This window comes from Ochotona princeps, chromosome 23, assembly GCF_030435755.1.
Source record: "Ochotona princeps isolate mOchPri1 chromosome 23, mOchPri1.hap1, whole genome shotgun sequence".
Classification (NCBI taxonomy): Eukaryota; Metazoa; Chordata; class Mammalia; order Lagomorpha; family Ochotonidae; genus Ochotona; species Ochotona princeps.
The window spans coordinates 12,126,175-12,198,115 of record NC_080854.1 but is presented as its reverse complement, the minus strand read 5'-3'; the positions used below and the strand labels follow the sequence as shown (position 1 = coordinate 12,198,115).

The 71,941-nt window shown below is 45.1% G+C and overlaps 1 protein-coding gene across 1 annotated transcript; it reads left to right on the top strand.

Annotated features, from left to right (window-relative positions):
- The first annotated feature begins 32,075 nt into the window (after positions 1–32,075).
- On the top strand, positions 32,076–61,172 carry IL31RA (interleukin 31 receptor A). Its single transcript, XM_058680096.1, has 13 exons — positions 32,076–32,189; positions 35,686–35,870; positions 38,913–39,064; positions 40,157–40,310; positions 42,482–42,561; positions 45,181–45,397; positions 50,875–51,057; positions 51,580–51,681; positions 53,366–53,512; positions 55,361–55,501; positions 57,212–57,305; positions 58,833–58,914; positions 60,434–61,172. Exons 1-13 carry the CDS (start codon positions 32,185–32,187, stop codon positions 60,836–60,838), a joined length of 1,947 nt encoding a protein of 648 aa, XP_058536079.1. The 5' UTR covers positions 32,076–32,184; the 3' UTR covers positions 60,839–61,172.
- The last annotated feature ends 10,769 nt before the right edge of the window (positions 61,173–71,941 follow it).

The window sequence follows — 71,941 nt, the reverse complement described above, 5'->3', positions numbered from 1 at the left end:
GGGCGTCTTAACTGCTAGGCCAAGCACAGTGCGTTGTGAGGTCATGGAGCCTGTGGTCTGTCCAGTTCCAATAGGGGAGTATTAACTGGTGGCCTTGCTGCTTTTTCTGCAGTGCCTCTCTCAGGTTTGGCCTCCGGCGTTTGGATGCCCTGCTGTTCGATACACATGAATTAAGGACTATTGTGCTTTCTTGGAGAATTCTGCCCTTTAATGTTATATAATGCTCCACTTTATCTCCCACAGCTTTCCTTGTTTTGACATCTTTCTCTCTGAAGTTAATGTTTTGATTGCTATTTTGTTTTGATACATGTTAGCATGGCTTAGCTATCTCTGTCCCTTTAAATTTGTATGTCACTATATTTAAAATATGTTTCTTAAAGACAACATATTGTTGGATCTTGGCTTTTTTTGAAAATCTACTTGAAGAATCCCTGTTATTTATTTCACTTTAGAGCATTAACATTTAAGTATACATATACACATATATATGTATATTTAAAATGTATTTCTTTTAAGGTCAGCATTAGAGAAAGAGACAGAGAGGGATCTTTTATCCACTGTTTCACTCCACAATGGTATCAGTGACTGGGGCTAGGCCTGGCTGAAGCTAGGAGTCTGCAGCTTCTTCTGGATCTCTCATGTTGGGCTATCCTCTGCTGATTTCCCAGACACATTAGCAGGGAGCTGGATCAGAGTGGAGCGGGCAGGATGTGAACTCACACTCATAATGACACTGCAAGCAGCAGCTTTATCCACTATGCCACAGAGCTTGCCCCTAAAACTGTATTTGAGAAGCAGAGAGAGAAATGTTTCCATCTACTGATTGACTCCCCCAGATACCATCAACAGCCTAGTCTGGACCAGGCGAAAGCCAAGATTCCAGCACTCCATCTGAGCCTTCCATATAATGGATAAAGATCTAGCCACTTCAGCCATCACTGCTTCCTTCTAGGGTGTGCATTTCCATGAAGCTGGAATCAGGAACAGACTGCAGCCTAGGAATTCTGATAAGGAAGCGGTGGTGTATTAACTCCCGCACCAAATCCCTGCTTCTAAAAGCATCTATGTGATTATTGGTATAGTTGGATTAATGTCTACCAAATCAGTTTTCTGGTTTCTGGCCATATTCCTGGCTTGTATTTTTGTCTTCCTTTTGTGCCTTGTGTGTATGCATGTCTTTTAAAGATTCAGTTGAAAGATGAAGGAGCAGGAGGTGGGTGGGAAGAGCACATATACACCTGCTTCCACAGGCTGGCTCGCTCCCCAAATGACACATCAGCCGGGATGGGACCAGGTGAGATTAAGAACAAGGAATCCTAGCCTGCTGTCCTACATGGGTGGCAGGATCCCAACCACTTGGACGGCTAGATTCAGCCTGACCCTGTCATGGTCATTGTGACTGTTCCAGGAATAACCAGAAAATTTTTTTCTTTTTCTCTTTGGAATAAAAAACTTTTTAAAAAGTTGTTCCAAGTTCTTGTAAAATTTTTAAGTATTTTTGTGTTTATCTGAAAGCAGAGAAAGAGATTTCCTATCTGCTGGTTCTTTCTCCAAATGCTTGCCACAGCTATGGCTTGAGCAAGCTAAAGCCAGGGACCCAAAATTCACGTGGGTGGAAGAGACAGGGTACTGGAGCTCTCACCACTGCTCTCAGGATGCATATCAAGCAGGAAGCTGGAATTGGAAGTGGAGCTGGGCCTCATATTTAGATACTCTAATCAGGATGCAGGTGTCTGAACCCAGTTTCTCTTGTTGCTTTTCATCTTACTAGATCTACTTGTCATGATACTTTCCTTCCCCTGTTAGGTTAGATTCTGGTAAAATAGTGTGAGTTCAGTCCCAGTGTGTATTAAAACACCATTTTATATTGCTTCAAAGTAGTAACTGGTTTTGAAATCAGTACTTTGGGTAATACTGTTTTCTGGATTGAAATAAAAGTTCATTTTGAGATAATTTTACATTTCTTTTCCTCATTATTAACAACTTTGTCTCCATGACATATTTGTCAAAACTATAAAGTGAATAATGGGTATATTACTAATAATTGAACCTGTAGACTTTATCCAAATGTCTCTGGTTCTTTCATTAATGTTTTCTCCTGTCCTAGATTCAGTGAAGGGTATTGCATGAATTGTCATGTCTTTTGAATCTCCTTAGGTTGGTCTCCCCTTGCTTTTCAATACCAAACCATCTTGAGAAGTACTGACCTGGAATCCTGTAGAATGCCCCCAAATTGGTTTCTTTGATATGTGTCTCATCATTAGCCTGCTGTTAATAGGTTTTAGAAGGCAAAGCAGAGATGAAGTGTCCATCTTATATTTTTAAGACTTATTTTTATTTGAAAGGTAGATTTTCCAAGAGAAGGGGAGACAGAAAAGATCTTCCATCTACTGGTTCACTCCCCAAATGGTTGCAGTGCATGGAGCCCAGCTGACCTGACCTAAAGCCAGGAGCCCCCTCCAGGTCTCCATCATGGGTGCAGGGTCAGAATGGCTCAGTCCATTCTCCATTTCTTTCCCTAGCTACAAACAGGGAGCTGGATATGAAGTTAAGCAGCTGGGGTACAAACTGGTGCCCATATACAGGTGGAGAATTAACCAGTTGAGCTATTGCACCATCCCCAAAGTGTCCTTGTTATGTCATCTTAAGTGTAGGTGATATCCTTGTGACATCAGCAGTGCTGATAACCTTCCATTGGGTTGATTTTCAGGTTTCTCCATTACAAATTAATGTTTTTTCACTTTCTATCCTTAGTTCTTTGGAAATGAATCCCTAAATCTAGTCCACTCAAGTGGGGCAGAAAGGGAAGTAAACATCACTTCCTGAAGAAAGATACAGCTGCAGATACCACTTAGAATTTTTCAGAAAATAAAATTTGTCTCTACTTCCCCATTTTACCTAGTCATTTGTTTATATCATTATGAACTGATGCTCATTTGATACTGTATAACCCAGCATACATTAATGAATTTGTTTAGATGGTTTATTTTGGCCCCTGGGAGCTCATTCAAGTTGATCCTTGAGTCCCTTTTGACATGCCCTGTCCTTTTGCTTTCTGAATGTTTCCTTACTCTTTGGTAAGTTTCAGGCACATCTTGTTCCCTTACCTGAATCCTGCAATCAGTCATTTTTTTCCAGGAGCTCTTTCTAATTTAGTTAGCAGTTTTTCTGGTTTGTAAGTATTGCCACAGTGACTGTCTTTGGAGGTATGTCTCTGAAATATCTTGTGATTATTTCCTATGGTTAAAAGTCTAGTAGTACAATTCCTAGAACAAAGATGTAAAAAAAAAATTTGAAAGTATTTTCATCAGAAAGGCAGATTTATAGAGGAAAGGAGAGACAAAAAAATCTTCCATCTAATGGTTCACTCCCCACATGGTTGCAGTGGCCAGAGATGAGCTCATTCAGAGTCAGAGCCAGGATCCTCTTCCTGGTCTCATGTTAGTACAGGATCTCAAGGAATTGGGTCATCTTCCATTGCTTTCTCAGACCAGAAGCAAGGAGCTGGATGGACCACAACAAACTGGCACACATATTGGATGCCATGCTTGGAGGTGGAGGATTAGCCAGTTGAGCCATAGCATCAGACCCTGGCATGCAAAAATTTTAGGTGCTGCCCCAGGGGCTGCAACCTAAAAACCAGTTAAGGTGCATCTATCCATCTCTGTTAGCTAACCATCCCTCCATCCATGACTTGATGACTCTCAAAACAAGAAGTGAAAAAAGGAAGCCAAATTGACTATGGTTGCCCAACCACCTGGAGCATCGTCCCTTCTGAAGGAAGTGGTTGAGTTGTTACGCTGAGAATGACATTTCCTACTTCATTTGATGCAAAGATTATGTGTTAATTTATCATTAATTTACTATTTTTTTTATTATTTCATAATACAGTTCCATAGGCCCTGGGATTTCCCTTACAGCCTCCCAAATCCCCTCCCCCCCCACACTGAGTCCCATATATTACAATAATATAGTTCTTCATAAACAGTCATAAGTCCATCATTGCAGGCATAGACAGTGGCAGAGAGTCCAGCATCCTATTGTAAAGATGCATTCAACAGTTTCATTGGCAGTCCATCTTTGATCTGGAGGCAGAGATGCATACTGTATTATATCCTCACATCTGGACATGATAATCTCTATTACACAGTTACTGTAAACCTCCCAAATGAAAAGCCACAAAACAAAATCAACAATGGGATGAAAAAATAGAAATTTACAATGCCATGAAGTTAAATAACATGCTACTGAATAACTAATGTGTCGCTAAAGAAATGAAAAAGAAAACCTTGAAGAAATTGATGCTACTGTATGACCTATGAGTCAGTGAAGAATTTATTGAAAAGAAACTATTTTGAAAAAATGAAACTAAAAAACATAAAAACCCATGAGATATAGTTTTCACTGATCTTTGTTGTTGATATATGTCTCCTGTAGATGGGTTTTGTTTTATAATAAGTCTACTAATCTATGATGTTTGATTGATGAGTTTAAGCCAATTACATTCAGGGTTAATATGAATGGTTGGTAATTTGGTCCTGTCATTTTAGCAATGGGTTTGTGCATTGATTTAGTCTTCTATTGTCATTTGACAGGGATGTTCTTCACATTTGCCATTTCTCTGTCAAGAGAACATCTTTAAGTATCATTTGTAGGGCAGGTTTGGAAGAGGCATATTCTTTTAACTTTTCTTTACTATGGAAGAATTTTATTTCATTTTCAAAGTCAAAGGAAAGCTTTGCTGGGTACATTATTTTGGGTTTACAATTTTTTGGTTTTAGAATCTGGAATATGTCACTCCATTCTCTTCTGGCCTGTAGAGTTTTCTGTGAGAGGTCTCCTTTGAATCTAATTAACATTACTCTATATGTCAATTGATCTTTTTTCATGTGCACATTTAAGGATCTTTTTCTTATTTTCAATTGAAGACAGCTTGATTATTATGTGTTATATGAAGATCATTTTTGGTCAAGCCTGTCGGGAGTTCTGTGCCCCACAATGTGGTTTCCCAATTCTTTCTCTAGATTAGGGAAGTTTTCCCTTATTAATTCATTATTACATTTTTAAACCCAGCTTCTCTTTCTACACCTTCTGGAACTCCCATAACACTAATATTTGGCCTTTTAATAGTGTCTGTCAATTCTTGAATACTTTTTTTTAGCTTGACCCAGCTGTTTGTTTTTTAAATTTATTTATTTTTTGATTGGAAAGACAGATGTACAGAGAAGAGGAGAGACAGAGAGAAAAATCTTCCACCCGCTTATTCACTCTCCAAGTGGCTGCGACGGCTGGAGCTGAGCCAATCCAAAACCAGGAACAGGAAGCTGCTTCTGGGTCTCTCACTCAGGTGCAGGGTCCCAAGGCTTTGGGCCATTCTTGACTGCTTTCCCAGGCCACAAATGGAGCTGCATGGGAAGTAGGGTCACCGAGATTAGAACCAGTACCCATATGGGATGCTGCTGCATGCAAGGCAAGGACTTTAGCCCTAAGCTACCACGTTGGGGCCATTGGTTTTATTTTTGAGGAGTCTGAAGCCTTTTTTTTTTTTTTTTTTTACTATTTATTTGAAAGAGATATAAGGAGAGATATAGAGCTAGAGAGATGAATCAATAGAACTATCTGCCATCTGTTGATCATCTGCGCTTTCCAGATGAGCACAGTGCCAGGGCGAGCCAGGCCAGGTGAGGAGCTCCGTAGCTCTTTTGTTCCTTACATAAGTTACAGTGTTTCTTATTCTCTCTTGTTCATATTTTGAAATTTCACCATTCTTCCCTGTAGTGTGGATTTAATCTCACTATGCTGGTTACATGAGGCCTTCCAGTTGGGCAATATGTTTTTCTATCCGGTAACTTTTATCCAATTGCTTCTCTCGTGATTTCTTCTCCCTCTCCTCTGGTTTTGGTTCTGGTAAGGGTCAGGTGTTTTCTTCTTTCCTGTTTTGTCTTCTAGCTTGTGGCAAATTTCCTCAGCTTGATTTTCCATCCTTTAGGTTTCAGCCCTCATATTCTTAATTTCTGTAAATTCTTATCTCAGATTATCCTTTTTCATGGCCTATTCATATTTTTAATAATGATTATTTACTTTTATTGTAAAGATAGATTTTAGAGAGAAGGAGAAACAGAGAGATCTTCTATCCTCTAGTTCACTCCCCAAATGGCTGCAACAGCCAGAGCTGAGCTGATCTGAAACCAGGAGCCAAGAGCCAGGAGCTTCTTCCAGGTATTCCACATGGGCGCAAGGTCTCAAGGCTTTGGACCATCCTCTGCTGATTTCAAGCCAAAAGCAGAGAGCTGGATTAGAAATGGAGTAGCTGGGACACAAACTGGCACCCAAGTGAAATGTTGGCATTAGTAGGCAGAGGATTAGCCTGTTGAGCTACAGTGCTGACCTCCATATTACTTGTATTTTATGGCCATGATGTTTTTCTTCTCTGGGTACCTAATAGTTTCCTCAGGGTTTAAGTAACAGTTTCTTAATTTTCAGAATTCTCCTTTCTGCATTGCCTCTCTTTTTTTTTTTTTTTCTTACCCCAGCTATTGTTGGTGTGGGAGGAATTAAGTCTATTTAGCTTCTGGGGTTGGGTAATTTTTTTTTTTCCTTTTCACATTTTCAGCCACTCTTCCTATATTAATTTTTTAAGAGTACAATCAATTCTCCCTACCATTGATAAGTATGTTCTGAAGATTGCTGCAGAAACTAACAACAAATTCAGACCACTCTCACTGGAATTGAGGCTTGGGTTCCTATGAACCTCTGGTCATAACATTTCTGTCTGATGTGTTTCTGTTTGAAGCTTTATTTCATGATGTGGTGGGGTCACAGCTGAGGTCTCAGTGAAGCTTATTTAACATGCATATATCCTCCCTAAGGCATGTCACATGAAAGACTTAGTTATCTATTTGAAAGCAGAGTTACAGAGGGAGAGGGAGAGACAGACCTTCCTTCTGCCAGTTCATTCTCTAGATGGCCAGCACTGAAGCAGGTGGAAACCTGGGTCCACGATGACTGAGTGTGGGCCAGACTGAAACAATGAGCCAGGAATTCATCTGTGTCTCCCATGTAAGTGGCAAGAGGCCTAAGTGGCACTTGAACAGGAATACTTTATCAGAAGTGGAACAGCAGAGACTTCAACTGGTGCCCATATAGATGCCGGCACCATGGGGGGACCACTTAACCTGTTGGACCACAATGCTGGCCCAGACACAGCCCTGCTGCACAGAGAGCACTGCTGTGTTTAAGGGAAGTGGAAGTGGTGAAATTCCTAGCCAAAGACTCAACATGACAAGAAGCTTGGCAATAAATAAACCGTTGGAAGGATGCATGTGTTACTTATATGTAGTGTCAAAATTCAAGCAAATAAGGCAGAATGTGGCCTTGTTTGCCATTGGCTTGGAATGTATGCGTTAGGAACCCCAGATCTTTCACCACTGTGCATGTTACGAATGTCCACAAAAGCACTATGTGTACTGATGTTGGACTTAGAGTAGATTTCATCATGTATGAGAAGTTTACAAAGAGACTGAATCATGTGTCTGCTGTACTTAATTGGTACCCCAAATTCTTGAGCCAGTTGACGGTCTGTGGCACAATTATGCCTTTTTAAAAGGTTGATTTATTTGAAATGTAGGATGACAGACAGAAATAGATCTTTTACCTGCTGTTTCCTTGCTCAAACGTTTGGAATACTAAGAAGGATCTGGGCCAGGCCACAGCCAGGAGCCTGGAACTCCATCCTGGTCTTTCACGTAGGTAACAGGGACCCACATATTAGACTGCCATCCACTGCCTTCCTAGGGCAGGCTTTAGCAGGAAGCTGTATGGAATGCGGAACACCAGAAACTCAAAGTAATGTGGGATGCTGGTGTAGCAAGCAACACCTAACTAGCCTCTGTGGCTGCTGCTTGTTGGCACCTCTTCTAGGAATTTTTAGGTTTTCTCATCTTTACTAATTCACTTACCACCTGATTCACTTCTCAACTTTCTAAAAATGTATTGCCTTTTATTTGCTGGGGTTTTTTTTTTCAATTCATTTTATTTTGTGATTCTATACTTTTGTTCTAGTTCTATTATTCATAGTTTCCTCAAAGAGAAGAGATCAAGTGTTTAGGCTGCACTGACGAAGCCTTACCAAAATTCTATTTCCTACCCAATTCCTTTGTGGAGAGGCACATATATAATCAGTATTACTAAGTATTGCTTATTTTTAATGCCAGTGTTTAGCTTTCATGTGTGGTACATTATAATGAGTTTAATCTGCTATGTAAAAGGCAAAATCTTTTCTGTTTAGTGGAAGAAGAAATTTTGGGGAAGGTGGGGCATAGAAGGAAAAAATAAAAGGATACTGGAGAATGTGTTTATAAATTTAGGTTGCCTTTCTTTTCTTTAGTATTTAGTCTGTTTCTTTGGGATTTCTTTTTCCGGTCAGCTTGAAAAGATGATAGCTTGTGTTAGAGGGATTCCAGAAACCATCTGGTTGAGCTGTTTGGTTCATTAGGAACCAGAACCAGCCTGCCTTGCCTTTCCTCCTCACCTCACTTCATATAGATTTCTCAATTGTCTTGGCTCTTGTTTCCTTATGTAAAATCTAAATAAAAAGGCCGTTGTCATCAGATTGTTGGGATGATTAAATGAGTAAAGCTCTTCGCACTCTCCTGGGTGTGGTAAGAGCTCCATGTAGTATTATCCACGTAGTCAGTAACTAGGCTTCTGCCTCTCATCCAGTTCAGTGTTTCCCTTTAGACACAAAAAATATCTATAGACCGCTCTTCAAATCAGCTGCCATTATTTCTGTCTCTCATCTCCTTCCTTTTAAAAGAATAAATTGTACATTTGCCAAGAACACTCAATACCTGATTCATTTTGGCATTTTAAGGACTTTCTGAAAAGAGAACTTAAAAAGTGAGTCATTTCTTTCAATGAATTATGGTCTTTTTGCGTGATGGTTTTCTTGTAAAACCGAGTTGCCTAACAGAAGCAAATGACTTATTTTCAGTTACAATAATGCAATCCATTTCCCAGCATCATCAGGTGAGTGTCCGCTTGGCTTGGACTGGGCTTAAAAGCAAAAAAAGTCCCCAGTCACACAGAGGAAATATACACACACACACACACACACACATCTTTGTGAAGATAAATTAAAGCCCAGATCACCCTCCTTGTCCTGACTTGTGCTGCAGGGGGACAGATCCTTCGAACCAGGCAACATCTGTGGCCACCTGCTACCCAAAGGTGAGTGCCAACTTACTGAGAAGCATGACGCCTCAAATCTTCCAGCCCCACCACGTAAGGATCTTTGTTCCTTTTTCTTTTTTTTTTTTAATAGCCGTGAAATTGTGGGTCTGAATTTATGACATGAATTGCCTTTTATCTTTTGGCAGGAAATAATTTAAAATATAGGGAGTGAGGAATTTCAGGAAACTCTAGCCTAGAGAAAAATCACTTCTGGAAGACTGAGGAAAAGCCCTGTGGTGCAGGGGTGTGCTGTGGCAGGAGGGCTGCAGGAGCGTCAGTCGCTAAGAGCTGCTGCTGGGCTCAAGTCCAGAGAGCCCGGGCTTTGGCCCAAGGCAGCTGTGAATTTCAAAGCCATTTATTGCCACTTATGTCTATAATTTTTAAATGCAGAATAATTTACCATCATAGCTTTAGCTTTAGTGTGTCTAGTTGTTCATTTATTCAAATTATTAGGAGCAGCAGTATCTCGACTTTTTGAAAAGTAGGTATTTATGTACCTTTATTAGATGTACCATTTGCTGGTTCGCTTCCCAAAGTCCCTTAGCAGCTGGAGGTGGGACCAGGCTGATGCCAGGAACTCAGTTAAGTACTCCTACGTGAGTGATAGGAACCCGACTGCTTGAGCCAGCACCTGCTGCCTCCCAGGGTGCTTATTAGCAGGAAGCTGGAATTACAGCCAGGCCCCGAACTGAGGAACTCCCATATGGCATTTAACCACATCAAATGTCCGCCTCAGCATCTTGGTTTTTAAGGAGTCTTCTCATCCGGGCTCGCTTTCTTTCCAATACGCTTTTTTTTTTTTTTCCTGTTGCAAACAGAAAAGTTTATTTTTGAAGGGACCAGGTGAGCAGGGAAGGGAGGGGGAAGGAGAAGCACCTCCCGAGAGAAAGCCGGGAGGTGGGGTGCCTCTCGAAAGAGGAGGGAGAGAGAGAGACACCCTCCAATACGCTTTTAAGACTTATAAATTATGGGAGCTAATAAGACTAAAGGCACCTCTTCTGCTCAAGAGGTGGAGAAAAGCAAGTCAACTTCCTGAGTAACTGTACACAGAAGAATGCTGTTAGCATCACAACTAATTAACAGCATAGCCTTTGTCAAAATTTTTTTCTGTTGATATTTTATACTCATTTAAATCAAGCCAGCTGTTGTTTGAGGGGGAAAAAAAAAAAAAACCCTGCTATGGAGTAATAGGAGGCACAGAGTGTTGCTGTGGCGTAACCAGGCTGTCATTCTTTCCTGGTGGCCTTTGTATTATTTTACACCCAGGTCCCCTCTGCGTTTTTTTCTACCTTAGGCATTCCAACACTTAAGGTGTTTCAGCTATTCATCAAAGAGAAATCTCAGCCATGTTATTTTGGCCAGAAATAGGACATGTAAATTGTCCAAAAAAAATGACTTAACTTCATTCTCTCCCTTCCCTACACTCTTCCTGTCAAATGAAAATGTGGCATTGTTTATTTCTTCCTGAAATGAATTGCTGCTTTTAACCCTGGACTATCCCAATATCTGCCTCACATGGGATGAGCTGGGCAGTCAGTGATCTTTGTGTTCTGATGAACAAATTCCTCAGTTGTGAGTGGCTGTTACATTCCAGCACTGTCTGAACTACCAAGCATTTGAAGAGGCATGTGCGCAGCGCTGCTTCTGGGGGCTCCTTTAGGGAGGGAAGTCCTCGGGGAGACGTCAGACCCCAGTCTGGGTGGCAGGTGTGACACGTGGTGTGCAGTACAAACAGCATGTAGTGGAGGCTGAGGTGGCATCAGAGGGAACTACTCAGCTATTTTCATGGAGAAATTCCCAGAGAATATGCTAGAAGAGCTTAGCCTTGTGATGAATCAAGAAGATGATTAATGAATTATGATTAATTTAGAAACACAGAGGGGCATTGTAGGCCAGTCCAGAGTGTGGTAATATAAAAATTCCAATGGTGGTTTTGGGAAATTGTGAGTTAGTTATTCCACATCACTGGCATGATGAAGGACTAAGACAAGTGTGAGGATGGTGGACAAAATCACAATGTATTATAACAGCAGATCTCAAAAATGTTGATTCTGTGGGCCCAGCACGGTAGCCTAGTGGCTAAAGTTCTCACCTTGCACATGCTGGGATCCCATATGGGCGCTGGTTCTAATCCAGTAGCCCCGTTTCCCATCCAGCTTCCTGCCTTTGGCCTGGGAAAGCAGTCTAGGATAGCCCAAAGCCTTAGGACCCTGCATCTGCATGGGAGACCCAGAAGAGGCTCTGGGCTCCTGGCTTGGGATCAGCTCAGCTGTGGCCGTTGCAGACACTTGGGGAGTGAATCATCGGACAGAAGATCTTCCTTTCTGTCTCTCTTCCTCTCTGTATATCTGACTTTCCAATAAAATATGTTGAACATGGTTGATAGGATAATCGTAATAGTTCTATAAGGAGAGTAGGTAACAAAACAATAGAATTAAATAGGAAAATACGATCCCTCCTCTCCCTGCTCTAAACCCCACACCCTCAAATTCTGTTTGATCCTGGAGTAGAATTGTTGAAAAGAGGACACTGACTCTTGGCTCGTGACATTTTCAGCTTGCTCTCCAGCCTTCTGGATTAACCTGGGGAAGATGTGGACCTGGGCATTGTGGACACTCCCTTTACTCTGCAGATACATTCTGGCAGGTAGGTCAGCCTGGCCAGTGGGCATTCACAGATGGATGGGTGGGGAATGTGTGAATACCTGAATTTGTGTGTGTGTGTGTGTGTGTGTGTGTGTGTGTGTGTGTGTGAGCACATGCACATATTGGTAGGCATTCATACATTCTCTCAGATACATGATTTTGGTAAGACAAGCTGTCATATTTTTCAAAAGGCTATATGCACACCAAAAGGTGGAGATCCATTGTTTAAGAATTATAGGAAGGGCTTCTTTTGGTTATTTTGTGTTAACTGCTGTGACTTCATATGACAAATATGAAAATATATAGTTTCATGCTATTTTCCATAAATTCTTTTTAAATTTTTTTTATTTTCCATAAATTCTAAGGATGTAAAGAAGACATGTGTTCCAATTTGAGACGACGAGCCTGCTATCTACAGTATTTCACAGGCTAAAAATTTCTGAATTTGGTTCACATTTTATATTAAGCAAAACAAAATGATAGAAGTAATGGGGGTTGGGTCTTGGGAAGATAGAGAAGCATCATGTAGCATGTTGGCTGTCTTGGGTTGCCATAACTAACTTCTACAACAGGAATACATTGTCTCCTGACTAGGGAAGCTGAAAGTCTAGAATGGAGGGACTTTGAGTCCTCCTTCCTAGGCCAGTAGTCAACTGTTCTCTCACTGTCTCTTCACGTGTGTATCCCTCTGTATCTACACTCCATGGTCTCCCCTTCTAGTAAGGACTCAGATTGGATTATAACCTAGCCTGACAACCCCAAATTCATGTCTTCACATGTTGAAGGGGCCTGTTTTCACACACCGTCATGTTCTGAGCTACTGGGGGTTAGAGCATTAATGTATAAGTTATGAGGGAAACCATTCAGCCCATAGATCGTTGGGCAGTCATGACCCAGGGATACTGAGAAGGTCTTAAGGTCTGGGTCCTGGGATACCCTGCCTAGTAGCCCTCTAGGGTGTACCAGTGGCATTCAGTACACTCAAGGGCTTGATGGATATCACAGGCAGGCAGGCCTGTTGTTATGCCTGTCTTGGAGTGTCTCTATGCCTCCTGAAAATCAGCTGCTCCTCCCAGTTATCTGATGTACACTTCCAATGTGTATCATGACTCTTACAGAGTCGCCTTTTCCTTTATTCTCACCTATTTATGCTGTCTTGCATTGTATAGACTCCATATACTACAAAAGTGACCCCAGTTTCTACTGCGTTTCCCATCTAAAATATCCTCTGGCTCCACTCTGTCTTGCCTTTTCTCTGTTCTAGAGTGTTTTTTTTTTCATTTTTTCTTTTGAAATTATTATTTTATGATACAGTTCCATAGGCTCTGGGATCTCCCTTACCACTCTCCAAATCCCCTTCCCCCACCCCCACTGAGTTTCCTATATGATTACAATAGTATAGTTCTTCATAAACAATCAGAAGTCCATCATTACGGGCATGGACAATGGCAGACAGTCCAGCATCTTATTGTCAAGATATAGTAAACAGTTTCGTTGGGAGCCCATCTTCGATCCCGAAGTAGAGATGCATACTGCGTTGTATCCTCACATCTGGATATTTTAGTCTCCATTACACAGTTACTATACCTTCTTTAAATGAAAAGCCGCAAAACAAAATCAACAATGGGATGAAAAAATAGAAATTTACAATGCCATGAAGTTAAATAACATACTACTGAATGACTAATGGGTCACTAAAGAAATCAAAAAGAAAATCAAGGACCATCTTGAAGAAATTGATGCTACTGTATGACCTATGAGTCAGTGAAGAATTTATTGAAAAGAAACTGTTTTGAAGGAATGAAATTAAAAATAAAAACATAAAAACCCATGAGATATAATTTCCACTGATCTTTATTGGTGAGATGTGTCTCCTGTAGGCAACAAATAGATGGGTTTTGATGGGTGCAATTACTTAAAACACTAACTTCACAACAGCCTGGGTGCAATATGAACACAGAAAAAAAGATTGGGATCTTTCACCTTGGAAAAATGTGTCTCTGGAAAATTCTCAAGGAAGAACACTCTCCCAAGCTTTTCTTTTTCTTAATGATTTATTAATTTTTATTGGAAAGACATATTTACAGAGGGAAAATAAGACAGAAAGATCTTCTGTCCACTGCCTTACTCCCAAATGGCAGCAACAGCCATAACTGAGCCTGCCTGAAGCCAGGAGTCTGGAGATTCCTCTGAGTCTCCCACATGAGTACAGGGTCCCCAGGCCTTGCATCATCCTCCACTGCTTTCCCAGGCCACAAGCAGAGAGCTGGAAGGGAAGCGCGACAGGCAGGACATGAACCAGTGCTCATATGGGATCCCAATGTGCGCAAGGCGAGGATTTAGCCACTGAGCTATCACACTGGGCCCCCTCCCAGCCTTTTTTAGTATGTGTTACCTAATTTCCACACATCAGGAATACTGTAATGGTGGGGTTTTTTGTTTTTTGTTTTAGAGTTTGGGGAAGAATAGATGGGAGCAAGGAACACATTCAGCCACAAGCTGTCCATTCAAAAGGTGGAAACCTAATTTTTGAATAATTTCGAGTAATTTTCTAGAGTTTGAAAGTTCTCTGTGCCCCATATCCTCTTTCTCCCATTGACACTGTCTTACCCTACCTCAATACCTGTACAAAAACAAGGGACTGATGTTGACATACTACTATTGATTACATTCTAGGCTTTTTGTGTTTTGTTTTTTTTTTTTTTCCCCCAGGATCCAACTCAGGGAAACATACTGCATTGAATTGCTATGTCTCCGTAGTATCTTCGGGTCTCTGATAGTTTCTTAATCTTCCCTTATTTTTCAGACAGTGTTGAGAAATATTGGCTAATATTCCTGAATTGGGTGGGGAATTCATTGCTCTATCATAATTTTACACTGGTTGGGAAGTCTTCTAGTGAATAATTGAAACACATTGAAAATAGTAACCCTGGATGCCAAAAAGGGGAAAGGCAAGGCAATAGATGTGTGGGTTTTACCTAGTAGGTTTCCAGCAGTTCTCATACACACAGGGAAGGCAGTCCTAATATGTGGAATCCCTCCAGGCAGTGAGGTTGGAAACGGTAAAGTGAATGAAGAAAGCAGAAGTGACATCTAATATGTGCACTGCTTTGGCTTACTTCCATAGCAGTTCTCTCTAGCCACCTAATTTGTGATTGAAATGAATGTAGAATAATCACATGCATAAGAGCAATAGGACATAGCAGAAGATTAAGAGAAACCATGGCTAAAATTAATTCCTCCCTCAAGTCTTAGAATTCTGAATTTTCAGAGCAAGGGAAATTAGGGGAAGTTGCTGATTCTGTAATGTTAAGCTCGCCCATAATTTTCATTAAGAAAACAAATATGGTTTTAATTTGCACTTTCCTGATGAGTGATGTTTTATCATTTTTTCATAAACCTGTTGACCACCTGTAAGTCTTTTGATGAATGTTTATTCAGATGATTCAGATGTTTTTTTCCCTAATTTTACATACGGTTATTTGTTTTGGTTTTGCTATTGAGGTATGTGAGTGTTTTATAAATTTGGGGTATAAAATGTATCAATTTGAAGTTCACAGATATTTTAAGTGTTTATTTGAAGAGACGGTTTACAGAGAGAAGGAGAGATAGAGATCTTCTCCTTGCTGGTTCACTTTCCTCTGCTGGGCTCAGCTGTAGCTGAACTGATCTCAAGTCAGGAACTGGGAACTTGTTTCCAGTCCCTCATGTGAGTGCAGGGGCCCAAGTGCTTGAGCCATCTTCTGCCACTTTTCCAATCACAATCACGGAGTTGGATTGGAAGGGAAGTAGATGGGACACAAACCAGTGCACAAATGGGATGCTGGTGCTGCGGATAGAGGATATTGGCTTCCTATGCTACTGTGCTAGCCCTATTCAAAAAAGTTTTTGTTAAATTAATCACACTTTTAGAATTTTACCAGACATGAAACACTTTCCCTAGATTTTCTTCTAATAGTTTCATAGTTTGGGGTCTTACATTTGAGTCTTTAATCCATTTTCAGTTGACTTTTATATATGGTGTCATAGAAGAGTTGTTTTCTTTAGTAGGTAGGTATCCAGTTTTCCTAGTACAAGTTGTTGACCAACCTTTATCGTGTAGTCTTGGATCCCTTGTTGAGGACCTTTTGACTGTATTTATGGGCTACATTCTGTTCCATTGTTCTGACATGTCTGTCTTCATGACAGCATCATACCATTTTGATAACTGTGGTTTTGTAGCATGTTTGAAATTAGAAAGTTTGAAGTCATCGACTTTTTTTCCCCTCATGATTTCTAGGTTCATTTGTGATTTACATAGTTATGTTATATATTACAATTATGTATTTGTGTTCTTGTGACTTATGTATTATAAGACTGCTTATCCTATTTCAGTGAAGAATGCCATTGATGTTTTGACAGTGATTGTATTGAATCTGGATTGCTTTGGGTAGTAAGGACAATAGTCTACCAATCTTTGAACACAGGAAACTTTTCAATTTGTGTCTTCAATTTTTTATCAGTGTATCTTACATTTATATTTCTTTACTTTCATTTTATTTGAAACGCAGAGAGTATGACACATTCAAAGAAAGATGGACAGAAGAATGGAAGAAAGAGAGGGAGGGGTGAGGAATAAAGGAAACAGAGAAATCTTCCATCTGCAGGTTTGCTCAATAGATGCCTGCGGGGCTGGAAATTTCCTGTGTGTCTCCCACATTGGTGACAGGAACCCAACTGGCTGTTGCATCATCCATTGTCTCCCAACGTACACCTTTGCAGGAAGGTGGAATCAGCAGCGCAGCCAGGACTTGAACCCAGGTAATCTAGTGTGGGTCGTGACTCTCTTAAGTGGCGTCTCCTCTGCTGCTCATCAGCATCTTACATTTTTCAGTGTAGAGATATTTCATTTACTTGGATTAACCCGACCTTCTGAGCTAAGCAGATGTAAGGAAAAAGAGCAAAATTCACCGAAGTTTGACTAGGGTGTACTTATAGATATTTTGGTGACTTGTTTTGAATTCAGCTAATGCAAGACAGAATGAGAATGCTGAAGGACCTGAAATAAGAATGTAAGAAACTAGAATGATAGTACATGACCAAGAATATTCTTGGGAGACAGAGAAAGGACTCTTGTTTCTTCTAGTTAAGAATCAACTTTAAAAATCTTGCTAAGAGTTAGTGCCAGAAGTATTAGTGAAATGAGAATTAGATTGGTTACCACTGTAACCAATGACTATTTGTAAGACAATATCATGTTGTTAGAATACCATATTGCTATATGAATATTGGCATATCCAAATACTGTGTGAATACACATACTAATATATCTTTAAACACTTAAACCATACCCACCCTACACACTACACACAACACACTATCCTCCATTCCATCTCCCCTTGCACACACCACAGATATTACATATTGTAGAAACCATACACAACACACATACACACACACACACACACACTCATTTCCATTATCTTGAAGCCCTAGAGAGTTGGTTGGTATTGGTGTCATTCTTAGTTCAACTTTCTGCCCATGGCAGTATGAAGTGTTGAGTCTATTAATAGTCTACTTGCTGACCCACAGAATCCCCAGGGAATATTTTCAGCTGTGAGGGCCATTTGAGGAATGTGTGCTTGCTCTAATCCCTAGCCTCTAACTTCCATGTAATATGCGGTATTATTTGGTTCCAGTCCACTTGATTTTGGCCGCTTACACATCTGGATTTGGAGATCGCCCCTTTTGTCATGATTTTTAGCACATAGTGATAAAGATAGAAAGTACTGGACTAACCTGCTGTCTTGAAATGCAGCAATAGCAGATATACGTGCAGGAGATGGAGGAAGGTAGCTCCTTTGGAAGTAATTAGAAATGTTGATAAAACTTGGAAGCTTTTAGCTGTTTTTCTTATTCTTGCTATCTTTCTCAGGGATTCTTTTACCTGAGTGGACAGTGCACACCTCATACAAGTAGGAAAACATGACACAACTTGGAGCCTTCTACAAATTAGAATTGCCAGAAGCTAAGCAAAACAAAGATGCTACTGTCTCTGGAATCTTTCACTACCAGCTTCTTGTTAATAGGTCTTATTACTGGCAGAGTTAACACCTTTCTTTCTTTTGAGTTTTATTTTATTTTTATTTTTTATTATATGGTTCCAGATACACAGGGATTCCCCATATTATTACAATAGTATAGTCCTACAATAGTCACAGTTCATCATTCTGCTATTTAATTGTATCATGACATTGTAGGTATGGACAATAGTCAAAAGTCCAGCATCCTATTCTCATGATGTATTTAATGTTTTATATTTAAAGAGTCCCTCTTTAATTTGGGAGAGGAATACAGAATTGAAATATATGCCATCTTGTTCAGATGTGCAGAGAAACACACTATCTTTTTTTTGCTATGATCAACCTAATCCATTTCAGAACTCTCCTCTTGACCAGAAAGGCAGATGAGGGTAAAGAAGAGGACACAGTGGATAGCACTTAAATTTGTTAACATTATCTTTCTTTCTTCTGGATTACGACTTCTTGCAGATGAGAGATTGTTATTGCAAAGTCCCTGGCTTCCCCTCTGCTTGTTAAGAAGGGATCTGAGTATGTGATCAGGATTTATATGACCTCAAGGTCTTGAGCAAGGTTCCTGAATCCATGGGAATGAGTCCCAGTGTAGCTCTCTGATTTTTCCCTGGGCTTTGTGGTGTGTTCTAATCCCTTTGTTGCTACCTATATGAGAGAGCTGGCCTTTTTCTGGGCTTTGGATGTCATACTGGGCCCTACTCCTGATGTTCATTGTTTGCCTGTGGTCCTGAAGTCCTCTACAAATGAGATCATCTAATCCTGTCTTCCAGTTCTATCCCCACCCCACACCCTGAGGACGAGGAATTTCAGGAGAACGGCATGCTACTGTGGCCTATAAAGGAACTCACTGAAGGGCCACCCCAAGACCCCCTCCTGCCAGTCTCTATGACTCGCTGCAGTTGCTGCCAGGTTAGAGCATGAGGTTTCTAGTTGAAAGCCTGCAACTCTTGGGCTGTGCCTGCTGATGCCAACTCATTTCTGACTCAGTGAACTGCAACAATGTGGCATCCTATAGGTTCCACCCAAGATAGGTCCAGGTAGCCCTAGGACTTGATGGCCAGCATATCAAGTGGCATATCAGGTGCCATTCTGTATGGTGTGACAAAGGCTTTAAGACTGCAGTGACATACCTAATGCCAGTAAGAATGGCTTACATATGGAAAACCATCAACAACACTTGCTGGTGAGGATGGTGGGGAAAAGGGAACCCTGCTCCACTGCTGATGGGACTACAGGCTGGTGCAGCCTCTATGGAAATCAGTATGGAAAACACTCAAAGAACTGAAAATCTGCATACCATATGAACCAGCAATAGCTTTACTAGGAACATATCCAAAACACTTGTTACATGAGAAACCAACATGCATCCCTGTGTTTTCTTTTTTTTAAAGATTTATTTGTTTGTTTGTTTGTTTGTTTGTATGGCCTTGGGCCATCCTCAACTGCTTTCCCAGGCCACAGGCAAGGAGCTGGATGGGAAGTGGAGCTGCCGGGATTAGAACTGGGGCCCATATGGGATGCCGGCACACTCAAGGCCAGGACCTTAACCATTACGCTATTGTGCCAGGCCCACCCCTGTGTTTTCATAGCAGCATAATCAATAATTGCAAAAACTTGAAAGCAACTGAAATGCCCATCAGCAGATGACTGGATAAGGAAACTATGGTTCATCTACTCTATGGAATACTACTCAGCTATTTTAAAAAAAATGAAATGCATTTGTTCATGGCCAAATGGGTCCACCTGGAAACTATTATGCTAAGGGAAATGAGCCAATCCCAAAAGGTCAGATATCACGTTTGCCTTAGTATAAAATAAAATGATGTCAAACCTAAAAACAGTACCTGTAGATTGTAATATTATTACATCCTCAAACTGTCTGTACCACACACAGTAAGATATTGTGATGTAACCTATGAATCAATGAGAGATTGTATATGATGACACTGTTAGAATTTGCCTCTTAACACTTTTAAAAATTGGCCTCAAAGAGACATTAATACTCCTGCTGATAAACATTTTTCTACATTCTCTGGAAGGACCTTACAAACTCATGTGTAGGTAAAATAACTAAATGACTGGTGTCCTGGAACACTAATAACCCATGGCAAAGGTTATGTTCTTGTCTCTAGACTTTCCTGAGGGATTCCCTGAAAAACTGTAGATTTCCCTATGGCCCCTCTGATCCCAGAGGTGCAACAACTCCTTTGAATACAACATTGCCCCTGGAGAAGATGGAATACCCAGAGCAACTACATCAAAGAACTGAAAAACCTGATATGCTTTTAATATCCACCATCTTAGATTGTGTGAGGAAGATTTTTAGTATAATTTGTCAAGTTTATAACAGGGGACTTATAGATAACAGATTCAACCCTGGCAATCAATGGGGTGACAGATGTCGCAGCTAGATCGCCCTCACATCTGATAACAGATTCTTAACTGCATTAGACATTAGCAAAAACTATGGAGACTTACAGTGGAATCCAAGAGCAACTCTGACAGCCTCTTAACAGGAAGTCATATGCACAGAGCAGGAGGGGATCCCAGAGCTGAACAGGAGGATAAGAGGAGGTTGGTATCCTAGTTCCAGACCCACAGAGGCCTCCCAAGTGCTCTCGCCACAGAAGCAATAGATACTTCATCAAGGATTGTCAGTGTGGGCACCAAAGACTGTAACCCGACTGCCAAGGAGATCACAAGGGATTTGAGTGCCCTCATAGGCTGAGAATTCTGAGGTCAGTCATTTCTTATCAGATCTCCCATATGGGATTGAAGCAGCCCAGAACCCTCCTCATAGGGTCTGGTGACTTCTGAACAACAGCCAGGAGCCCTGGGTGGTCTTCAGAGATAAAAAGAATTGTAAATTTTGTTCTGGACTCAAGAGGAGCTTTCTCTGGTCCTTAGTTCCAACTTTGGCTCCCCATCCTCTCTTGCACTGGCCATCAGGGTTGCTGAGGAACCCCCAGATTAGCTCAGACAGACACAAAGAGACTAATATAGAAAGCTTTGAATGAACAGGAATAAGTCAGCTGGCCTGTAGTTGCTCATTGTGTACCTTACTGGTCAGGCCCCCGATTTGGCTTTTTCTAGACCCCACAAGGTAGGTTACAGAGTTCAGTTATTCCTCACTTGCTAAGTTATTGGGAATTTCTCTGCTCACCTGCCTAAGATTGTTCTACTCTTCAATTGTTAATATATGGATTGTTAGAGTTATAAGTCTGTTTTGATTATCCTAAAATGCACGAAGTTCTGTAAGATCTTGCTTGAATATTATAAATTGCTAAGTTTAATTATAACAATAAAAAATGAGAGAATGAGAAAAAGAAGAAATTTAATTCCACAGTCACCCAAAAAGAAAAAAGAAAGTTGAAGGAAAAGTATATTTTCTGTCCCAATTCTGGTTTCCTTTTAGGATTGAAAACTATTCTAAATCTCAGACCACTTGAATAAGACTCCAACCTGTTACCTTCCAATATCATCATTTTGGACCCTGTGTGGCAGCCTGGTGTCTTAAAGTCCTTGCCTTGAACATGCTGGGATCCCAAATGGGTTCCGGTTCATATCCTGGCAGCTCAACTTCCTAGCTTGCTCCCTGTTTGTGGCGTGGGAAAGCAGTCAAGGATGGTCCAAAGCTGTAAGACTGTACCCATGGGAGACCCGGAGGAGGCTCCTGGCTCCCTGCTTTGGATCAGCTCATTTCTGGCTGTTGCAGCCACTTGGGGAGTGAATCAGCAGAGAGAAAAAAAAAACTGTCCTCTTTGTATATCTGATTTTCCAGTAAAAATGCTAATAAATGTTAAAGAGAAAAATACCATTCTTTCTCAATGAAATATGATTCATTGATTAGGAATCGTGCTTCAGACATCTCTCCTAACCCCAGTATTACAACCTCAATTTTAAAATTAAATAATGAGAGCTAGATTCTTCTACAAGTCATTATCCTCATCTATATCTCTTTAGCGCCTGAGCTACCAGCTTCACTCAGGATAGAGCCAACACCCCCCCTCTCTAGACACTCTAATTTGTGTCTGAAGCCAAGGGAGGAAATATTTTTAGGGTTAAGAACCAGTTTTCAAATTAGTCGATCTCAGCAGAAAGATGGAAGAGAATGAGGGTGGTCACCAACTGCTAGATTTAATAAGGAAGCTGTGGCAACAAAAACGAGTGAGTCATCTCAGCAGGGAGTAGGGACAGAAGTCATATTACAAGGAATTTTATATGTGACAGCAAAGTCATATTACAGGAAAATGCTTAAGTCTGTCACAGTACAGAAGCTCATACTTGAATGATTTAATTTCTGTGAAGGCTTTATTTGAACCTGTCTTCAGGTACAGATCACAAAGAAAACACCTACAGAAGCTGCCTCATCCTTAGTTTTCTCATCTCCTAATTTCCTTCTCCTTTTCTTCCTCCATGTTCTCTCTTTTGTCTTACATGTCCTACTGAGCCTCATCATTTTTGTTTACAAGCTTAGTCTACCTTGAACGAACTACAAAAACTTAGTAAAAGAATGGATGCAATTTTGGACCATTATACTTAGTGAAATGGCTAAGTCCCCAAAAGACAAATATCATGTTTTCTCCTAATTGTGGGAACTAAAAGATAAAGCACAAAAATGCATGCATGCATAAAACTTGACAGCTTGAAATATTATTATCTGATTATTGCTTATAGTCCTTGCTGATACTCCTGAGGAACAGTTGACTTACTTTCTACTTACTACTAGTTGAATTCTTTCTTTAGTGGAAAATCAAGCTTGTGATTATAAAATAAATGGAAAGTATGTCATCATAAAAATTAAAAGAGGGGCCTGTGCAATGGCTCAACTGGCTAATCCGCCTCGCTTTAAGACCCAGCATTTCATATGGGAGCCAGTTTGTGTCCAGGCTGCTCCATTTCCCATCCAGCTCCCTACTTGTGCCCTGGGAAAGCACAAAGGATGGCCCAAAGCCTTGGGACCCTGTACTAACGTGGGAGACCCATAGAGGCTCTTGGCTTTGGATCGGTCAGCTTTAACTGTGGCAGCCATTTGGGATGTGAACCAGTGGATGGTTCACTCTATCTCTCCTCGTCTCTGTAAATCTACCTTCCTTTCCAATGAAAATAAATAAATCTTAAAAAAAAAAAAAGACTGCAGGGACAGGAGTGAGCTGTGCATGCACTAAACTGGGAATAAACTCACTGAGCTCAGTGCACTGCACTAGTCCCACAGGAAAATAATACCGACTATAGCATCATATGGGTCAAAATAGGTTCACGTGGCCCTGAAACCTAAAGGCCAACAGGTTCTGGCAAGATCACCAACAACAACAACCTAGCTATTTAGGACACCTGGTATCTCCCTAATCCTGGGAACTGCTCTAACAGGAAGTGGGAGAAAGGTTGTACAGACAATGGTGCAACCTCAACTCGGAATCACAGGAGGTAGTGACTGGTGAGCCAGGAGCTGGAGCTGTGGAGACCATGGTGGAAATCTAACATAAGAACCCAGACCTGGAACTCGAAACAAAGAGCCATGTACCAACCACAATAAGTAAAATCAAATTGTAGATATGTGGGTGACAGAGCTTAGAATCCTGCCCCAGGGAGAAGGAGAGACAGAGGAACAATGGATATTACTGAAGACTCCCCTGAAAAGGAGCAAAATACTTTGTCAACCTCAGAGTTAACTGAGGAAGACATCAAGAAAATTGGGCATACAGAATTAAAAAACACTTGTTATAAAACTTCTTACCAATAACGAAAAGCACATAAAGCAGACATTCAAGGAATTTAATTGTCACACAGGAAATAAATCAAATGAAAGCTGATATACCAGAAATTAAGAATACTGTGGAGCAAATTAAAAGTACAGTGGAGAGTCTCCAAAAATAGAATGAAGGAGGCAGAAGAAAGAATCTCAGAATTGGAAGATATTTCCTGTCACCAGGAAGAAACAACAAAAAAACTGGAAGCAGAGCTGGATCAAGTCAAGAAAAGTATTCAAGAACTAAAGGACACTATTAAAAGGCCAAATATAAGAGTTAGGGGAGTCCCAGAAGGAGCAGAATGAGAAACTGGGATTAAAGGTGTATTCAATGAAATAATAAGGGAAAATTTTCCTAACCTAGAGAAAGAATTGGGAAACAACATTCCAGGAGGGGCACAGAACTCACAACAGACTTGACCAAAAGTGATTTTCACCACGACACATGATAATCAAGCTGTCTTCAATCAAACATAAGGAAAAGATCTTAAATGCGCATGTGAAAAAAAATCAGCTGACATATAGAGGAATGATAATTAGATCCACAGGAGACCTCTCAGAGGAAACTCTACAGGCTAGAAGAAAATGCAGGAACATATTCCAGATTCTAAAAGAAAAAAATTGTTGGCCCAGGATAACATATCCAGCAAAACTTTCCTTTGTCTTTGAAAAAGAATGGACTTTTCTTTACTGTGGAAAAATTTTATAAGAATATGCCTCTTTCAAAGCCCAGATCCTTCCTCACTAGATCTAATGTCATCAGAACAACAGCCAGGAGCCCTGAAACAGTCTTCAGAAACAGAACAGTAAACTTCCTTCAGGACTCAGGAGAGGAGCTTTCTCTGTTCCTTACTTAGTTCTAACTTTGGCTCTCTACCCTCTCTTGCAATGACCATCAGGGTCACTCTGGAGCTCCCAAAATTAGATCAGATAGACAGAGAGCAATAAGGAAAGTTTAGCACAGACAGGAAAAAGTCAGATTGGATTACCATATACTTCACTAGGTAGGACACAAAGATCAGTTACTCCTCACGAAGGCACTGAAGATTACTCTGCACACCCCTCCTCAAACTGTTCTGCTCCTCAATTGTTAAAATATGGCTTGTTAGAATTATAAGCCTGATTGGACCATCCTCGAATTTGCGAAGTTCAGTAATAACCATACTTGAATTCTATAAGCTGCTAAATATAAAAATAAAAATAGACATGAGACAGCTGAATAGTACCCTATAACCATTTTTAGGATTATAGCAGCCAGTTGTGTATATGTTAAAATTGAGATGTGAAGGAAGTAGTTACAGGATGTAGTTAAAAACTTGCATTTTCTAACATATTGGTCACTCAATACCATGTTAATTAACTTCATGATGTTAATTTCCATGTTTCTTCCTGTTGTTGAAGTTGTTTAGTGACATCTCATTGGAGGGGATGATATCCTGCCAGCTCTGCTTTCAGACCAAGGATGGTCTCTCAATGAAACTGTTGCGTTTGGACAATAAGATGCTGGACTCTCCACATGGTTTATACCCGCAATGAAGGAATCATTACTGGTTATGATCTGTACTACTGTAACAATATGGAGGAATTCAGTATGGGGGGAGGGTTTGGGGAAATCCCAGAACCTGTGAAACTGTGTCATAAAATGAAATAAAAAGAAACAAAATTAAAAAAAAAAAGAATATGCCTCTTCCAAACCTGCCCTTCAAAGGAAATTTAAAGATGTTCCCTTGACAAAGAAAAGGAATAACACCCACCAAAACCAAAGGCAAATATGAAGAACATCCCAGTAAGATAACAACAGAAAAATGAGTCAATGAACAACCCATTACTAAAATGACAGGACCAGATTACCACCTATTTGTATTAACCCTGAATGTAATTGACTTAAACTCATCAATCAAACATCATAGATTAGTAGACTGGATTAAAAAAAAAAATGATTTATTTGTTGCCTACAGAAGACCTATCTCAACAACAAAGATCAGCAGAAACTATATCTCATGGATTTTGATTTTTTGTTTCATTTCTTCAAAAATACTTCCTTTCTCATTAAATTATTCAATGGCTCATAGATCATATAGTAGCAATATTTTCTTCAAGAAGGTTCTTGATTTTTTCATTTCTTCAGGGACATAGTAGTCAATCAGTAGCACATTATTTAACTCCATAGCATTGTTGATTTCTTTTTTCTTATTGTTTATTTTGTTTTGTGTCTTTTCGTTTAAGGTGATGTATATAGTAACTGTGTGATGGAGACTGTCATGTCCAGTTTCATGTTACTTAACTTCATGGCAATGTAAACTTCTATTTTTCTTCCTGTTGTTGATTTTGTTTTGTGGCTTTTCATTTAAGGGGATATATAGTAACTGTGTAATGGAGACTGTCATAGCTACATGTGAGGATACAATGCAGTATGCATCTCTACTTCCAGACAAAGATGGACTCCCAATGAAACTGTTTACAGTATCTTGACAATAGGATGCTGGTCTGTCTGCCATGTCCATTCCCATAATGATGTACATATGACTGTTTACGAAGAACTGTACTATTGTAATAATATAGAGGAACTCAATGGGGGGGAAGGGAATTTGGTAAGAGATAAGGGAAATCCCAGGGCCTTTGGAACTGTATCATATAATAATAATAAGAAGAAGAATAAGAATAATAATAAGAAGAAGAAGAAGTAAAATTTTAAAAAATGTATTTTGATGTTTACATAGGTAAGAGTGTAAGAGTTTAAGAAAATGTTGCAAGACTCCAAGGTGATTGAAATGACTTTTAATTTCAGGTGTGTGGCCACCTCTTGCCATGAACAAGAAGTGCATCAAACAAAGTAAATGGGGGTTTCATAGCAATTATCTATGAGGAAATCAATAGCTACATGATATTGGGTAATTACATAATGAGAGGTTATTTTGTGACATAGAGCAGAAAGCAGGTAAAAAATTTACCATGTTTAGAATTCAATAAAGGTTCACATGCAAAAGCTCAGGATTCCAATCCTGTTACTTCAATGTAGACAGTAAACAGCATGCCTTGAAAGAAACTGTCCTTCCTGGGAATTCTAAAAACTCCAAGATTATTCCTATCTCCTGTTTGCTTCCTGGTGTTTCAGAAAGCAGGGTTTTTCCCATGACAGGATGCAGGTGTTTCTTAGGAGATTCTAGAGTTCCTGGAATACATTCACATTGGTAATTAACCCTATCATGAGAGGGATGTATATCTATATGGACCACTGATTAGGGTGGGGAAGATCCAGGAATGGGGGAAATTGGATGAGACAACTGCACCCAATTTCCTTTTTTTTTGTTCCTGTATCTGGGGAAAATGGGAGGAGAAGGGAGATGGCTGCTCCCAGCAGCCCAATAACATCAGTACCCAGGAATGGGGGAAAGTCAACCTATGTGATCCCAGGGTTCCCAATGTGGAGCATGCTCAGAGGATACTGCTTAAATAGTTTTAGTAGTTCTGAGATGCTGTTGATTTCATTGATTTAAGGTTGAGGAAATCCTCCCAAGGTCTATTTTCTGACATAGTCCACCTTAGTCTTGATTTGCCCTGATACATACTGTCAAAGCTTGACTGGGAGAGCTGTCCAATTGTTCTGCCCTCCATGTTACTAGATGTCTTCTGTAGGCCTCAATGAACTAGATCTCCCTTGAGCATCTGGGCATGCTGTGCACTGCACAGGGCTCGGCAACCATGGAAACCCAGTTTTGACACATGTATCCCATGGTCAGATCACAGATCCTGTGATTTTTCACTGTGGTTGGAATTGTGAGTCTAATGATCTGGTTTTGAGGGCAGAGGGTCCCCAACCTGACTCCCATGTGTGCCATCCAGTGTGGGATCTGCCCAGTCTATCACCCACATCAGCCTACATATACACTAGTGGATGCAGTCACCTGGTCAGTTTTTCCCCAGTCCCATCTCATACGCAACTCATGCTGTGATCCACCCTAACCCTACCCACCACACACTCTGCTCTCTCACACACACCAGTGGGAACTGAAGCCTCATCAGAGCAACCCCTATCAGACTTGCCTCCAGCCCTGGTTCCTGTGCATGCCAGTATGTGCAGCAGACTGATCCAGTCTGTTCCACATCCTTTTTGGTTCTATTACACATCAATGGGCATTGGAGCCTAGCTCAATCCAACCAACCCTACTATCCAGCCTACACTCAAGTCAGCAGGTGCCACCACCTGTGTAGACATGCTCATCCCCAACCCTGGTTCTCATGCTTACCAGTGGGAGTTGCTGCCCATCAGAGAGGTGTCCACATTTTCCCTCCCAGCCCTGAATCTTACACTTTTAGGGGTTTCTGTAGTCTAGCCTCACAGGACTTGATTCCAGTCCTAGCACTTGCCAGCTGATGCTGTGCCAAAACCCAATTAGCCTTCACGTATTTCTCATGCATGTATCAATGGATACAGTCACTTAACCCAACCTGGCTCTCTCCCAACCCAGCTTACATGCAGCCTGACAAGTGTTGTAGCCCTGCTCAGCCTGATCTGCCCCCAGTCCCAGCTTTCACTTTTACCAGCAGCAGTAGTGGCCAGCAGGTGAGCCCCAACACAGCTCCCCTGCAGTGCTTGCCCTCCACCCTGGGATCTTTGTTGTTGTTGTTGTTAAGATTTATTTATTTTCATTGGAATGGCAGATATACAGAGAGGAGGAAAAACAGAGAGGAAGATCTTCCATTTAATGATTCACTACCCAAGTGGCCACAGTGGCCAAAGGTGAGCCGATCTGAAGCCAGGAACCTCTTCCAGGTCTCGCATGTGGGTACAGGGCCCCAAGGCTCTGGATCACTCTCTACTGCTTTCTCAGGCCACAAGCAGGGAGCTGGATGGGAAGTGGGGCTACTGGGGCATGAACCAGTGCTCATATGGGATCCTGCACATGCAAGGCAAGGACTTCAGTCAGTAGGCTATGGTACCGGCCCCACCCCAGGGTCTTATGTGTGCTGGTGGGAACTGCGAGTTGCAGTCCAGACTGGCATGGCTCGCCTCACCTCGGCATTCACCAGTGAGTGCTGCAGCCTGGCTTGGCCCATCCTGCTCCCAGTCCCAGCTCACACTGGTGGGTGCTACAGCCTTGGCCAGCCAAGCCAGCCCCTAGTCCCAACCCCGACGTGAAGTATCTGGTGTTATGGCACAACCAGGCCTGTCCTGTACCCCGTGCTGGTTCTCACATTTGCCTGTGGGTATTATGAATTGGCCCAGCTTGGCCTGCTCCTAGACCTGACCCACACGTATGCCAGCAGGTACTGTAACCTGGTTTTGGTCTGTTGCTGGTTTTGATTCTTGTGCTCACAGGGCTTGTGTCCTGACAGAGGAGTTCCCCAAGCTCCTCTATCAGGTCTCTTTCTAGTGCCAGATCTCATTCACACTGGTGGTTTCTTGGCCCAGCCTGACTTGACCCCCCTCCTGTCCTGTCAGGTACAGCAGCCTTGTCCTACAGGTCCACACTCTTTCTGACTCTTTTACTGTTGGGTGCTACAGCCCAGCTACCCCCAGTCCACCCCCAAACCCAGATCTTGTGTGGCTCAGTTGGTCCTGAGACATATCACAGCCCATCCTATACCCACTCTGGCTCTCTGCTGGAGCCTAGCCCAGTCTGGCATACCCCAGACATATTCCACACCCATGCCAAGGGATACTACAGCCATGTCTAGCCCAGTTCTGGCTCTCATGCTCAACAGTGGGAACTGTAGCCTATAGCAAGGGCATCCCTGTAGCTCCCCGACCACAGATTTTGCACAGGCCAGTGGTTGCTGCTATCCAGCCAGACATAACCCATCACCCAGCTTGGCCTTTGCCATCAGATGTTGCAGCCTAGTGCTGCCCAGCCTGTCCCCATCCTTGGCTTTCATACAAAACAGTATGGATGACAGCCTAACCTAGCCCAGCATGGCCTGCACTCCATCATGGCTCCCTCACATGCCAGTGTGTTATGATTTGGTCTGGTCCTGCCAAACCCTCCATGAGAGGTAGCCCACACACCTGCTGACAAATGAAGCATCTCTACATAGCCTGACCAACATCCAGTCCTGATACAAATACTCACCATTAGGAGCACTGGCCCACTAGGGGTGTTCTTCAGATTTCATGCGTGCCAGCAGGTGTTAGACTCTTACCTGGAACAGTCTGCCCCCGACCCCAAGTACTGGCCTTTGTGTATGCTAGTGGATATTGTGGCCTGGCCCGCCCCACATTCCAATCTTGGTTGTACTTGGGGGTGCTGTAACCAGGACCAACCTGGCATGTTCCCAGCCCTACTAACGTAAGTGTTGGTGAGTTCCATGGTCATGCTTAGCTCAGCCAGTCCTCTCCCCCAGCTCTTGAGTAAGCCAGCTGTTATGACAGTACCACAGGGGTAAGCCCACAATCCCCCACAGAATCTACTCCCAGACCCAGTTCTCTCATAAGCTAGTTAGTGTTATAGCCTGGCCTAACATGGTCCACACCCTGTCCCAACACTCACTGGCAGGGACTGTGGTTGGGCCCTGCCAGGCAGACAACCAAGCCATGACTTTTGTGTGTACCAGGCAGGGGTTGATACCAACAATCTCAGCTCAGGTCTCCCATGTGGATGGATGTATTGGTTTATCCCCAGAAGGCCCTCCAGTTTGTCCTTTAAATCACCCTGTCTCAGCCCCCTCATTTACCTGCAAGTGCTGTAGCCTGTTGGTGGAAGTCACTCCTCACCTATCATGTTTTCCTGCAGCAGTCATCCCTCCCATCTTCAGACCCACTTCCCTGAGCAATCCATAGCCTCCCATGTCCAGATCCCTAAGCCGAGTCCTCTGGCAGTGTTCTGTGCCAGCCTGGGGCCCTGCCTGCCTACCCAGGGCCCATACACACTTGCATGCTGGTCCCCAGACCCTGTCTTCTCATGTGCCAGTGTCTGCCCCCACATATCTTTTTTTTTTTATTATTTTATTACAAAGTCAGATATACAGAAAGGAGGAGAGACAGGGAGGAAGATCTTCCGTCCGATGTTTCACTCCCCAAGTGAGCTGCAACAGCCGGTGCTGCACCAATCCAAAGCCGGGAACCAGGAACCTCCTCCGGGATCCCATATGGGATCCCGGGGCGTTGAAGGCTAGGACTTTAGCCGTCAGGCCCACCCCCACATATCTTTTTAAAAATAATGATAATAGAATAGACAATTGTTCTGTCACGCTGGTATAGTCAACACAAATTTGGCATTAACCAGGCCTAGGATGCCTGCCAGCTATTACCTGTGTTTCCCCAGCAATGTAACATTTGCCTAGGTACAATGCAACCTAGGCCATTGCATGGGGATGGGTGTGTGTGTGTGTGTGTGTGTGAGAGAGAGAGAGAGACAAAGAGAGAGAACCTTTGATCACATGGTAAAGCCTATGAAATACTTCCTGAAATAATTTTGTAAATACAAATACTATGAAAAAGTAAAATATTTTGGAATGAAATTATCAAAATGTGAAAGAAATAAATTTTAATAGCAAGTTCTTTATTAACATATTCAATACGAAGATCTGATAATTATTTAAGTCTAGCAATAATCAGATTTGATAATGACTTTACTTTAGAACTAGTGTCAGAACAATTATATATTTCAAGGTATCTGCATTAACTGTTAAAAGGACATGTTGTTAGGGCTCGGCAGCGTGGCCTAGTGGCTAAGGTCCCTGCCTTGATCCCATATGGCCGCTGGTTCTGATCCCGGCGGCTCCACTTCCTCTCTGTCTCTCCTCCTCTCAGTATATCTGACTTTGTAATGGAAATAAAATAAATCTTTAAAAAAAAAAAAAAGGACATGTTGTTAAAATAGCAACAAAGTCACAGGTAAAGAATTTTACTGTAATTTGTTCACACCATTCATGATGAAGGGAATTCTAAATTTCAACAAGAGGAACTATCTGGAGATATATTTCTAAGATACAAAAATACAGCTGAAACTGTTTCCTAGTTTTTTTTTTTCTATTCAACGATCTGGAAAGAGAAAATCAGTGATTGCTACATAAAGCTGAATGAAGTGTGAGATAGTTCAAGATCTTGTACTTTTTAATTTATGCTTATATTATTTATTATCCTATTGTTTAGAGTGATTCTATCATTTGATGATTTTCTTAGGATCTCATTAACACATTTGCCTGGCATTCTAATTGTTTCTGCTGCTCATATGCTGCCTTGAGTAAGAATATAAAAGGTAGAATTCGAACTCCTCAAAGGGAATGATTGAGGAAATGACTAGGAATCTTTTCATGAATTAGGGGGATACATTATTTCCAGAAACTAACCAACAAATGTAGCTTTTGATGAGTTTATTTTCATTTAAATGTTTAACGTGAAATTGTGTGATTTTGTTTGTGTATTTGTTTAGCTCTGCCAGCTAAGCCTGAGAACATTTCTTGTGTCTACTACTTGGAGAAAAATTTAATTTGCACTTGGAGTCCGGAGAAGGAAATCAGGCACACCCATTATACGGTTAAGAGAATGTAGTAAGTATGAGTGCCTGTGTGTTATTGGGAGGCGCAGGGGGAGGAGGTAAAGCCTTCAGTTTCATTCTGGAGTCAGGTTACTCTTGAAGTAGGCTCTCTGTCATTGGGGGCATATATATTTACTCTAGTCATATCTTCCAATTGAATTGGTCCACTAACGCCCTTTTTTGTTCTAAGTTTTGTGTTAAGGTCTATTGTGTCTGGTATTAAGATAGCTATTCCTGCTCAATTTTACTTTTCATTAGCATTAAATTTATTTTCCCACTCTTTCATTTTCACTCTCTGCTTTTCTTTGTTGGTGAGATGTGCTTCTTCTTTTTTTTTTTTTTAAAGATTTATTTATTTTTATCACAAAGATATACACAGAGGAGGAGAGACATAGAGGAAGATCTTCTATCCGATGTTTCACTCCCCAAGTGAGCTGCAACGGGCCGGTGCGCGCTGATCCGATGCTGGGAACCTGGAACCTCTTCCGGGTCTCCCATTTGGGTGCAGGGTCCTAAAGCTTTGGGCCATCCTCGACTGCTTTCCCAGGCCACAAGTAGGGAGCTGGATGGGAAGTAGAGCTGCCGGGATTAGAACCGGTGCCCATATGGGATCCCAGGGTGTTCAAGGCGAGGACTTTTAGCTGCTAGGCCACGCCGCTGGGCCCCTTCTTTTTTTTTTTTTAAAGATTTATTTTATTTTCATTACAAAGTCAGATATACAGAAAGGAGGAGAGACAGAGAGGAAGATCTTCCGTCCAATGTTTCACTCCCCAGTGAGCCACAATGGCTGGTGCTGCGCCAATCCGAATCCAGGAGCCAGGAGCTCTTCCGGGTTTCCCACGCTGGTGCAGGGTCCCAGGGCTTTGGGCCGTCCTCAACTGCTTTCCCAGGCCACAAGCAGGAAGCTGGATGGGAAGTAGAGCTGCCGGGATTAGAACCGGTGCCCATATGGGATCCCGGGGTGTTCAAGGCGTGGACTTTAGCCGCTAGGCCACACCGACGGGCCTGAGATGTGCTTCTTATAGGTAACAAATAGCTAGGTCTTGTTCTTTCATCCAATTTGTATCTTTTTTGTTTTTTTAAGCATTTATTTTTATTGAAAAAGGCAGATTTACAGAGGGAAGGAAAGACAGAGAGAAAGATCATCCATCTGCTGGCTGCAACAGCTGGAGCTAAGCAGATCCGAAGGCAGGAGCCTGGAGCTTCTTCTGGGTATCCCAAATGGGTGCATGGTCCCAAGGATTTGGGCTACCCTCTGCTGCTTTCCCAGGCCACAAGCAGTAGAGCAGCCAGGATATGAGCCAGTGCCCATGTGGGATCCTGGTGCATACAAGGCAAGGACTTAGTCACTAGGCTATAGTGCTGTGCCCAATCTGTATCTTTCAATGGGAGAATTTAAGCCCTTATTCAAGGTTATTATTGGTAAGCAACAACTTGGTCCTGCCATTTTCCCACATACATTTCATTTTTTATTTTGGATACCCTTTATGATTCCACAAGAATTTTCTGCTTTCACATTCTTTCATGGTGATGACTGCATTTCTGTTTCTATTAGCACATCCTTAAGTATCAATTGTAAGGCTAGATGACTGGTAAAACATCCTTTTAATTTCTGTTTTGAGAGATCTTTAAAACTCCAGCTTCATTTATAAATGGAAGCTTTGCAGAGTACAGTATTCTGGATTGAGGCATTTTTCTGTTGGCATTTGGACTGTGTCTCTCCCTTCTCTCCTGGCCTGTAGGATTTCTGATGCAAAATCAGCTGCACTTAAAGCTGGTCTTTTAGAGCCCTTGTTTGCAACCATGACAGAATACTAATCTAGAGGCCATTTTTTTGCTGTGTAGTAACCAATGAAAATCCTTGTAGTTCTTTGTAATTTCAAGGATCTGTGATTTCCTGTGTCCCTGATTTCCTGTAGTCCCTTTCCCAACTCAACTAACATTGCCACCTTGTAGAGTGGGCCTCTTCTTATGTTCTGGGCCTGCTCCACCTCCTACCTAATTCTCAGGGCCCTGTGGTCTATAGCTCTACCTTCCCATCTCATTCCGATTAATATGTGCATTTGTTTTCCTTAAGTTACAGCTTAATAGATCATTCTGTCTCTTTCATCTATCTGTTTTAATACATTTTCTGAAAATATTCAACCTGAAAAATACTGATTATAAAGTCACCCCAATGCCCACCAACAAAGGTAATTATTTTAAACTTTTAGTGAAGATCTTTCCAGATGTCTCTAGAAATAGTTATAGAAGTATCTATGCATATGTAACAGTGATCATTGTGTATATGATGGGTATATTAGTGCGTTTTTTCATTTCTGTTATAAAATGCCAAAGTCAGGTTAAGTTGACCAACAAGTTCCTGGAACTCATTGGTTTGATGGTTGGAAGTTCAAGATTGGGCAGACCCTGGTGAAGACATAGCGGTGTCATGGTGGAACTGCGTGTAAGACTAGGAGATTTTTTATCACCAATCAGGGAGCTCAAGGCTGACTGTGGTCCCACACTACCTTCTGTGGCACAGTCCCAATTTCCTAAGGATGCCCTACTAAGACTTCACCTCGTCAAGGTCCCGCCATCACACTGAGGGCCAAACCTCCAATACTTCAACCTCTGGGAGACCAACCATATCGAAACCGTAACAGTAGGCTTCCCACTGCCTTCCCCAACCATAGAGCATGGGAACCAAAATATATATATATATATATATATATATATATACACATATATTTATATCTTAAAATTTTTCATTTTAAAATCCTATATATGTATCTACCATAATTTATTTTTCATTTTTAAAAATATTTATTTTACCAGAAAGTCAGAGTTACAGAGAGGGAGGAAGGAATGAATGAAGGGAGGGAGGGAGGGAGGGAGGGAAGGAGGGAGGGAGAAAGAGAGACAGAGAGAGAGAGATCTTCCATCCACTTATTTACTCCCCAAATAGCCACAACAGTTGAAGGTAAGCCAACCTGAAGCCAGGAGGCCGGAGCTTTTTCTATGTCGCCCATGTGGGTGCAGGGTCCCAAGACTTTGGGCCATTCTCTGCTGCCTTTCTAGGCCCGAAGTAGGGAGAAGTGGATTGAAGTAGATTGAGAAGTGGAACAGCCAAGACACAAACTAGTGCCCATGTGGGATGACAGTGCCAGCAGACAGAGGACCATTTTTTATTAGCTCTTATTTTATTATATTATCTTCTTTAAAGAAAAAATTACCAAGGATAGAATCTGATATTTTTAGGGAATTGTTATTTTTTTTTTGTCTTCTCTTTCCAGTAGGAAATCTATTGCCAATATCACTTTTAAGGGCTTAAAGACCTCTCTGGCCATAGTGGCTCAAGCAAGCAGGAAACAAGTGATTCTTACTTCTATTTGGAGGAAAGAGGAATTAAATCTCGGACTACACAGTAAGAGAAATCCAGAGTGAAGCCAACAAACACTGCTAACATATGAAGCATGGCTGTACTTCCAACTGATTATACTCACACTAAATCACTTTCTCCTTCAAAGCAATCTTGAGCGGAAACTGGAGACCTGCGAAATCAACAGTTCTACTGCTGTTGGAAATCGGCCTTCGTGTTCATTCTCTTTTCTAAAAGTGTTGACGGGGGATACATTCAGCATTCAAGTGGAAGCTACAAATGCAGAAGGGACAACTAAATCTGATGTGACAAAGTGGCGCACAGATGAAATAGGTGAGTGTTTTGGTCTTTATTGAAGGCTTACTCCATGTATATTCAAACGCAGACTCAGAGCTCTACAATGTCATATGTACATGTTGGGAAGGTACAGAAAATTCATCTTCACAGGAAGGGAAGAAAAGGGGAAAAGGGAGGAAAACAGAGGAATGGAGAAAGGAATTGACCATGGAAAGAGAAGCTAGAGCCAGAACTGGCGCTCATACAGGATGTCCGCATTGCAGGTGGAGGATTAGCTTGCTGGGCCACTGCACTGGCCCCCTAACATGTACTTTTTTAAATATTAGCTTTAGTTAGTTATAATCTGGATATACCAAGCTCACTTTGCCACAAAATTGTATGAACATCAACACTGTCTAATTCCAAACGTTTTCACAGTCCTAGACTCTTCATACCTGCTGGTAACCAGTCCCTAGCTCTTTTCCACCCTTCTCCAATAACTAATCTATTTTTTGTCTGTACAGATTTCCCTTTTTGAAATCTTTCATGTAAACATAATACAGGTGGGGTTTTTTGTATCTTTTGTATCCTACTTATTTCACTGAGCACAGTGTTTTCAAAGTTCACCCATGTTGTACCATGAATTAGCACTTTCTGTAGCTGAACAGTATTTTACTTGACTGGTATGCCACATTTGTTTGCCCATATATCATCTGCTGGGCATTTGTGCTCTTGATTAGTATCATGAATGCTGTTTTTCAAAACTGCATGCAAATTTTTGCGTGGATGTGTATTGCAGTTCTGTTAGATATCTGTTGAAATTGTTGAATTACACTGTAACACTATGTTTAACTTTTTGAACTCATAAGCTTTATCAAAGTAACTGCACCATGTAACATTCCTACCAGCAAGCTGTAAAGGTTATAATTCCTCCATGTCCTCACCAACAATATTCATCTTTTTTATTATGACCATCTTAGTAGATCTGAACTTACTGTGGTTCTTATTTTCATTTACCCAATGACTAAACTGTTAAGATCTATCATATGCTTATTGGTCATTTGTATATTTTGTTTGGAGAAATTTTCATTGAAATCCTTTGCCCAACTTTAATTGACTTTTTGTTGTTGAGTTTTAGGAACTCTTTTTTTTTTTCTTAATACAAGGTTCTGGGTCCTGGCGTTTGCCTGATCTTGCGCTGGCCGTTTTAAGCATTGTGGGGAGTGAATCAACAGATTGGAAAGTTCTGTCACCCTTTCCAATGAATAATCAACCAAATGAATACATACATATATATATATAGATAGATATGCAACTATATACATAGAAAATAACCTGGAGGGAATATACAAAGCATTAATAAAGTTTATCTCTGGTTGATGAGTTAAGGATGATTTTTAAGTTTTCCTTTGTATTTTCCTATAGTTTAATATTTTTCTGAGATGACCGTATACTACTCCTATAACTGGAAGATCACCTATTTTAAAGGAGAGAGATTGGGAGCTAGAATGTTTACAGTGTGCCAAGTAAATCAGAGACTGTATTGAGTATTTCTCCATTTGGCTCAAACAGAGAGGCCTGGGAGGGGAGAACTGGTAAGGCAATAGGTGGTTTCTGGTGCCGTGGTCTCTTTACCTTCCTTCTGCCTGGCACAGGCAGTGAAAGGCTGAGGTGCAGGGAAATTGCAGAGTGCATCATCATTCTATTGGACAGTGCTCGGGGGGCAGAGGGCAAAGCGACATGTCTTTGGTGCTGCCTTCTGTTTCCAGCTGCATTCAGCAAATGGTAGAGGTTCAGCATTCTCATTTTCTGTCTAACCTTCTTTTTTTTTTTTTACTTTTTTTTATTAATTATTATGCATTATGTGACAGTTTCATAGGCTCTGGGAATCCCCCCACCCCTCCCCACGCCCCTCCCCCCTGGTGGATTCCTCCACCTTGGTGCAGTATTACAGTTCAAATTCAATCAAGATTCTTTCCTTGCAAACATATACCAAACATAGAGTCCAGCTACTTATTGTCCAGATGGGTTGAACAGTTTTTGGGGAGACCATTTCTGGTCCAAAGTTAGAGCTGGTAGAATATCGTCCCAGTCAATTAAGAGTCCCAATATAACATTAACAGCAATTTGTAACATTATGGAATTGACATGGTTTTGCGTAACCAGTATGTTAAAAAAAAAACAAAAAACAAGTTCTTAACCACAACCTATGATTTGCTCATTGACATTTCAATTTCAGTTTGTATACAGGACCGGCTGCTATATACCTTAAAATGGCTATAAGGTACCATTCAGCTGTCTCGTGTCTATTTCATTTTAGTATTTAGCCATTTGTTGTGTTGAAGTATAATTTTACTGATCTTGCAGATTTTAGGATAATCTAGACTGGCTTGTAACTCTAACAAGACATTTGTCAACAATTAAGATGCAGAACTTTTTTTTTGGGGGGGGGGTGTGCAGGAAAGTCCCCAACACCACGGTGAAGAGTGACTAATCTTCGTGTCCCACCCAGCGAGGCATGAGCAAATCCATGCCAGCTCTTTCCTGTCAGATTCCAAGCTCTACTTTTTGTTGTTTGTCTATTTATTTTAGGTTTTTTTAGTTTGTATGATTGTTTGCTATGAGGGGTTTTCGGAGCGATCCTGATGGTCATTGCGAGGGAGGGTGGGGGTCCAGAGGTGGAGCCAGGCTCGGACCAGAGAAAGCTCTCCTCCCTGGTCCCGAAGGACATTTATTGTTCTTCTGTTTCTGCGGACCGCTCAGGGCTTCTGGTTGTCTTTCCGATGACGTTGGTTTCTGCACGGTAGCGTTTGGACTTCTTCCATCCCCAGCGGAAGCTCTGGTTGGGGGTGAGTGACCTCAGAGTACTCTGCCTCCGAGGGCATCCAATTCCCTGTGGCCTCCTTGGCAGTTGGGATATAGTCCTTGTTGCTCGTATTAATAGTTTGTGGTGAAGGTCTGCGAGTCTTCATGATCCAGGCTTTCTCCTTGCCACCTGCTCCACCCTGGAGTGTGTCTAACCTTCTTTTCTCCAATTCTGGGTAGCTGCTTTTCATCTTTTGTTGGAAAATATAAGAATTGTATGATTTTTATTCTCAGTGAAAACTGAACCACCTGAGATTTTAAATGTGAAACCAGTTTCGGGAGTCAAACGAATGATTCAAGTCAAATGGAAAAGACCTAAACAGACATATGTTCCATATAATTTCGCATACAAACTTCAGTTCTGGGCTGTCAATAGTACAGTTGTGGTAAGTTGTGCTGTTAAAATATTATTATTAGCGGATCCACGGGGGAGACTTATTTGAAAAACCCATCTTATTAATGAGAAACCAATACTAAGAAAAGGGAATTTATTTAGATACCTTTAATTTCCCACGAGAACATCAGGGTGAATTTATACATCCAAGCTCTCAAAACTTATATTTTTTTTCTTCCATACCCCCTTCCCTCCCTTATAAATTATAGAAGGTACTTAAAAAAAAAGAGTCATTTGAAAGGTGGAAAAAGAGTGTGGACATCCTTTTGCCCAAATGACTTTACAGTTAGGTCTGGACCAGGCTAAAACCAGGTGCAAGGAACTCTGTCCTGGTCTCCCACAATGGGTGGCAAGTGCACAAGTACTTGGGCTATCTTTCATTGGCTTTCCAACCACATTAGCAGGGAACTGGATCAGAGTAGAACATCCAGTGCTGGGACTGATGCTTCAATATGGGATGCTGGTGCTGCTTTTGACCTAACCCACCAGACCCCAAAGCTGTCTCCTGCTGCACAAGCTTGAAGATGGGAAATGGAGGAGACATGGTGAGTAATGGGATGATTCACACCCACTTATGCACAAATTGTGCCCAGGTAGTGTGGCAGCTTTCTTGCAAAAATAATATAATTTAAAATTCGAGATATCAATTTTCTAGTTCTAAAACAGTGAGTGGGCAGGTGTTTGGCCCGCAAGTTGCTGCTTGAGATGCCCATATCTTATCTCAGAGAGCCGGAGTGGAGTCCCTGCTGCTTTGCTTTGATTTCAGCTTCCTGTTAGTGCAGGAAGGCAGCAGGCAATGGCACAAGTACCTGGATTCCTGCCATCCCTGTGGGAGATTGGGATGGATTTCTGGGCTTCCAGCTTTAGCCTGGTCCAACCCTGGCTGCTGCTGGCATTTGGAGAGCATACCAGCAGATGGAATATCTTTGTCAGCTTCTCTCTCTCTCTGCCTTTCAAATAGAAACAAAAGCAAAATATACCCAAAATAAGATGGCAAGAGAGAATTGAGAAAAGAAAAGGGGGAAAAAAGGGAAGACTACCAGATGCTATCTCCACTTCACCTCAGCTGTCTCTTGTCTTGTAGACTACAATCACATTCCCTAGCAATGGCAATGCTTACAACCTCACAAACCTGCAGTCTTCTATGGAGTACATTGTAAAGCTGCAATGTAAGGTCATTGGGTCCAAGTTATGGAGTGACTTTAGTCAAGAAAAAATGGGAATGACTGAGGAAGAAGGTAAGCTGAGTTCATAATTCCATTTTGGCCTGCTCTGGTAAACGGAGTCCTCAGCCTCGGCCTGGTGGCTTTTGTCAAGTGCTGGGCTTGGTATTATGGGCTCCTGGGATCCCCCAGACCTGTGGAGCCTGCCCATTCCCTATCCATAGATGCTGGCCTGAGCCCCAGAGTGAGCCATGTGCCTCTGATGGTGCTGGCTGTGATAGAGCTTTGTGTTACAAGGTTCTTGTTCTGCATGTGATGTGATGTCATAGCCTTTGAAGGTATCCAGTGACAATGTAAAGACATAAACTATCGGGCCCAGCATGGTAGCCTACTGTCTAAGGTCCTCGTCTTACATGTGCTGGGATCCCATATGGGCACTGGTTTGTGTCCCAAATGCTCCACTTCCCATCCAGCTCCCTACTTGTCACCTGGGAAAGCAGTCAAGGATGGCTCAGAGCCTTGGGACCCTGTACCTGCAAGGGAGACTCAGAAGAAGCTCCTGGCACCTGGCTATGGACTGGCTCAGCTCCAGCTGTTATGGCCACTTGGGGAGTGAACCAGCAGAAGGAAAATCTTTCTCTGTCTCTTTTTCTTTCTATAAATATGACTTTCCAATAAAAATAAATCTTTTTAAAAAGATACAGACTATCGTAAACCTTGGAACTAGGCCTAAAACGATAAAAGTACAGGTAATGAAATAGAATGGTCGTGTGGGTTGGGTGTTTGGCCTGAGACACTGGTTAGGATGCCCCACTTCAGAGTACCTGGATTCAACTTCTGGCTCCAGCTCGGTGCTGATGCAGATCTTGGGAGGCTCCCATAGGACCCTGAGACTAATTTTTCTGGTTCTTGGTTTCAGCTTTAGCCACTTTTTCTTCCTCTTTCTCTCCCTTAAAAAAAAAAGTCGCATCTTTGACAATGAAGGAAAGAGACTGGTACCCCACGTGGACTGAACACTTACCATATATCAGGTATCAGGCATGATGGTTAAGAGCAGTGTTTGAGTAGGCCTGTCTCCCGTCCCAGCCTGGCTCAGGTGTGACTTTGAGCAAGACAGTTGATCTCTAAGCTGAAGTTTCCTCACTTTTTATTCCCCTTTTCTATATTAGAATATAATTTATAACACTGATCTTATAGAGTCTGTTTTAGTAGTATTTCAAAGATGAAAATAAAATGAGATATTTAGCCTACAGTGAACATTCACTAAATGCCAGATTTACTTTTCTTCCCTCTTTATAAAAAATATTTATTTTATGCTTATTTGAAAGGCAGAATTTTACAGAGAAAAGAAGAGACAGAGATCTTCCATCTGCTGGTTCACTCCCCAATTGGCTGGTACAGCCAGAGCTGAGCTGATCTTACGTCAGGAGCCAGGAGCCTCTGCTGGGTCTTCTATGTGGATGCTGGGTTCCATGGATTTGGGCTATCCTCTGCTGCCATTCCAGGTTCATTAATAGGGAGCTGGATCATAAGTGGAGCAGCCAGGATGCTAACTGGTGTCCATCTGGGATGCTGGTACCACAGACAGAGGCTTAGCCTATTATGCCACTGTGCCAGCTCCTACTTTTTTTTGTATGCGTCCTACTGTTATCAGCATCCATCCTCTTATAAGCCTGGTAAGCATGCAGAGATATGCCTACTTGCAAGATGAGGCAGTGGAGCTTCAGGGATATCATTAAAAGTCTCAGGATTCCTCAGCACATGGCACTATTCACAGGAATATTGCCCAGTTCAGGTTGACGCAAGATGATCAACAAATGTTTTAACATATTGGTTGCTGATGGCTGCCTCAACTAATCACCATACATCTCATGTCTTAAGCAACACAGATTTGTTAAGAGTTTGGAGAGCAGAAGTCCAGAGTCGGGTCTCACCGGGCTGCGCTGACAGGGCTGTTTCCTTCTGGAGATTCCACAGGCAGAGCATGCCTCCTTACCTTTGTCAGCGTCTACAGTTGGCCTGCCCCTCTGCTTACAAAGCTCATCACTCCAGCCTCTGTGCCATCATCACATCTTGTTCCTCTTTTGTTGAACCTCTGCCTGCCTCCCCCTGTGATAACATCTGGGGTCTGCCTGCTTGATAGTGTTTTCATCTTAAGTTCCTCAACTGAATCCCAGCCAGCTCCACTATTTTGTGTCACAGTTTCCCATGCTCTGAGTTGAGCATCTCCCTCTTGTCCCTTTCAGCTCCATATGGCCTGGAACTATGGCGAGTCCTGGGAGCGCCTGAGGTGGATGGAGAGAGGACAGTGCAGCTACTCTGGAAGGTGACCTCATCTGGATTTTTTTTAATTTTCCTAGTTAAAAACTTTTGGTCTCTTGCTTTTCCAAAATGCTGTGATTATTGAAATTTTGCCTTCCCAAATGTCCTTCCCTAGAGGCTTTGCAATGTCCCAAATCTCAGAGTGCTTGACCAACTCAGGAACATACACAGATCGTTTTGTCAATTGCACATGACATTGTAATTCCTCATCTTACTCCCTCCTCTTTGCCCTGAAACTTTGACATTTGGGGCAGGTACGAACTGAAGGTACAGGAGGCACTAAGTCCTTCCAGCTGAGCCCATGTATGGCTGACCTCGCTACAAGGTGATGAAACTCTCCACAGTGCCACCTCCACCACTTGGGGAAGCATTGGTCAGGACAGCTGGTGCCAGTGTGTCATTGCCTTGGGTCATTGCCTACATATATTTCACATATTTCCCTTTGAGTGCAGGGATAATGCTGTGCAAAGACAGAAGAGGGGTCAAAAGGTCTTTTTGGGGGGTAAGGGTCTGGGAAAGGCAGTTGCATAATGTAGGGAAGAGGAGATGGAAAACAAAAGTGGAGAAATAACAGAAAAGAAGAAAAAAATGGAGTGGGAACAGGGAATGAACAAGGGGAAAATAGGGCAGATAAAGCAAAAAAAAAAAAACCCTAGGAGATGGGAGAGAAACAATGGGGAGATTGGGAGAGAGAAGAGAGGGGAGAGAAAAATGTGATGCCCAATTTCTTAATGTGTCACCAGAATTCACAGAAGATTTCCAGAATTCACAGACAAGTTTAAGTCTTTCTATAAATGGAGAAATTGCCCTGCTTTTCCACATGGCATGAAACCCCCATGATTCAGGGTTGGAGCATCCTTTCGCCCTTGCCTGTCTGCCTTCACAGCCCTCACAGCTGGAGGACAGCCTCAAGTTGTGGAGGCTGTGGCATGGAGAAATACAACCAGTGGAGTCTGGAAACCTTTGCGGATTAATCCAAGATGCCCATTTATCAAGGGTGGAGACAAATGCACTGAGGAGATGAAAGCAAAAATGACTTTAGCACGCATGGTCTTAGCTGCAGAGTCGCAGCTAAGGATCATATGAAATAGGCGAGGTGGATTTCAATGTTTTCTCTTCCTGGGCACTGGTTTTCGTTTGGCCTCAAGAGGAAAGTTTTCTAAGAATTTTAAGTTAATTAAAAAAGGTACTGGGGCAGGCGTTAGGCTGTAGTAGGCTAAACCTCTGTGGCACTGGTATCCCATGGGTGCCAGTTTATGTCCTGGATTCTTCTGAATTCCTCTGATCCAGCTCCCTGCTTATGGCTGTGGAGATCAGCAGAGCATGGTTCAAGTCCTTGGGATGTTTCCCTGATGTGGGAGACCCAGAAGTTGTTCCTGGCTTCAGATCAGCTCAACTCTGGCCATTGCAGCCATTTGGGGAATGAATCAAAAGATAAAAGATATATCTCTGTGTCTCTCCCTCTCTGTTTGTAAAATCTGCCCTCCACATAAAAAATAAATCTTAAAAAAGTACTAACTTGCTCTTAATTAGCTGTGTTCATTGCACAACTTTGAATACACTAAAACCACTGAATTGTAGAGTCTAAAATGTTGTGCGATATGAATTCTATGTTAATGAAGCTGCCATTGTCCATACTTGAAATGTCAGAATACACTTAAATAACAAAATAATGGACTTATTACTATTTCTGAAGGACTTTACTATTGTAACAATATAAGGGAAATCAGTGGAGGGGAATCCCAGAGCCAGTAGAACTATTTCATAACATAAGTTAATTAAAAATATAATAGAGAGAGTGAGTCATGTTGAGAGAGATCCCCGTTATCAAGGAGGATAGTTTATCTGTTATGTCAGAGTTGGCATAAAGGGGTAAGTAACTCCTAGAGCCCCATCTGACCTTATGTTTAGTCATTCTGCTCCATGTGTTAACAGAAAATAGATGACAGGGAACGCCTTTAATTTCTGGGAACTGCTCAGTATGTTGCTCCTTAGGCAAACCATTAGATTAGTGGGATAGAATTCAACTCTGAATATCATAATTTGGCTTGGAACCGTTAAGTAGAGCAGCTCTGAAGGGTTTAGTCCTCTTAGCCATGAAACGTGGCTCAGGTGCTCAGTCCAAGGAAGCTGGATGCCTTCTTAGGGTGGTGTGGGAACTGGGGTGGAGATGAAAGACCCAGGTGGGAGTGTTATCCAACTTTGGAGACCTCCAAGGCCAGAGATAACCCAGGGACAGCCAGACTTGGGATACACTTAAAAAGAGGGGAGGCTTGACTTTCCAGCTTTAAGCCCGTTATGTATGTGGGATAAAGTGAAATATACAGTCAGAAGGAAGTGGGGTAGCTTGCTTACACTGATTTAGACATTCACCTAGTTTAGCCTCATGGACTAAGACATTGGTTAGGGTTGAGAGCTGATGAATCATTGAGCAAATCCACCTGGTGGCAATTGGAGGCTTGCTAGAATGGCATGGTGTATTTGTCCTGGAAGACAGAGGCTAGTTTGTAGTTTAGCATCTAACAGTCAACATTTCCCCCACCCTCCATCTTCATCAGTTCACACTGCATCAGTACGTATCTTCTTTTTTGTTGGCAAAAAATTTTGTTCCCTTTGGTTTCAGAAAGCAAGAGGAGCCCCAGTCCTGGAGAAGACACTTTTCTATGAAATACAGTACTTTTCAGAAAACAATCCAAACCTCACAGAGACAGAGAACACTACAGCTCAGCAGGTCACACTGCATCTGGGATGCGAGACATATCAGGTGGCTGTTATTGCTTATAATTCTTTTGGACATTCCCCAGAGGCCAAGCTGAGGATCCCAGCTATTCATGAAAAGCGTAAGTAGAACACCAACTTTCTCTGGTGCCTGGTCCCATTCAGTTGGCCAAGGAGTAGTTGTTATCCCCTTCAGGGTACCTGTTTCTCTGAATCAAAACGAGAAAGTGGAATGAGGACTTTTTGGGTGAATACTGAGTGGAGATAGAATCTGCTGGTAATTAATGAGCCTGTTGACAAAGTCAGAAGCTTCCTAAGTCATAGAATCCGGAGTTGTGGGCCTAGAGGTTCTATGTGCAGTGTTTATTTGTTCTGGTCTCAGTGGATGTGGATGGAGTTGGGCCCTACAAAGTTGCCCCATTTGTCAGAATTGTTTCTCAGACTGAAGCTACTTTGGAACTCTTCACCCCGCAAGGTGTGTTGACTGAGTCTTGAACCCTGACTCTATTCTCTCTTATTTTCTTCTTTTTTCCCTTCCATGTGACTAAGTTAGGGGAAATTCTGTTCTATATGTCGATAAATTGTTCATTGCCCTTCTGGTTAAGTAGATTTAAACGTTTTATCACTTCAGAGCAAATTCTTTATATATCATGATTTGGAATAAAATATCTTCTTTGTTATTCAAGGAAACATAGTAAATGTTCTTTATTTTTTTTTCTCTGACTTAGTACTAACCTTTACTTCATACATTTTCTTATTTTTTGTGAGCTTTTTCTCTCTCAACAGGAAGCATGTTCCCTGAGAGTAGGGATTTTTTTTCCCCTTTTTTAATATTTGAGAGGTAGGGGAGGAATGAGAAAGAGAAGAGTCAGAAGAGAAGAAAAGGAGGGGAAGGAAGAGAGGACAAGGGGCAGTAGGAGAGAAGGGAGGGGAAGGCAGAGGAGAGGAGAAAAGAGGGGAGGAGAAAGGTGGGGAGGGGAGAGGAGAGGAGAGAAGGGGATGGGAGGGGAAGGGAGGAGAGGAGAAGAAAGGAGAGGAGAGGAGAGGAGAGGGGAGGGGAAGTAAGGGGAGGGATCTTCTGTCACTGGGCAGGGCCAGGCCAATGCCAGGATTCAGGAACACAATCCAGGTTTCCCATGTAGTTGGCTGGGACCAATCACTGCTGCCCCCTAAGGACTCCAGTAAGCTGGAGTCAGGACTCAAAGCTGGGTCTTGGATTGAGATACAATCCATTTTCCAACAGCCGAAGCAGTGTAAGGCAGTTGGCAAAGAACAGGTGCTTAGTGACTGTCAGAAACACAGCAGTGGGGGAATGTTCTCTCCATTTCACTACTTTTCTCTGCTTGGACCAGGCTCATTCATGCTGTTATGGGACTTCTCTGCCTGTGCCCCCTGCCTTCCCTCTGCCTGAAAACTTACCCTCTTGCTTCATTTTAGAGCTCTCAGACATTCCTACTTTGTTTTCTGAGCTGCACCTGAAGTCATCTTAGTGTTGGATCATATTCCACTTGGTTCCTAGCTCCTGGCTCCTGGCCTCTGACTTGTCCATCATCCTGACAGTCAAGTTTCTGATGGACACATGTCATTTTGTGGGGGATGGATGGAAGCTGAATGTCACCTCAGTTTTCTACTGTGGCCTCGATATGGGAGGCCCTCAGAACTGGAGATAAAACCATGGACTTGGGAGCCCAACAGCTTTGGGTTCAAATCTGCTCTTTCACAAGATGCCATTAACCTTGGGCAAATGGTCTGACCTCTCTAAACCCTAGCTTCTTGGAAATAGGACAAGTATGTAATAATACCACCTTGCAGAACTGTCTGAGAGTTTAATGAGATTCTCTCATTCTTACTAGAAATTCTGATTGATTGTATGTCCATGAGACATAGATCATCACCCTTAAAGCTAGTGCAGAATGTACTTGAACTAGAACTCACCTGTTCCCCTGCCTTCCTCAGCTTTGTGTCAAGTGTCACTGTCATCGTCCGTGACATGGTGTGACTTCAGAAAGCTTAAAGGAAAAATGAAATTACAAGATGAATTTATTTGACTTCAAAAATTTTGAAACCCAGGCATAATTTTTCATCATGTACATTTCTAAGAATCCCCCTATATGAGTGGATTTCAAAAGCACATTGTTGGGGTTGGCATTGTGGTACAGTACATTAAGCTGTCACTTGTGATCTGGCATCCTGTAGTGGAGCACCAGTTCAAATCCTGTCTCTGCCACTTAAGATCTGGCTTCCTGTTGGTACAGCTGGGAGGGCAACAGATGATGGTCCAAATGCCTGAGCCCTATGTAGGATATCTGGATGCCCCGACTCTTAGAGCTATTTCAAGAAGGAACCAGTGGATAAAGATATCTCTCTCTCTTTCCATCTTTCTTCAATGCTCTACTTTTCAAATAAATCTTCTAAAGACACCTTTTAGTTACTTGCAAGGGATAGGGAAGGTCATATCTTTCATCTACTGATTCACTCTCCATCTACATACAACAACCAGGGCTGGGCTGAGGTCAAAGCTAGGAACCAGGAACCCCATGAGGGTCTTCCGGGGGCGGGGTCAGTGATCCATGTCCTTGAGCCATCATTCAATACTTCCAGGGTATACCTTAGTAGGGAGCTGGATTGGAAGCAGAGGTGTGACACGAGCCCAGCACTCCCATGTGGGAATCAAGCATCCTAAGTGGCAACTTCTACTGTTGTGCCCCAACACCCAGCCCACCACAGAAGACCTTGCCTTTCTCTTCTATCTTACTGTATTTTTAAAATACCCTCAAATAAGAGAGTGGTGTTCTAAAGAATTGTGTTTAATAAAGTAGAAGCCACTGGAGAATAGTTATGATGGTAATAGTCAGAGTATATTAAGTACTAATGTATGGCATTAAGTATGAATAAATATACTGTCTACTGATAGGTATCCAGCACTGTACTCAGATGACAGCTTATCTTGACATGACTCATAATCAATATGATTCGATCCATGTTATGGATGATGAGTTCAGGCAAGCTTAAACTTTGTCTAGAGATTCCACCATGCCAAAATGGTGTGATATACTTTATCCAGAATCTTGGAGTTGGCCTTTACTAAAGTCATCAGAATTCTGGCACAGCCACTGTGTGACGCTGAGCCGGGGTCATTTACCTCCAGGGGGCCTGTGTGTTTTTATCTTCAGACTGCAGGATTGGCTCAGACAAGCCTTGGGGATGTCTGAACATCTGTGTTCTGTGAATCCTCAGCTGGCAGCCAGCTGCGCCTGGGCGTGGGAAAGCACAGGCATGCATGTGTTGAGAGAGGACCTCAGAGTGGGCTGGGACCAAGTCAGGGTGCAGTTCAGGGTGAACTCAGGACAGCTGACCACAGGGAAGCACCCCCAGCCCTTGAGAGCAATATCTGATAGACCCTAAGTGACCGTCCTCATGTGACTTCCCAGAAATTCGTGCTGTTCACGGTCAATGCTCCCATTCCTTGCCTAGGTTTCCCATCATAGCTGAGAATGTGCTGTATCAGAGGTGATAAGTATGATTTCACAGCATGCTGATTTTGAAGCTTCTCTTGCGGCGTGCTGGAACATTGCCAGGTCTTTTCTCCCTTTAAAAGTTGACTGATGGCTTTATGCAAACTTGACTTTGTTGCTTGAGATCTCCAATTTTGGTGTTCAGACCCAGCTCCTTTTTCTCCTCCTCCTCTGAGCTCCAGGCCTTGTGAGAATACTATGGAGTTAGGATCTAACATTTACTTCTTTTCAGACCAAGATTTGTGAATAACTCATTAGTTAGGAACATGCTTTCAGGGAGACCAGAAAATGAATTGGGGGTAGGGACAGGCCAGGTGAGGGGAAGATGTCAGTACCATGGGCTGAGTGTCTGGGAACAAGTGTTATGGTTATGGAGGATGGAGGTGTAAGACCAAAGTATTGGCTGAGTCTTATTGCTCCAGGGCATGTCCCTTGCCTACTTATTTGAGCTTCCAGTGGCCCCAATATTCCTAGACCTGTGGCTCTAATAATTCCAACTTTCATCTTGATCTTCTTACAGACAATTCCCCATGTGTTTGTTTCTGTGTCCAGTTGACACTCAGCTTATAAGGACATGCCACTCATGTCAGATTGAGGGGCCATTGTCTTATACTCAAGTCGGATTGAGGGCCCATTGTTTTAGCTAAGTATACCTGCTTCCAAATAAGGTTGCATTCTGTGGTTCTGGGAAGGTCTTTGCCAGGGCAGGTGGGTTGGGACGGGAAGGGCACAGTTCAACCCCTTACAGGCAGTCTGAGATAAGGAGGTGGTGGTTCCCACCAGTTCCTGCTGGGGAATTCTGGAGTGAATTACATCCCAGCTCAGCAACAGTAAGAGGCAATTGGAGAGGACTGTGTAGGGCACCATTGTCTGGGTTAAGATCCAGCTGCTGTAGCAATGACTTGCCATCTGCATGTGGACTGGGGAGTGAAGCGAGGCCTTGAGTGAGGAGGAACGGGGAGACAGATGCAGGAACCCAGGAGATTTGGCAGGCCCCACTCCAGTTCCATATTTCCTTCTGGCCTCGCTTTACCCTTTCTCAGAGCTACCGGTTATTTCTGGGACTACCTAGGGGAGAAGGTTCCCTGCACTGTGGCTCCCAAGAGTGAGACTCCTCCATGTACACTCAGCCTTGTTGGCACCTGTTACCAGGTATAGCAGGATGCAGTGTCCTACATTAGCTGAATTGCATAGCTTCCCAAGGCTTTGGGAATTTTGTCTTGTTGTGGAGACATTGTCTCCTCTTCTGCCCTGATCCAGGGCTGTCTTTGGTGTTCATGTCATACACACATGTGAACTCTTGAAGTCACTCTTGGTGGGGAGTACAGAGAGGGGGAGAGCCACACCCTGCTGTTTCTGAGACCCCCTTCTCATCCCTGTCTCTGCTTCCTGATAGGCCCCCAATAATTCTGCCATTTCTGTGTGTAAGATCTCTGATTCCCATGAAATCATAGTTTTTGGATTGGAAGCCATATGCCTAACTCTTCTAGTAGAAGAATCTTTGTAACCTATTGTCACAGATAAGTTTCTTGCTGGTCCTGCATTGACTCCTGCCATTTCATGAGTCGATCCATATCTAGGTACTTTGCTTTTGTGGTACATGCACAATTCTTGTTGCCTAGAGCAGAGGAGTCCATATCTAGTGTGTAGGGCCAGTGAGGAGGTTGAAGTGTGAAGTCATCTCTTTGGTGTGTTAAGGTTACCATCTCCCAGCTTCCCAGCCACACTATTATTGGTGCCTGCACTTCTACCTTTGGAGATTCTTTTTCTGAGGTTTGTTTTTCTTTGGCCCTGCAGAGTCACCTAAGGCAGCTAAGTTCTTTTAATCATCAACTCTTTAATGAGCCCCTTTCCTGGAAAAGGTCAATTTGGGGATGAGGCAAAGTCACAGAAGCTATCAAAGCCTTGGACATAGAAAAGGGATTTACAGTAGGGGAGTGAAAACTGCCCCCAACAGAGGAGGCTGCAGTGGAGTTCCTGGACTTGGAATGTTTTGTAGCTTGGGCAATGAACGGATGCCAGCATGCTTGGTGCCTGGGGGGTGAGTTGGGTGGTCACTGATCCAGTCCTCTCTCTCCTTTCAGCATTTCAGTGCATTGAGGCCATGCACGCCAGGCTGGCTCAGGACCAGCTGGTGGTGGAGTGGCAGAGCTGTGCCCAAGATGTGGACATGTGGATGGTTGAGTGGGTCCCAGATTTGGACTCAGAACGCTCTGACTTTTCTTGGGGATCTGTAACAGGAGCCAAGAGTTGGACAATCCAGCAAGGTACCCAGAATGGGATCTGCAGGTGCCCTCTGCACTGGGTTTGGTTGTCATGATCATCAGCTTTTAAATGTTTGACCAGCGTTCCTAGCTGCAGATGTGGTGAACAGAACCTGTTTCTGTCTTCCTGGATGACATTGTAATTTTGCTAAAGTAGTACAGGATTTGGTTCTAAGAATTCACTAGAAAACCTCAGATTAAGATGAGATGGTGCATAAAAAAACACCACTTCCATCATTTTCTCAAGTTTTCCCCTCTTGGGGGGCCTCGCCTGCCACTACGACAGGAGAACTCTTTGTCATTCTCTTAAATAAATCTTGCTTTACACACACACACACACACACACACACACACACACACACACACACACACAGCAACCATCTGGCCTAACCTTGTCTCCCAGAGGAGGCAAGAGTAGGGAAAGATAACATCATCCTTTCATGTCAGGTCAGAATGGAATCCAGCGTGTTTTTTACTCTGCCATGCCGTGCATTTATGCTATTTTTTTGCTTTCTTTTTTTTCAGATAAATTAAAACCTTTCTCATGCTATAACATCTCTGTGTACCCTGTGTTGCAAGACAAAGTGGGCGAGCCACGTTCCATCCAGGCTTATGCTAAAGAAAAGCGTATGTATGGGCAGGGCAGTGGAGGAGAGCAGCAGGGCCATTCCAGATTCAGCTAAGGCTGAGAATGCCTGCCATTCATTTATGGTTGTCTTAGGCCCATTTGTGCTGCACGTTTGTCCTGCAGAAGTCTCTGAATTTGACTCAGTTGCAGTCCAATTACAGATACACTGAACTTCAAAGCCAGGGTGGGTGGATAGACTTAGGACTCATTTGACTAAGTCAGTTCAGCGGGCTGAACAGGTAGTGCTGTGGTTGAGTTGCTGCTTGGAACCCTTGCATCTGGTTTCAGAGTTGCTGGGTTCGTCTTGGCTCCACTTCTGATCTTGCTTCCTATTAAGGGACACTCTGGGAGACTCAGTTGGGTCACTGCCACGCATGTGGGAGACCTGGATTGAGTTCCAAGTTCCTGGCTTTGGCCTGGCCCAGAAGTGGCTGTTGTGGATGTTTGGGAGCATAAAAATGCAGGTGGAAGATCTCTCTCAGTATTCACAAAAGCAGGGTGGGAGGAGGACACTCAGGTTTTTGGCTATTTTTACTCCTCTGTTACAGATGGAGAGCACAGCCCAGCATGGCAGCTCAGCACTCCATTGCAGAACATGGAACCCCTCAGTTCCACACAGGATGGCCCCACAGGACACCATGGCACCCTCAAGGCCTAACCTGCTCTGGCTCCAGTAACCTGTACAAAACCCGTGCTGAAATGTAATTGCCATCATAATAGCATTAACGGGGGCTTTGAGAACAGGTCCTAAGAGCTCTGCCCTTTTGAGTAGACTCATGCACTTTTATTAAACTGATTTATTTATTTAAAAGTCAGAGTGAGAGAGAAAGAGAGAGAAAGAGACAGATCTTCTATCCCTTACTTCAAAGCACAAGGCTGGGCTGGGCTTCATGAAGCCAGGAGCTTTGTCTGGGTCTCCCACAAGCGGGCAGGGGCCCAAACACATGGGTCATCCTCCACTGCTTTCCCAGGCCATCAGCCACAGCACTGACCCCGGGATCCATGCTCTTTGGTCATTGTCTCACTTCAGGTTGGTTTTTGCAGCAGTGGTTTGTGGTATATGCTTCCTCACTCTCCCCTGCTCCCTCCCCCTCTCTCTGTCATGCTTGCTTGCTGGGAAGCATTCCGGAAGCCCCCCTGCCAGATGCTAGTGCTATGCCTTGGGACTTTCCGATTCCTCCCTGCCCAACTCAGTTAAAAAAAAAAAGACATCTGTCTGTCTATTTGGTTTTCTCTTTCTTTATAACTTCTAGGAAGATCAACCAAGGGAGCTACAGGCTTCATCCTAAACTGGACACATTAAAAAATGAACATACAGCAATAAGCAAGTAAATTGTTCACATTTCCTTGTTGCCACTTTGGAAGTTAGGATGTTTTAGATTCAGCATTGGAAACAATCTCGTGTAATGCAAAGGTAGCTTACAGACATGAAAGAGCTGGGTGCCACATTTGAGTGAGAGGTCTCTCAGCACGTTTCCTCTGGTTTCACAGCACCTCTCTTCTGGCTTAAGACAGGTGATTGTGGAAAATGATACTCCCATACAAGTGTGTCCCTGGCTTTCCTACTAACCACCACCTCCAGCACTGTGGTTTAGATGCAGGTCCTAGCAGAACCTAAATCTGTGGGGAACGCTCCATTGCGGTGTGTTGAGTGTGGACCATTTGTCTCACTGTCATCTCAAGCTCCCTCAAATGGACCTGTGACCAGGGTGGAGAACATTGGTCTGAAGACAGCCACAATCACATGGGAAGAGATCCCAAAGGATCAGAGAAATGGCTTCATCAACAACTACACCATATTTTGCCAGTCTGAATATGGAGAAGAATTCTGTAAGTGTGCCCATAATCAAGTTTGACAAAAAACCTACAAGCCAAAGTTGCAGTGGGTATAGCCCTATTGTAGGGATTGAGCACCTGCTAAAAACGGGGCCCAGAGTACCCTCTTGTTTTGGAGGTGAAGGTTAACTGAGAGTTGAGTGATGATACGTGAAAGGTTTGTGACAATGGGAAGAGTTGATATGAGGCCTGGTCAGGCTTTGAGCAGATATGCTGCCTGTGAGCTCTGTGACTGCTACCAAGGGGTAAGCCTGGCTTAGAGAGTGGAGGGGCACTCAGTCTGACAGGTGCCACTTACCTAGTGCAGGACACTCAATTACAATTTTGTCCACCATCAAGTCAGTAACTTCTGACATCCTAAATTCTGGGCTAAATTTCTTTTTTTATGGTAATGAACACATAACACATTAAACATTGAGAAATATATATTTGGGGCCTGACGCAATAACCTAGTGGCTAAAGTCCTTGCCTAGCACACATCGGGATCCCATGTGGGTGCTGGTTCTAATCCAGTAGCCCCACTTCCCATCCAGTTCTCTGCCTGTGGCCTGGGAAAGCAGTCGAGGATGACCCAAAGCCTTGGGACCCTGCACCTGCATGGAAAACCCAGAAGAAACCTCAGGCTCCTGGCTTTGGATTGGCTCAGTTCTGGCCATTGCAGCCACTTGGGGAGTGAATCATCAGACAGATCTTTCTCTGTCTCTCCTCCTCTCTGTATATCTAACTCCCCAGTAAAAATAAATAATAAATCTTTTAAAAACAAGAAGTATATATTTGAGTGGCATTAAGAATATCTAAAGGGTTGGGCATCCGTCACCACCCTCTATTTCCAGGACTTCTTTTCAGCAACAAACAGAAACCCTAAATCCATTCATTTGCTATTCCCTATTCTCCCTATTCTCCTCATCGTGCAGTCCCTGGCAATCACCAAACTACTTGATGTCTCTATGTTGATTGCTTATCCTCAATATTTCATACAATAATGACCATACAATATGTGGCCTTTGTACCTGACTTCCTTCACTTAGCACAATGCTCCTTGTGCTCTTATGTCACATAGGAGAAGACGTTGAAAAATGCAAGTCAGGAAGATGTGTACTGTGTTGTCTTCTAAGAGTTTCTGCAGTTTTAGCTCTTACCCGTCTTGAAAGACTTTTAAAAATTACTTTAATCGTACATTTTTGTGAGATAGTTGATCATTTGATACATGTATTCAATGTGTAAAAGATTGAATCAGAGTTTTTAGCATTTCTTTGTAGACAGATGCAGTTATTTATTTGAAAAGCAAAATGACAAAGAGGAAGAGGGAATGTTACTTCACTCTCCATGTGGCCAGGAGTTAACAATTCTGTTGGGTCTACGTGGGTGGAGGAGGCCAATGTGCTTGGAACAGCTCCGCTACCTTCACTGGCACATCAGATTGGAAGTGCAACAGCTAGACCTAAACCAACACTGGAAGTGATAGCTTCCACTTGCTGTGCCTCAATGCTTGCCTTAAACATTAAAAAGGTTTTTGTTTTGCTTTGTTTATTTTTTTTGCTTGACTGTACTAATTATACATATTTTTGAAGGTGGTATGATTTCTCCACACCACAGTAGCCTCTCATATATTTTATAAGCTCTTTAAAGAGAGGAATTTGCAAGTTCCAAATGTCAAGGAAATGAGGAGAGGGAAACATTTTATCCCGATTTGACCAGTACACACCATGTACATCATGGATGGGGGTTAGAGGATGAGATAGTTAAGCTTGAGGTTACAGGTTCCAAAGCTCTTGGAGCCACTCAAACATAATGCTTAGCCCATCTTGGCTGGATGTTTGACTCTCATTATTTCTCCTTTAGCCAAGACGGTTGACTCCAGCATTCTGCGGTATGACCTAGAGTCTCTGAAACGGAAGACTTCTTACACTGTTCTAGTCATGGCCAGCACCAGTGCCGGGGGCAAGAATGGGACCAGCATAAACTTCAAAACGTTGTCAATGAGTGAGTCTCTCATTGAAATCCTGAGTACTTCTTGTTGGTGTTGACCTTAGGTCAGGCAGAAATAACCACAGCCAAATGAAGGCAAAAGCCAAATGACAGGACAGGTAGCTGAGTGAGAAGAACTTCAGAAAGGCAGGTGTGTGAGGAGAGAGAGAGGAAGACAAGAAAACTGACAGCTGAATTTGGAAAACTTCCTCGTGGACAGGCCAGATCAGCCCACAGAAGATTGATCAAGTTCATACCAACTGTAGTCTCAACACCAAGCCAGCCCTCAGTTTGAGGCTGTCCCTGGGGTCACAGTCATCAGGTGTCAAAGAATATTGCATTTTAGGGCCTTGGAAGGAAAACCTTGAGTGATCAAAGACCAAAGACCCACAGGAAGAGGCTTAGCTCCATTGTTCATGGATATTTTTGTTTGTTTGGTTGGGTTTTTTTTGAGCAAAACAGCATACGTTTGATGTGCCAACTTCTGTGTTAATAAGGAGCAAAACAAGTTAACAGATACCACAATCAGGTGAAATGTGACAGTTTCATCTGATGGTGGGTGGAGGGAAATGGATGAGAGGGGGACGATGGAATGAGGGGGAAGATGAAACACGAGGGAGGAGTGTGGGAGAGGTAGGCTGATGTTGCCAAGTCCTCGAATGGCAGAGAGATGGTTTTTAAGGATGCATTAAAACTGTTTTAAAGACAGAACAACCTTTTGGATGAAAAATGCAGGAATATTGCCAGGTTTTTGCAATAACTGATGCAAACTAAAAATTGTCTGCTTGAGGCATTTTTGAAAGATTTTATCTTTTACATAGCAAAGAAAATAGTAATAGGGTTCCAGAAAATGTGAGTGTAGTCATGTGTTGTACCCAGAAAACACTTTCTGTGTCTATGAATTAATATTGCCTTTCTGAAACTCTGTGATATAAAGTGCACAGATTGTGTCAACTCGTGGAATTCTCTCCAAGGGTCAGAGTAGAGGCAGGAACACACCCTGGAGCCTGGTCCCCTGGTCTGGCCTGTAGATCGCCCCACTGCCACCTTGGGTCTTCTGCAAACCATTCTCTATGTGACAGCCCCTGCTTGAAACCCATCCACGACTTTGTTCTGCTTTAAATAAATCCCAGACTCTCTCCTGTCACTCTCAGAGCCTTCATCATCTGTCCCACAACAACCCGGATTCCTACCACATTCCGCCTTGGCTTGCACCTGCCCCAGAGCGACCCCATCTGCCGGGGACGTCTTTCTGCCAGTTCTCTGCTTGTGTCGCTCCTCTTTCCAACTTAGACCACCCAGTCTCACCCTGCTGGCCTCCCTGTCACCTAACTTTAGTGACTCTTCATCTTGCAAACCCTTTTCACTGAAATAGTCTTAGCTATTGTCTGAGTCCTTGGCCAGAATATAAACTCTGCAGGAGCGGGGATTTGGGGCACTTGCTGCTGGTTGCTGCTGGCTTTGTAGTCAGGATCATGTTGGCAGTTAGTAAGTGCTCAGTAAGGTTTCACTGACTGGATGAAGATGGGAGTTGGTCCTGGGGAACATAAAGTGTATCAGTATTAGATGTACGGGGAAGACCACTGGAAGGGAAAGAAGTTAAATCTAAGGGAAAGAAAATTTAGAACTGTGTGAAACAACTGGAAGAAAAAGTTAATCTTTGATATTTGTCAAGAAATGGAGGTACTTGGGTTACTCATGCCGTTTCTTCTCTTCTCCCCCAAGATGTCCTTGAGATTGTCCTGATAACTTCTGTGGTTGGAGGAGGCCTTCTTACCCTCATTGTCCTGACTGTGATGTACAGCCTCCGGAAACCCAAGTGAGTGCATATGGGCAACAGTGGGCACCTTTGGCAGCAGGGCATGAAGGGTAGATGGACTCCTGGGTGCTGTAGGAGAGGGCTCCCCACCACAAAGGCAGTGGCCATTCATGTATTAATTTGGGACCTGTTTGAAGCCCATACTAGGGTTTGTTTGAATTCTGACCATGCAAGAAGTCTCACTCCTACTCAGCTCTGTGTCCAAGCATAAACCTTAGAGAGGTCAGGCGTGTCCAACTGGCTACTGGCCAACCTGCTGCATTTGTCATTGGGGACTAGAGTTGGACAAAAGGTCCTTTTTCTCACTGCCTCAGGGGCCCCTGAGAGCAGCAAGAGGCAGAGCAGGGGGCAGGCTATGTTGCAGGCATGTAGCTGTGTAGCAGCACTGTATAGCGCACATGCAGATATGTAGCAGGGCTGTGTAGTGCCTGTGTGGCTGTGTGGCAGGGCTGTATAGCATGTTTGCAGCTGTGTAGCAGGGTGTGTAACCCATGTATAGCTGTGTAGCAGGGCATGTGCCATGCATACAGCATGCCAGCCAGTCACATGCCTGTAGGAACCTGCTCTCTGTGGCACAGCATCTGAGGGCTGGCTGCATGCACCTTTGTCCTCCCTGCCCTAGCCACTGTAGGAGAGCAAGGTTGTATTTGGGTTCTTGCACATTCTGCCCACAGTGGCTAAAGCTGCCCTGACGATCCCTCCTTGGCAGAGTTCTGTCCCCAGTGGGCCAGAGAAGACGTGGCCTTCTCTAACATGCTGCTGCATTTAGTGAATAGTCAAGTTAACGTCACCTAACTGTGGGTTGCCACCAAATCATCAACACCAGCCTCTGTCCATTATGCACATTGCACTTCGTCTGCTTTTGTTTTATTATTTGTACTTTTCTTTTTAAATTATTCATACATATGTACTACTTTCCATGAGATGGCTCTGTACGTATAGGTGTTCCTGCCCCCTATTTTTTCCTCCTATTGTACTTCCATGTTATTACAGTAGTATAGTTCCTTCATAATAGTTACAAGTTTAATCTTCTGTGATTTAAATGTATCATGACGTGGTAGGTCTAGGCAGTGGTGGAACATCTGATATCATACGTCAGTGGGAATTCTACTTTTAGTATGCATTGGGGTCAGGCCCCACCCCCAGGGTTTCTGATTCAATGGTTTGGGGTGAAGGCCAAGAGTCTGCAGTTCTAAGTGGCTCTGAAGTCACGCTGGTTGGGAGCATCCTGTGGAAACCATAGAATGGGTAACCTGTAAGGTTTAGAGGTGACCTTCCTGGCAGTCATTCTGAATCCAACACTGGGACTAGGTGTGGGGCCACGGGGCAGGGGGGCGGGCATGGATGGGGATAGCTTTGTGCAGGGTGAGGTCCCTTCCCCTGACATCGTGCAGAGGACCCCATGGGAGTTTGCGCTTATCTAACAGGGAGCCAGTCAGGGCCCCCTTGCCAAACCCCAGTGCTTGGACTCAGCCATGCAGGGCATAGAAAAATACTTGTTGGACTCACCTTGTGTTGTCTCCTTAGCAAACTGACTCACCTGTGTTGGCCTGTTGTGCCCAACCCCGCTGAAAGTAGTATAGCTTCGTGGCGTGGAGATGATTTCAAGGTAAAGACTCAACGTTGTTATTAAAGAAACCAGTGTGCAGGTTGACTGTGGGAGGTGGCAGGGTGGCTGGAGGTGGGAAAGAATCCTGGGCAGAGATTACCTCAGGCTTCCCATAAAGAGGACTCAAGGTTTCAAAGATCCAGGCCAGCAGCTGACTAGACCATTGGAATCATCTTTCCTGGGACAACTTGGTCTTGTGCTTTGGGCCAGAGGAAGGAGCTCTACTGGGCTCAAGAGGACCTGTGATGTTGCCAGCATGGAACTGGTCCTAGAAACTAAGGAGGATACTGGCTCTGCCCTTACTCTCCATACCGTGGGATTAGCCAGAGGGAGCCAGCATGCTGGCCCAGTAGTTAGGATGCCAGTTAGGGCACAGTGTGCCTCCCATATTGAACACATGGGGTTCACTTCCTGGCTCCAAATCCCAATCCCAACTTCCTGCTTCTTTCAGATCCTGGAAGGCAGTCGGGCTGGGTCAGGTAGCTGGATCATCACCAGCCACGTAGGACACCTGGGCTGGGCTCCTGGCTCTAGGCTCAGTCCAACCCAGCCTTGGTTGTTGTGGCTTACAGGGAGTGAAGCTGCAGGTGCAGGCTGGCTCTCTCTGTCTCTGTGGCATGATTTTTAAGCATTAATATCTCACTGAAACAGAAATAAGGCAAATATAACCTTACATTTGTGTTATTGAAAACTTAGGGGAGAGAGAGACACAGAGAGAACGAGAACAAGACACTGGTTCACTGCACCCATCCCCCCCCCCCCCCCGAGCCCACAATAGCCAGGTCTGGGCCAGAGCAAGGCCAGGAGTCAGGAACTCCATCTGGCTCTCCCAGGTGGGTGGCAGGAGTCCAAGCACTGGCCACCACCCACTGCCCTCTAAGGTGCATTAGTAGGAAGCTGTCTGAGGTGTGGAGCAGCTGGGACCCCTGGGATCTTGTGTCCACACACTGGCCCCAGGAGTTTTTGTGAACTGGGACACTTTTGTTCCCCACAGCCTCAGCTCTGGTCCCTGCACCCCTGTCAGTGTTGTATCTCTCTCCTTACTTTCCTGCTTGTTCGATGGGATGTGAAGAGCTTCTAGGTTCTGCGGCAGTGTTGTCTGACACTGCAGTGCCTTCTGCACATGCTGTCATCAGTCTGGCCTGATTCGTCACACACTGACCACTGTGCTGGCCTCTCACCCAGACTCTGAGGGTACAGAGACAACAAAGACACCGCTGCTGCTGGGGGTGGGGGTACCCTGTGCTGACATTGGGCACTGAGACTGTGGGTTCACTCTCAGCTGATGTTTCCATCAAAAGTGAGGGTCTATGGCCACAGGATTGGGGGGCAGGTAGCATTGAGCTCTGAAAGTGCCAGAAGGCAGGGCACCAGCCTATGGGCAGTGGAGGGCTCTCACTGAGCTCCCATAGCAGGCCCTGAGATGACCACTGTGAGCCTTGGAGGGGCTAATGAACTGTTGGTAACAGCCTCGGTTTCCCCACAATGACCATCTGGGGTATCTCCTTTTCTCTTCCAGGGCAAGCGATACCTGAAGGATGATGACTCTGTGTACACGGACAAAGACATGATCTTAAAATCATATTCTTACCCCCATGACCTGATTGACAAATTGGTGGTGAACTTTGGGAATTTTCTGGAAGACATTTCCTCAGAGGAAGCCAGGAAGGGTCAGCAAGGCATTTCAGGAGGGGAAAGGAACGAATATGTGACCTCCCCCAACAGGCGTGACTGTCCGCCAGGGAGGAGTGGGCTGGAGGGCCCAGTTCTGACAGAACCCCCTGTTCCCAAGGCACAACATCACCCCTCTGCTCCCGAGCTCGGGAAGGAAGGCACCCCAAATCCGTATTTGAAAAATTCAGTGACAACCAGAGAATTTCTTGCGTTTGAAGTCCTCCCAGGACACACTGAGAGCAAGCTCTGAAGGCCACATGGTGTGGCAAGAGGTCTCGGGGACCCAGTGTGACAGGAACACCAGGTCCTCCCTGCCCTCCCCAGGCTTTCTTGCTGTTCTGTTTTGTACCCATGCTGAGGAACAGAAATCCACCCCACACTGCTTTTGCATGGGGTCATGACCCCCTAGCACTGGCATGGCACCCGGGGCTTCTTGTTGAGCATACCCTGGAAAGGCCCCTTCCCACAGGCAGCTGGGCAGCGTCTGGGAACCTGTACCCCTTGCTGCTGGCTTCACTGGTCAAGGCCTTTGGTTCCAGCAGCCTTTTCAGGCACTTGCCCCGTTCACCTCTGTTCCCCCCGAGTATGGGGCGCTACCCCTTTATGTGGATGACCCCTGTGGAGGTCTCTTGAGAGCCCCTACTCCTAGCTCCATAGGGGGCCACACGCCGGGCTCTCCTGAGCACTCACAGGCCCTGGGTTCTGCACACATGGAGAAGCCCCTGGTGACTGCCTTGGTCACATCCAGACCCCAGCTAGCCCCTCCCAGGGTCTCAGCTGTGTTCTCTGCTTCCTGTCAGTCAGGAAGACGGGTTTAGGAAGGTCACTGGAAAAACAGACGCTATTCCCCTAAAGATTTTTCTGGGGTCTCTGGGAACCAGGCAGACAACAACAGTAGAGCCCTTCTGGTGGCTTTTCTTTTACAGTAATAGCAGAAACTTCTAGACGATTGGCAAAGAAGTCAGTTGGTGTATGGGTTGGAAGATGGCGTCTTAGGATGCAGCAGTTTGAAAATGCCAAGAATGGAGTGGTTGGGAGAGGCAGGAGATGGGAGAGAGGAGAGGCTGCCCTGGGACTCCCACCCCGGATGTGGGCAGGTCTGTGTCAGGCACCCCAGCTTGCTCCTGCCTACTGCTGCTGCTGGCAGCCCAGGGATCCGTGAACTTTGGTCCCTGGGGCCAAATCCCAGGCCTGCTTCCTGTGGAGGGCTGTGCATTCAAAACATGGCATTGCGGTTTCTAAGTGGGTACAAAGAAATCTAACAGAGTAGCAGTTTGTGACTGCAAAAAAAAAAAAAGAAAGCAAGAAATTCAGATTGTGCTATATTGGAGCACATTCACACCCACCTTTTGCACCTGGGCTATGGCTACCTGTCCTCCCCAAAGCCTGAAACTCTCACATCTGGCCCTTGCCAGGAAGTTTGTGGACGCCAGACCCGAAGCTCCAACCGGCATCAGGTTTTAACTGTGAACCAGCTGTTCACTAGAAATCAACTCAGGACCTGCCATTCTGAATTCCCAAGGAATGGGAACGGCCCCCTGGGGACGGGAACACTCCCTGATGCCCACAGCTAAGGTCATGGGCAGGGGGCTGTGTCTGCTTACAGACAGGGGGCTGTGTCTGCTTTCTCAACCAGGTGCACTCATCCCGCCCCTTCTCCCCCCTCCCCCCCACCCCATCACGTCCCCAGGCACTTGGCTTTGTCGGCCAGGATTGGGAGGCACCGGCGGCCTCTAGTGGATGGAGGCCAGTAATGCACTCCTGAACAAACCCAGCAGGGAAATTGGCTCAGAATATTCCAATGTGCCCAGTGGGTGGGTTTATCCTGGCAGGAGTTTCCTGCGCCCTCTGGACCCACAGCCCTGGAGAGCTACAGCCGTGTGCCTCTCTCATCATAGTAGTAATTTTGGTTTGGATATGATCTGTGTAAAATCCAAGGCTGTTCCCACGTGCGTCTGGTTCCCTCCAGCCTCCTCGGGGGCAGGCTTGCTTTGTGTACCCTCTCAGTTTGGATAGCAACTGCAGTACACTTCACACTTTTCACCCTGTCCGGGTTCCTTAGGGCCAAAAGAGCTTTGGGCTTACTGCTCCACCTGGCGTGACGGGCGTTGCCAGAGGAGCCCAAGCAGCCATTGTGCTGCTCGCCGCCGTGAACTTGATTTTGCTTCTGTCTTTGGAATCCCATAAACACCCCCGGCAGGGTCTGCAGTCAAGGTGTGTGCCCTTGTGTCTGTCTTGTGGGAGACTTGGAAGAACAGAGAGGGTGGCCCAGGTGCTTAGCGGTCCCTGACCCCTCTGCAGCCGTCGCTGGACCCTGGGGTCAGGGGTGAAGAAGTGGTTATTCCAACAGCACGAACAGCCCCCATCCGTGTGAGGAGAGCAATGCAGGGCCACTTGGCAGAACTGCGGTCTGTGGGGCTCCCTCCCATGGCTGCTCGGGCTAAAGCGAAGTGCATCCTATCAATTTCGCCACCTGCAGTGAGGTTCCCTTGTCCTGCCCAGCTTCAACAACCATGTGGGCCGAGGTGTCGGAGAGGTGTCACGAGGCCTGGATTTCGGTCTGGCAGGCCCCTGGGTGAAGAGGGGCAGAGCAAAGGGGAGTAGCACCAGGGTTAAATGAGCAAGGCTCTAGGTTCAGTGTGCCACAGAGGACTCAGGTACAGACCTGGGGGTTGGGTGAAGACGCTGGCTCTGGGTGGGTCAGACTCACTGGACACTCACGACTGGGGGCTGCTTTGCTCTGCAAGTCCTGCCCAGAGAAAGCCAGGCGGTGCACACACACACGGAGCCAGGGGCTCTCGGTGGTGACACACGCACTTAGCCCAGGAGTCCAACAGGTGCTCCACGTCTCTGCTAAGCCTGGGATCCCTCAAGCTCCAGAACCCTTCGCCCTTAGCCTAGAACGCTCCCATTGAGGGTATCTTCTCTTGCACCCAGAACAGAGGTCTCTGCCTTGGGCCAAACTTTTCTCTCTCCTCAGATCCCAAGACCCCCCACTGTCCAACTCCTTCCGCTTAAAAGAGGCCAAACTTCCCAGCATGGAGCTGGTGCTGTGGCTCAGGGGGTTCAGCTGTTCCTTATGAGCTGGCATTCCATAGCGGTATGCTTGTCACTGTGCCAGCTGATCTGCTTCCAATCCGGCCTCCTACTTGTTGCGCTTGGAAGGCGGCAGAGGATGCTCAGTGCTTGGGTCCTGGCCACTCGCGTGGGAAACCTGGCTGTAGTTCCAGGCCCCTGGCTTCAGCCTGACCCAGCCCTGGTTGGCTCTGGCGGCCACTTGAAGGAGTGAACCAGCATGAGGAAGGGTTCTGTGTGTGTCTCTCCATCTTTCTCCCTTCCTGTTTGTTGTTCTATCTTTCCAATAAATTAAAAAGAAAAAAAAAACTTCTAAAAAGAGCTATCTTCCAAAAACACAACAACAAAACCCTCAGATCTCCAGCTGCCTGAACATCATGCTACGTGATCTCCTGGGTCGCCTGGGATGATGGACCCAGGTCTGGGTCAGGTCTGTGTCCTGGGGACCCTTTCACTGTGCATGTGCAGGGCCCAAGCTGTGCTGGCACCTCTGCACAGGAGCTGAGCTAACTTAGCAGTGGGGGTCAGGGTCCTGAGGCACGGCGTCGCTCGTAGCATCAGACCAACAGAGCAGAGAGGTGGTGTTCATATCTTGTGAGGGTGTGAACTGGGTGTGACTCAGGGCGTCCTCCCACTCCTGCTCCTGGCTCCCAGCCTTGGGAGGGGGAGAGTGAGCAGAGGCTGGTAGGAAATGTATGATGGTGAAGCCTGGCGGGGAGGGGAGGGAGGGAGCTCATTCGCACAGTCACCCCAGCTCTTCCCCAGGCCATACTGTCATGGGATCAGGGTCCAGCCAAAGGCAAACCTGGTTTATTGCCGTCCTGCGAGTCAGCAAAGTGCCAGCCATGTGCCCCCTTTCTCTGGAGTTTCTGTGACATTTGTGTCTCCCACCTTCATCAGCTGCTGACTGTAGGGGCCCAGGGTACCCCAGCTGCATTCAGAGCTGCCCTGCGGGATGAGGACATGAGACAGCCGCACCTGGCAGCCCCTGGTCCTGCCCCTCCCTCCAAGTTTGAACTTGAATCTTGAATGCACAGCGTCCAGCTGCTTGCAGCCCTCAGCCTGCTGCTGCCGTGTGACTCCATCCTCAGAGAGTCCCTCCCTGTGGGACACACGCTGGGGACACACCTCTGGCTCCCTGCTTCCGTGGCATTATTGGTTCGCACGTGCATGGCATTAGACCACTCTGGGACTCCTCCCACTTCCCACAATGCTCCTCCGAGCCCCAGCACTCCCACAGTACACCTGCGTGCGCCCTGTCCGCCTTCCTCACCGCGGCGAAGATCTGGGCAGACTCCTTGCTTCGCAGCTCACGAGTTCTCTTTATCCGGTTCTCACCCTCCAACCAGGTAGGTCCCAGAGTTCAGGGTGTGCTCTGTTTCCTGAAGTGACCTAAACACGGGCTGCTCCGTTCTCCCAAGGGGACACTGATGTCCCAAGGCAGCTGTTTGTCCCAGCGACCTGGGGCATGGACAATAGGCCAGCAAGGCCTGCTGTGTCCTGCCCTGGCCGGGGCCGAGGGGGCTCCAGCCAGTCCCTGGACGTTGGGGAGTCCTGTGCTGGAGTGTGGCTACAAGTTGGTTAATCCAACGGGTGTGGACATGTGGCCCCGGGGCCGAGGGACTTCCTGGGAACCTCAGGAACCAAGGTACTCCAAGGACGTGGCATTTCCACAGACTTTTGGCTGTAACATTTTGGAAGGGATTTTATGCTTTGTTTTGGAGATTATTTGCATGAAACTTGGTCTTGCGCCTTCTCAACAAGCATCCTGCCTCTCTAGGGATTCTTTGTGAATTGAAAAAAAAATCTAATCCAATTTGCAAACTGTTTTAACTGCAATTGTTAAATGCTCGCTCCAAAATGGTGACGCTGACTGGGATGTTTTGTACCCTCTGAAATAGATGTTCTTCAACTTGGATTGTTTTCAGTGTTCTTGCCTTGGGCTTTTTGCCATGATGGTTTTCTCCAGCTCGGGTGGATTTTGTGGTTCCCTGAAAACCCCGGAGGCTGGGGAGCCCGTGTACTCAGGTGCTGGGAGTCTGGCAGAGTGTGGAGTGAGCCTGGGCGTGCGTTTCCCAGGAAACCACGTGGAGGTCATTACTGGGCAAGAGGCAGACTGGGCAGAGGCCGGCTGCTCACGGTGCAGGCGTGGGGTCAGCCAGGGGTCGGCTGTGTTGGAGACGCGCGAAAGTGGACCCAGCTGGCCCTTATTTCCAGGTGCAGCCGGGAGCGAGCTGGATGTGAGCCGGGCTGGGCCATCAGGGGCCCTTCGGGAGTTTGGTCAGCTGGGGTCTGGTGGGCGGGGCACATTGGTTGTGCCCTCACCTTGTCACCCAGGACCCACCCCTGTGTAAACTCCCACTGTTTCAGAGAATTCTGCATTGAATTGACACGCGCTAAAGGCTGCGTTTACGCAGAGGTGGGAAGAGGAGTGGGGATGCTGGAAGTAAAGCCACAATAAGGATTCAGGTGTAGCTGATTCAGGGAAGGCCCCGGGCCTAGCAGGAGCTTCACTAGCAGTGAGGCAAGCGAGCAAGCTTGAACACTCAGGTGCTGCCGGCAACCCCGGGCTGCTGGGGCAGAGGACACTGCGGGGAAGGGGCGGGCGATTTCACACCCGTCAGCTCTAGGTCCATGTCACAGGCTGCCCTCAGGGGGCACCCAGGTTCTAGACACGACTTTGCAAAAAAGGCCACAGAGCTGCGACTGCCTAGGGAATGGAAAAGAAATTGCAAATACGGGTGGTAAGGAACGAAGCTGGGGGAAGCTAAAAGAGAAAGGGCACAGCGAGAAGGCTAGTGTCAGGTGCTAGAGCATGGGCGTGTCAGGTCTGTCCCGGGGTGCTCCCGGGTCAGCCCTGCAGAGGGCGCTCTTGGAAGGTGGAGCACAGGTGTCAGCCGTCCGGAAGACCACATCCCGGATGTGCTCTCTCTGTCATGACTGCAGACTGTGCTGATGGGGCACATGTTGCCTTGCCCTCTGCCCGTGCCACCGGCCCTGGTGCTGACCACAGTGAGCAGGGATCTGTCCAGGCTGCAGCGGTTCCCAAACCTCTCCTGAGGCTGAAGCAGCAGGAAATGGTCCCAGGGAGCCTGGTGGTCGGTGCCGGGGTGAAGCCCAGAGCAGCAAGGGAGACGTAGAGCAGGAGGTGTCTGATGGGGTCTTGGGGGAGGAAGGGAGGAGCTGTTCAGCTCTCTGCCAGTGGGGCTGGCCCTGAGATGGTCTTGCTGATTGTCCCATGCCCAGCCTGGGGGACACCCAGAAGGTGGTACTTGCCCTTGGGGTGTTGCCAGAGCACCATGTACTTCCTTCCCGGGATGCCCTGGGTGCCTTGTTTGTCCGACCCTGGCCTCATTCTGTCGTTGAATTCCTGTATGTATCACCCATTCAGTTTTACTACAGATGGTCCCTAGCTTCGGGGATTTTTCAACCTGGTGATGGTGTGGGAGCAAGATGCGATCAGCAGTGCATAGTGGAGTCTGTCTTTGTCCTGCACATGGGTTATGTGGCGTGCTGGGCCCCTCTTACAGTGACAGCCCTTTAGCTGCTCACCAGCCAGTCAGCCTTGCCATCGCCAGCGGGGACCAGGCTGCCCTCCTGGGCTCTGTTGCCTACTTGGGGTGTTGGATAAGTGGTCAGCTGTGAGCTTTCTTTTTCTTTTTTTTTTAAAGATTTATTTATTTTTTATTACAAAGTCAGATATACAGAGAGGAAGAGAGACAGAGAGGAAGATCTTTACTCCCCAAGTGAGCCGCAACGGGCCGGTGCGCGCTGATCTGAAGCCGGGAAACTGGAACCTCCTCCGGGTCTCCCACACGGGTGGCAGGGTCCCAATGCATTGGGCCGTCCTCGACTGCTTTCCCAGGCCACAAGCAGGGAGCTAGATGGGAAGTGGAGCTGCCGGGATTAGAACCGGCGCCCATATGGGATCCCGGGGCGTTCAAGGCGCGGACCTTAGCAGCTAGGCCACGCCGCCGGGCCCCAGCTGTGAGCTTTCCACTTCAGACTCAGACTGTGCTGGAGTGGGCTTCTCTGACTTTGCCCTTCTATACGTTTTGGTCAACTGCACACCCTCTGTGCCATGGGGGCCCCCCGGACACCCTGTGACATCACTGGATCATGCCTCTTCTGTGTGACTTGTGCACAGCCTCCTTGCTTGGGAATACCACATGACTGAACTGGATGGGAAGGGATCTCCTGGCATGTTCCCTTAAGTGTAGGGAAAAGAGGTGGTGGATGACTCTCCTGGACTTCTTCAACTGAGACTAGAGTTCTAGGATTATACCTTTTTTAAAAAAAATAATCTTACTTAGTTGGTACAAAGGGTCAAGGGCTACAGGAAAGTGGGCAATACCATTGTTTCCACACTAATATCATAATTTTCCCCCTGTTTCTGGGGCCAGGGGAGAAACAAAGGGAAAAGCCCAATCCAGCCTCCCACCCATCCCAGGTCCCCGATGTGGGGCACGCTCCGAGGGTCCTGCTCAAGCAGTTTTGATAGTTCAACAGTTCTGAATTGCTGCCAGTCTCGCCATTCCAATCATGATGAAACCTACTCAGAATCCACTGGCTGACACAGTCTCTTCATGGTTGAGGGTTCTGAGATCAGCAGTTCAGTTGGAGGGATCTCCAAAGAAACTTCATCTGAGATGATCCCAAACCTGATTCTTGTGTGAGTTTGCCAGTACAGGGTCCGGCACCGTCCATCACCCCAATCAGCTTATGCTCATGCTGGTGGTTGCAATTGCTGGGTCAGTTCTGTTTCCAGCCCTGTCATCCACTTGAACCAATGGGTGTTGTAGTCGATCCTACCCACTTTATACTTGGTCCTCACGCAGACCAGTGGGCGCTGCAGCCTAGTTGGGGCGACTCCCCATAGCCCCCACCAGGCCTACCCCCTACCCTGGTTCCCATGTATGCCAATATGTACCACAGGCTTGTTCAGTCTGTCCCACATCCCATTTAGCTCTGGTACTTGTCAATGGGCATTGAAGCCTAGTTCAACCCAACCAACCTACTATCCAGCCCACACACATACTGGCAGGTGCCTTTCTGTCTTGCCACCCCTGCCCTTATCCTGGTTTTCATGCTCTCCAGTGGGAGTGGCTACCCACGAGGGAGGTGCCCACTATCTCCCTCCTAGGCCACTCCAACTTCTGGATTATGCACTCTGCAGGTGGTTCTGGCATTTAACTTGAGAGAATTAGCCCCCTGTGCCAGCCTCTGACATCTGATGCTGCGGCAAAGCCCAACCAACCTCACCAACTCTGATTTTTGCTTGCACCAGTCGGGTCAGTCAGCCCAATCTGGCCCTTCCCCAATCTAGCTCACATGAGGTACACAGGTGTTGCAGCCCTGCCTGGTCTGGTCTGCTCCCATCCCAACCCGTGTTCTCCAGTGGGAGTGGTTGTCCAGCAGGGGAGCCCACATTCCCCTGCCGCCTTTGCCTCCCCCCCGCCCCGGTTCTCACGTGTGCTGTTTGGGTGCTGCAACCACATCTGGTACAATTCACCCCACCTTGGCATTCCTTAATGTGCACTGGTATGTGTTGCGAACGAAGCTGGCCTGACCCACACTCTTTGCTGGTGCTCGGATTCGCCAGTGGTTGATGTGAACTGGTTCAGCCTGGTCTACCCCCCCCCCCATGCCATATGTATGATGGTGGGTATCTTCCTGTGGCCTAGTCTAGGTTGCTCCATATCGTGGTTCTTGTGCTCACCTGTAGGGACCGTGTTCCAACAGAGGAGTTTCCCAAGCTCCTCCTTCAGAACCTCTCCCTATGCCAGGTCTTGCGTGTACTGATGGTTCCATGGGTCATCCCTCATTGCTGGCCTTCAATCCATTCCAGTTCTTGGTGTTGGCTGTTTCACCCAGCCAAGGCTTGTCCATACCCAGACACTGCTCACACATGGCTCAGTAGGGGCAGAGACCCAGCCTAGTCCGTCCTACATCTACCCAGGTTCTCCAGAGCACCAGATAGTGAAGGCATCTAGCCCTGCTTGGTGCACCCAGCCCCAGTCCACACTTGTGCCAAGGGAGATTGCAGCCATATCCAGACCAGAACGCAGTCCCCAGTCTGGCTCCCGCACCCTCCCATGGGAATCCCAACTCAGCAAGGGTGTTCTCTCACAGCTCTCCAACTGAGTCTATTCCCAGCCCTAAATTGCGAGCATGTACCAGTGGTTGCTCTGACCCAGTTGGCTTAGCCCCTCACCTGTCTCAGCCTTTGCCTTCGATACTGTGGCATAGCATCCCTGACTTTTGCAGACCAGTTAGTGTAAGAACCTAGGTTGGAGAGACATGTGCTCCATCCTGATTTCTGTTCTTTTTTTATGAGTTGAAGTTTGCTTGGCCTTGTCTGGTCCTCCCCCTTCCAGTTGCAGCTTGGCCCACTCCACATCCTGTTTTAGGATGCACCTTCGGGTGGTGCTGCCTTGACCTGCCCAGATTGCCATCGGTTCCTTTACCCGTAAGTGATGGCAGGTGCCATGGTCATTCCTAGCTTAGCCCAGTGCTACCCCAGCTCACAAGCTAACCTGCGGGACTTGTATTTCCACAGGGTTGGGCCCACACTTCCCCCACAGAGTTTACCCCCGGATCTGGTTCTCTCTTGTGCTGGTTAGTGTCTTGACCCTGCCAAAGATGACTAGTCCACTATTCCACCACCCAGTCAAGTAATGGTACCTAGCCCTGCTAGACAGGCCCCCATCCATAGCTTTGGTGTGGACTGGTGTGTGGCAGTCAGTGATGCTCTATGCTAACAGCCCATCTCAGGATTCCTAATTTGGCTGGTGAATCAGTGTGGCCCAAATAGATCTTATGGACACTCCCCTCTAAACCACCAGGTCTCAGTCCCCACGCTTGCCCAAAAGTTTCATGACCCTGTTACTGGGAATCACCCAGAATTCATCTCTCACCTACACTAACACTGGCATTATTCATGGGTGTCCCTAGGCAACAATTACATATTCTAAAAACCCCAGAGTTCGCCGCTGGGTGGTCAGCAGGCAGAGCCTGGCACCATTTGGTGCACTGGCTGCCCAAAGGCAAGGACTCGTTCACTGCCTTTCGGCAGTGGCTTTGGCCTGAGTCCCCAGCATTGGGTCTGGCCTGGCAGGGACACCCCCCACAGCCGCCACACTGTGGGGAGCTGCAAGCTGCCCAACCCCAAGGCCCGAACCGATTATACTTTTTCTAATTGAAAAGCAGGCAGGCAGAGAGATCTCTAGGCTGCTGGTTCACTTCCCGAAGGCCTGCATCAGCCAGTCAGGGCTGGGCGAAGCTGAAGCCAGCAGCACAGAGCCCATGCTGGATTTCCACATGGAGATCAGGGACCCAACTACCTGAGCCATGACCTGTTGAGTCCTGGAGGTGCACTGGCCAGAAGGTGGGTGCAGATGGCCATGCCACGGGACTTGAACTTGAGTCTCTGTAAGGATGTGGTGTTCCGTGTGGCATCTGGCCCAGGTGCCTGCCCCAAAGCCAACAGTAGATCTCAACTTGGAGTTTCTTTTCTCTGCCAGAAAAGAAGAGAAAAATTTGGGGTTACCTGTCTAGCGACTGTACATGGCAATGTACCCTGCCTGGTCCCTGCTGAGACGACAGGACAAGTGAGGGGTCCGGGATGGACTAAGACCCCACCTTTGGCAAGGAGCTGGAGGGCAGTTACTTGGTGGGGTCAACAGAGGCCTTTGGCTGGTTGTGAAATTTAAGTATCACTTCAAGAAAAATGAAGACTTGATAATTTTGTGCAAGCTTACCCTGAGTGTGACCAGGGAAGCATCGGGAGTCTGCAGGCATTGGCACCTGCGTGCCCTCCCCTCCCCAGTTCCATAGAAACAGCGTTGCCTTTTCTGGGAAGGCCTGGCTGATGAACAGAGCTTTCTGCCTGGTTAGAAAAGAGACAGGTGTTTTCCCATAATCGCTTGGGCCTGCCTCTGCGATGCCAGCATTCCATAGGCATACATGTTGTACCTGCTCCCCCTCCCTTTTTTTTAAGATTTATTTTTATTGGAAAGTCAGATATACATAGAGGAGGGACAGAAAGCTCTTCTGTCCACTGATTACTCCCCAAATGGCTGCCACGGATGGAGCTGAGCTGATCTGAAGCCAGGAACTTCTTCCAGGTCTCCCGCACAGGTGCAGGGTCTGCTTTCCCAGGCCACAAGCAGGGAGTTGGATGAATGGAAAGTGGAGCAGTCGGGGTTAGAACTGGCACCCATGTGGGATCCTGGTGTGTGTATAGCAAGGACTTAAGCCGCTAGGCTGCGGCATCGGG

Bases quoted from the DNA above. Each gene is read 5' to 3' on its own strand.
- IL31RA (XM_058680096.1), top strand. The intron at 40,311-42,481 runs GTAAGCTGAGTT...TGTCCCTTTCAG, and splicing joins GGGAATGACTGAGGAAGAAG to CTCCATATGGCCTGGAACTA. The intron at 51,058-51,579 runs GTACCCAGAATG...CTTTTTTTTCAG, and splicing joins GAGTTGGACAATCCAGCAAG to ATAAATTAAAACCTTTCTCA.